This window comes from Hevea brasiliensis, chromosome 15, assembly GCF_030052815.1.
Source record: "Hevea brasiliensis isolate MT/VB/25A 57/8 chromosome 15, ASM3005281v1, whole genome shotgun sequence".
NCBI classification, from domain to species: domain Eukaryota; kingdom Viridiplantae; phylum Streptophyta; class Magnoliopsida; order Malpighiales; family Euphorbiaceae; genus Hevea; species Hevea brasiliensis.
The window spans coordinates 62,407,754-62,479,064 of NC_079507.1; the positions used below are offsets into that span (position 1 = coordinate 62,407,754).

A 71,311-nucleotide genomic window follows, 5' to 3' on the forward strand; every position below is an offset into this window, starting at 1 on the left:
AATTACAAATCACAAAAAATCCTAAATAAGAACACTATTTCCTATATTTCTTCCTAAAATAAGTAATCCTAAAATCCCTAGTAATTCCTGCATCTATCCTAGGCGCTTCCTTAAAATTGAGAAAACAGTAAAACATCTTAAATAAAATAACACCAAATGCAAACATAACCACCAAAGCATATATTAATTTGCCTCATTTAGAAAATGATAAGTAGAGCAACAATAAAAGTTTTATAAATTTGAGATCAGATATTTTTTAAAGGAGTCATTCAAGAAAAATCATCACTGCCTCTTTAACATTTTAACTGTGTTTATAATCAGTTACAACAGCATCTAACATCCAAAGTCTCAAGGAAAAGAAAAGGAAAATGACAATCGCATCAGTGGTCGCAATAAAAAATAGCATAGATCATAGAAATGAGAAAAGTAATTCATTCCTTTTTTTTTTTAAAAGGGAAAAAAAGAAAAAAAGTCACTACACAAAACTTCCTCTAGAATAAAGGCAGATAGGTAGTTAAAAGCATAAGGCACACTCAAAGTGATGCATCAACCCATTACTAAGTGCAAAGCGCAAAACAACGCTCGGTTCATTGAAGGAAGCGCAAAATTATTAAAAAATTAACTAATATATAATATGAAACGAAAATAGTTCTTCTATATAAAATTTAAACCCTAAAGAAATCATCAAACATCCAGAAGTTTTTAGCCTTCAAATTCATAGTCATAACCTAGAGATCTTCACAAGATTTCCAATCAAAGTTCTCAACACTTTCATCCTCATCTCCAAAATAAGATCCATTTCCATCTAAATCAATCTCAACATCTTCCAACGTTGGCCTTAAAGTTGGTCTCTTTGCGCTTTGCACTTTAAATGCAAAAAGCCCTGCTTCATTAAATGCATCTTGCATAGCATATGTAAAAGTGCTTTCCTATTTGTCGCTACACTTTAAAGCTTTTGACTACACTTATATTTATGGTAAATTTGGCAACTCCTGACAATTAAAATATACTAATTCAAAACCAAGACTTCCAAATGCGAATACAACTTTCAAAGTATTGAAATTGATGAGATTCCGTGCTCCAACTTAAGAGAGAGTGCTATGGAAAGTCAATATATATATATATATATATATTCCTATTTAATATAGGATTTATATTTCTATTTAGCTAGAGATTTGTATTCTTAATTAGTTTGGACAATTTTAGAGATGTTTATATATAAAAATGTGATCATCTATTCTATCAAAGATAAAAGAAAAGATAATGAGTAATTTTTACCAGTTATCCCTCAACTTTGGGAGGTATTTCATTTCCATCTCTCATCATCATTTTGTTACCACAAAATCCCTAAATTTTGAAAATGTTATGCTAAAATCTCTCATCATAATTTGGTCAAATTTCCAATAAGAAAATTACATGGTGGTGTCACATGTCAAAAAATAAAATAAAAAAGAGAAAGATTACATAAGAAGTGACCAGTAAGAGGTGTTGTAGGTGGATGGAGATGAGTAAGGATAAGGAAAGAAATATAGTCTGTAAGAAGAAATTGTGGCAGAGCTATGATGATAATTTCTTCTTTTTTATTTTATTTTTTGACAATGTGGCACCATCACATAAGCATCTTGTCGGAAAACTTATCGGATTTTGGGATGAGGAATTTTAGTGTAACATTTTCAAAATTTAGAGATTTTATGATAATAAAATGAAGATGAGAGACTTGTGAAACATCCTCAAAGTTGAGGGACAACCAATAAAAATTACCCAAATATAATAAAGATGTAGTAGTTGTGGTTCTCATAGTTATTAAAGGCGCGCCTTAAGCACGTCTCAGGCTCAAGGCTCAACAGACCTCAACTCTAGAGCCTAGGCGTGCGTATTTATTCCAAGCACAAGGCTCTAGAAAGGCACATTTTCTTTATTTCCACATTTAGTGAGTACTTCCATGTGCAAAAATCACTACAACTTAAACTTGATATTTGTCAATCTATAAGAATCTTATATTGACACACTAGAAAGTTTTTAGAATTAGTATCATTGGTAATAACTACTAATCAAAATCTCATCAAACTAGCACACCCAAGATCGCAAACCTCCCATATTTTCATTTTCAACACTGCCACTCTACTATTATCCTTTTTTTTTAAAAAAAAATTACATTTACACCTATTTCAAGATATATGCCAAAAGAAAAGGGAAAAGCATCACATTTATTGGACTTTTATGGATTATTTATTTATTTATTTTTACTTTTGCGTCTCACCTCGCTCAGGCGCATGCCTGAGCCTTACACGTAGGCTCCAGGACCCCTTGGCGCCTTAATGCGCCTTGAGCTTTTAATAACTATGGTGGTTCTCTTCCCTCCCTCCCTCCCTTTTTTTCTTTCTTATTCTTTTTCTTCTTAAATACTTAACATGGCATCAGAGCCTACCATTCATGGGTACTGTTCATCAGTATTGTTTCACATGCATTGTTCATCAACACTATTTATGGGCACTATTCACATGCCTTGTAATCCTTGCCTACTTGCTTTCAGTTTCTGCTTTTGGACTTGCTTCATTTGATACTCCCTTGAAGCTTTTTGTATTTGGGCTCCGTGAGCTATTGGAAAAAGATCCACCAACTGTTTCATCTTTTTACTTACAAGTGGCGTGACGCCTTTAGAGAGGAAAGTGCAACTTATGAGTTACTTTGTATTGATACCATTGTGTGGGTGCTACTGAATCTAGTTCTGTTGTGAGAGAGTTATTGGCTTCAATAAGAATCTCATAAAAAAGAAGTGTTGGAATTGATGAGATTCCATGCTCCAATCCAATTTAAGGGGGAGTGTTATAGAAAGTCAATATATTTTATATATATTCCTAGTTAGCATAGGATTTATATTCCTATTTAGATAGAGATTTGTATTCCTAATTAATTAAAATGATTTTAGAGATGTTTGTATATAAATATGTGGTCTTCTATTCTATCAAAGATAGAAGAAAAGATAATAAAGATATAATCTTTGCGGTTCTCTTCCCTCCCTTTCTTTCTTTCTTTCTTTCTTATTATTTTTTCTTCTTAAATTTTTAACACAGAATTGATAATCAACAGAACCAACCGTTCAGAAGTATCAAGTTTGGCCCTTAGTTCCACTATCTCAGCTTCAGCAGTAGAAAGCCTTTGTTGGCAGGCAGCCTCAGCCTCATTAGCAGCTTTGACTCTCAACTCCAGACTATGTTCATCCAGAGCACTCCTGAGGACTTCAGCTTGTGAGTGTGCCTTACGTTCAGATTCTTTTATTTCTAGCATATCTCTGAAAAAAAAAAGTTCAATTAGTTATGGAAGAGATCAAAATAAAGCACGTGTGTAAAGAAGCAGATATAAGAAAAAAAAAAAACTAGCCTGAACGGCTCAATCAGAGAATAGCTACCACCAACTTGTATCCTAAAATAACATAAGATTTACCCAACTTATCACCTAATCAGACTCTAAATTTTTGGGATAAAGGCTTAGTTGAGTTGAGTATCAACTAATCAGAGCCAGATAAAACCACTAGAGTACCATATCTAACTGCATTTAGATTTTTGTTCATGCAAAGTTTGGGAAATTCAAGAATGCATACTGCTAAACATGTGTTTTGTCAGTCCACCAATTCACATCAATGTACTGGCAAACACAATTAATGCATGCCCAGTTGCCTACTGAAAGCATTGACTTCTGCATGCAAGCATCAATGTAGGAAAAAAAAAAATTGCAACTTCAAATTTGCATCATAGCAAAATAAATGACTTTGAATAATTCACAGTCCTAAAAGCTAGCTTTTCATAGAATATTTTTTTTTTTGAGTTATGATTTATGAAGAGACCCAGCTTGCAAAACAGGTTACTGTATGAACGCTGCAGTCACATTCACTTAGCAGTATCCTACTTCTACACAGTTGCAACATCTGGAATCTGTTCCAAGTTATTTAATAGGAACAAGATAGTTTAATTGAATTCAAGTGTGATATAATAGAAAGAAATCAAAGAAGGCCACTTAGAAGACATAACTTTACCACTAGAGTAACATTCAGTTTCTCCTTGACTGCCATATATCACCTTTTTTTTTCAATTTCTTATATTAGAAAAATTCGCAGCTTATAAAATCCAAACTAAAGAGATGTAATTTGTGGTGAACAGATCAGTTTGACTCACCCAACATAATGCAGCTTCAAAATTCTATCATTGTGAGAAAAATGTGTATATGTAGGCCCTGGCATGTAACACTAAGTTTCAGAGTGTATTGAATTTACCCTAAGGATGTGTTCGGTGGAAGGTTAAAAAATCAAGAGTTAAATGTTACCTTTATAAGTTTTAACTTTTAAAGAGTGTAATTATTAACCTAGGCCCCACAAGGTTAACATTTAATCTCTTACGCAGGTATAAATATTAAGTACTCAACTCAACTCAACTCAACTCAACTAAGCCTTTACCAAAAAAATTTGGGATCGGCTATATGGATTCACTTTCTCCACTCTAAACGATTTTGGGTTAAATCCTCAGAAATGTGTAATGCTTCTAGGTCATGTTGTACTACTCGCCTCCAAGTCAATTTAGGTCTACCCCTTTTTTTCTTTCTATCCTCTAACCTAATGTGCTTTACTTGTCTAACTGGAGATTCCGTATGTCTACGCTTCATATGACCAAACCACCCCAATCTTTCTTCTCTCAATTTATCTTCAATTGGCACCACTCCTACCGTTTCTCTAATACTCTCATTACGGACTTTATCTAATCTAGTATGGCCACTCTTCCACCTTAACATTCTCATCTCTACAACTCTTATCTTAGACGCACACGATTCTTTCAATGCCCAACACTCACTACCATATAACATAGCCGGTCGTATGGCTGTACGGTAAAATTTTCCTTTTAACTTATTGAGAATCTTACGATCACATAAAACTCCCGCGGCACGTCTCCACTTCAACACTGTTAAAAAACCATGTGAATTCTGCTCAGGATCAGGGACCTCTAAGCAAACCAGCAAAACAATATTTCCAGAATCATAAACTCCAGAAGAGGTTGAACAATAGAGTTAATAAGCTCCATCCGGCTCAAAGCTTAATGACTAAGCACAAATAGCACTAGTTGTCAACTGAATTTGGGACCCAAAATTAGAATGATCAGCAGGAACCTGATAATAAGTTAAATTAGACTTAAAAACAAGTTTACAAAAATCATGTAGTCAAGTGGCAATATTATTACAAATACTGTATACCTTTTTTTATGGGGCAAGCTTTAGAACCCAGCTATGACAGTAAAACTTTTGGCTTGCACCCGATATCACTTCGTTCAAAAATCCTAGTATCCTAGTAGGAAGAATTTGAAGATAATCCTACCCTCCACTATTTTAGCATGAAACTTGTTACTTTCAGTTTCAGATCTCAAACACATTCACGCAACATGCTGCCGCTCAGGATTTTCAACATGGAAGTTTCTATCTTTCATACATGTTATAATGGTATTCCCATGGATTAATTATCTGACTATGATGCCTGCATAAACTGAGAATCAAGTTAACTAATTAACTATCAAACTGTAACTATAAGAGAATGGCACCCCAAAAGAAAATTACTTTAAATATCAATGAGTTTAACCATGTTTCTACCATATGGCATCCTAAACTTGTATAACATTAAATTTAACAGTACCCAAAGGCAAGAAGAAAAAGAAGAAGTAAATACTTCTTCAATAAGTTTAACTATGTTTCTACTATATGGCATTCTAAACTTGTATAAGATTCAAATTTAAGCATGAGCTTACTTGACAGTTTGCAGGAAATGGCACTCTTAAAAGCAATATACCTGGTATCATAACCTTCCTGTCCATACATGTCCAAGATTATTTGCAGTTCAAGTTTTTCCTTCTGCAACTTCTCAATCTGCAATATACTCACGATCTTCAGTTACTGATATTATTTCATTCATGGTCAAAGAAGCATCAACACAATGATGTTTGAATGATTTAAACAGTATTACCCCTAAATTTTAGAATACTTGCATGCCTCAATGCCAATAGTAGATAGATCCTTAGGATATGTTTGACATTACTGTTGAAAAAAGCACTTTTGTAAATATGTAAGTTAGAGGGTATTAAAAACTGATTTAAAATTAAATTTGACATATTTTCATCATAAGAAATAACAAAACAGCTTTAACTGCTTTTTAAAACAGCTTTAACTGCTTTTTTCAACAGCATCTAAAATGAAATTTTTTTCTAAAAAGCACTTTTTGGACCCAAAACCTCAATGCCAAATGGGTCCTTACATGTGTGTCCAACTAAATGAGTTGATGAACCTTGTCATTCCCCAATCCCCAATTCAATTCAATTCAACTAACTTGAGGTTTCAAACTGATTTCTACGATTAACTAGTTAAACCACAAGATCATGTGCGTGACAAAGATGCTTTAATTGAACGGCATTCATTTTATATGGTTAAAATTGAAGTGTCCAGGTCAATTTGAATCCTTTCCTTGAAAACTGGGGATTAGCAGAAAGTAGGGGAAGATATGCAGAGAATTGGCATATTTTTGTTCCAAGAACAAATATGCACAACTAAACAATAAGGAATAAGGATGTTCAGCTCAAAAATAATAATTATGGATGTCAAAAACAAATGTGTAAGTTCAAAGGCTCATGGGAGACATCCACATCTAATACATAAGAAATAAAGAAGTTCTGGATAAAGTTTTGACAAACTTACCAGAGTCTTCAGAGATTTGATTTGTGACATCTGTTCAGCACATTTGCTTGTTAAGCATTTTTGTTCATTTGTCTGAATCAACAACAAAAGGAAGATTGTAAAGTCAGAAGGCAACAGCCTATTTAAAGGAAAACTGATAGTACAAGCAACAGAATACATATTTGTGCCTTAAAATACTACCAAGGGAAGAAAATAATAACCAGCACCATAGATTCATTCAAAATTTGACAAGAGGAAAAACAAGAAAAGACTGGCTTGCAAATCAAATTTCAGGAATATTGCAGCTAAGTTTCTAATCTTAGGATTTCAATTCCTTTTCAACACCAAATTATAGCAGCATCAATCTGACATTTACAAATTATTGCAATGTAGGATCCAAATTTTCATTTTGCAATTTCTCAATCCTTTTTTGGTCTGACAAAATGAGCTCACTTTCTTTGCTCATAAATCAATTTGACATATAACTGGCATGAACTGGTTGAGTATCATACAAGAAATCCTAGAGAAAATTTCTGGATCTAAGACGAATCTTTTTTAGCCTCAATTCACATAGAAATAGTTATTTGTGAAAATTTAATCCAGAAACTTGTTCTATTTCTTCAAAGTTTTCTTTACGTATTCATGTGCAAGATTAAATGGAAAAATGAGTTAAGATTTGAGGATAAAGAAACAAATATCCTTAAGTATTAAATTGCAAAGGATAGTACTTTGAGTTAAAATTGCAAATAAAATGAAATCAACTCTAAAGATCAAGGGTCTAGTTTAATTTTTCCCTTCAACTGTTTAAGGTAGAATCTAATAAAGCTATATATATATATATATATATATATATATGGTCCCTTTATTTTTCTATAATCATAATGATTCCTTTTTAACTGTAATCATATTGTAAGCCACTAACTTAGAATGCCCTCCATATCTTCAGTCTCAATAAGCAACTTACGAGGAATCCACAGACAACATACAAACACCAGCCAGCTAACTCCAACTCAAGTATCGCACAACTATAAGGTCACCTAGAAGACTGACTAAATAACAGAAAATAAAGTGAAAAGCTAAAATTTAAAATGAGTGAATTCCATTAAATTCTTTAGTCTAATATTTAATGAGAAAGCAATGCAACCTTTTCACTTAACAAGACTCTTAGTGATTGGGATTCTTCACGCAAAGTAAGTGCTTCATGAGCAGTCTGCTTCCACCGATTCAACTGTGATTCCATCATGCCCATTTCCTTAGACAAAGCGGCAGCCATTACACGGAACTCTGCTTTAATATCTTTTCTCCCTGGATCAGGATACAATTTTTTTTTGTAAATCCAAATTTCCCTAAATTTGACCTTCAGTAAAAACTAATTCAACAAATAATTTCACCTGAATCCTGCATAGTTTCTTCCATTTTAATCTCAAGGTCATTTTTCTCAAGAATACACTTCTGCAGCTGAAGTTCAAGCTCTTCAATTCTAGGTTCAGCAGTACCAACAATATTTCTTGCAGAATCTGCTGACTCTACTTTTGCATTCACTTCCTTCTCCCTTCTTACAACAAGAGACCTGTCGGCCTGAAATTATACTTTTAAAAAGACAACAATAAGTACAAGCATTCAAAGCACTGGCAACAAAATCCAGAACATTGCAAATAACCTGCAAAGAATCTGTCAATGATTTGTATCGCTCTGCCTCAGCATGCCAATGTTGGAGCTGATCATTTACCAAATTGTACAGACGAGATGAATGTATATACTTGTCATCCTTCAATTCATCCTGTGCATACATAGAATCTTCAGTTAGACACTTAGATGTAAGAGGTGAAAACATTTGCAGTCCTTGACAAAACATGGATATCAATAAAACTTATGCCAATAATGCATATCAAGTTATCAACAGACCTGAAGTTTTTCCGATTCTTTTGTTAAGATGTGATTTTCATCTTGGGCTTCTTTAAACTCAGAAAGACGGTCAGCTACTAGTATCTGCAACATTTTTTCAATAACACATCCTGCTGCTTAGTGCTTACAACACAACATACACACATGAAACACCAGTACTCTCCCAGAAAATGCCTTTTAATAAGTACCTTTGCTTCCTCAATAGAATCCTTCAACTCTCTCAAACCTTTAGACTTCTCTGCAGGCTTTTCAGGTGTCAAGCTTCCATTTACTGCACTTGATGCTGGAGTATGCACCCTAGCTGCTGCATCCTTTTGCATTTTCAGATTGACCAACTTTCTTCTGCTTTCTTCAAGTTCAGCCATGATCTCTTCTAGCTCACCTTTAAAGTATGAACAAAACAAATAAAGATTTCAACAGGTATTCAAATGCACCACACCACCAAAAAAATAGCACATTGCAGTACTGACCAAATAGTGCCACCTATATTTCTTTTTACCAATTATATGCATGTACTAACCAAAAAAAGTTCAAATACTGTAAAAAGAGTTTTTAAAGAACCATCTACCTGCAAGGCGTTTAATCTCAGACTGATCCACTGAATTGCTGCTAATAGAAGTCTGTATCTCATCAGTATATTCTTTATGCTTCAAGTGGAGAACATCAATCACCTCATGTAGATTCTTAGCTTCCTCCTTCATCATATCATCAATTCTTGTGAATTGAATTATGCTATCTGGAAAACACAAATGAGAAATTAAAATCAATAATGAAGGAAAATTCACGATAAAAAGTATTAAGATTAATGAAGAAAAAACCAACCAAATCATAGAAATAAAAATAACAATGATCAATTAACAGTTGGACTTCAAATCAAGATTTCTTCTGACCTTCTGTGGATAGGTTTCCAAGCAAGGCCTGAGCTATGCTCTCAGTTTTCACCCTCTGAGCATCAATAGTATCTTCCAAAATTTTCATCAACTTCATAGTAGATGAGTGACGTGAAGAAAGGGCTTCTTCAACATATCCAACAATTCCATTATTTCCACCGCTTTGAATAGAATCTGTCCCTAGCAGTCGACAAAGAAACATCTCCTCTGCTGGGCATGATGGAATTGAACCTAAAGAGCATTTCTAGTCAATCTACTACACATATAATGTGGTTATAAGACAGTTAAAGAGAAAATATGCAATATTTCCCAGGTATATATAGTGCTCATTAATACCCCCAGAATAGCCGGAATGGTTCAAGGTTTCCAAACCATCTTGACCTCCCCCAGCTAGGACTCCAAGCAAAACCAAATCATCAACCAACTGCACAGCACGACAAAGGAAATGAAAATGATACACTGACAAGCAAACAGACATGTATGCACACACACAAAAAAAGACTCTCGCTTGACCTGATTCCATAGTTGATTCACCAGGATCAGCACGTCATTATATGAAGTTTGTTTGTCTGTTAATTCTTGAATCTTAGCTTCAAGATCATGTAATTCATGCTTCTGAATGTCTAATTGCTGAACAAGCTTTTGATTCTGCTCCTGGAGAACTGCCACATCAACCTGGAGGAAGAAAACAAAAACAAAAATTACCAACCTCAAAAATTTTTCCTTAAACTAGATGGTAAAACATACACAAGAATGTAGATAGAGGGCAAAACTGCCATCTCTAAACCAAAATTTGAAACCTCCAACACTTAATAATTCAACGCCAATTCCATAGTTTCCAATAAAACATGCATAGCAATGAGTTAAAAGCTGCGATTAAACTAGATAGCAAAACACACATGAGAATGTATATAAAGGGCAAAACTGCCATCTCCAAACCAAAATTTGAAACCTCCAATACTTAATAATTCAACGCCAATTCCATAGTTTCCAATAAAACATGCATAGCAACGAGTTAAAAAGCTGTGATCTTTTAAAAGTAACAGCCCAATTTGCAATATCAATGCTTACTATTTGATACTTAGGGTACCAAATATGTGCAGCAAATGCAATTGAGGCTAATTTCCATTATAGTAGCAGATTAATTGCAAGCCTGGAGTAAACCTAACGGCTCTATTAGCCCATCAATCACAAATAACAGAAGCTTCCGTTTCAGAACTAAAAAAAAATCTAAAATTCATTTGCAATAAAATCATTAAACAGCAAATAATTTGAACTTCAATATTTCAAATACGTGTGTGTGTGTGTGTGTGTGTGTGTGTGTGTGTGTGTGAGAGAGAGAGAGAGAGAGAGAGAGATTACAGTTTTGTTGGTGGGAGGAGAAGTGGAGTTGCGAGCCATGGAAGGGGAGAGCAGGGAAGTCAAGTGAGGCCTCTTCTTGTCTGGTTCATCAGAATCTGCGTTTTCCATTTATTTATTGAATTTTCTTTTTTTTTTTATTTAATCAAATATCAAGCCTTTCAATTAAAACACGGCCATCAGAAGGCGCTGAAACGAGAAAGAGAGCGCTCTGCGGCGTGCTGACGGATCAAAATGAAACCCTAGAAGCGACGAGAGACTGATTGAAATGAGTTTGTACAGCATACGACGTCGTTTTTCCGTACTTGGTTCTGATGAACGAACCTCAGCTTGTATGGGCCGGCCTTGGCAACTACATCACTAAGCCTAAGCCCGACCCAATAGGGTTTTTGAGGGTTGGGCTACTTGCCGGGCGACCACTGCCAGATGGGAAGAAATACTTTAATTTTTATTGTTACTCTGAAATTATAATTTTATAAAAACTTAATTCAATTGATATTTTTAATTATTTATTATATTTATTTTGTTTGAAAATAAAATTTTCATAAGAATTAAATTTAATTAATTTTTTATTTAGAATGAAAAAATTTAATTTTTTTAATTAAAAAAATTAATTTAGAAGAAATAAAAATTAAATATGATTGTGTAAGATTTCAATTAAATTCTTTTATTATAAATGATTTATTTCAAATGAATTAATTTGAAATGAGAGAACTCTATTTTTTTAATTTTATATATATATATTTAAAAGAAATAGAAATAAGTATGATTGTATAAAATTTAATTGAATTTTTTTTCTTCTAAATAATTTTTTTATCAAATTCAAAGAATAGATTTAATTGAGAAAATTTTAACTAAATTTTGATTCATTATGGATTTAAGATATTTATATGTGATTTTCACTTATTTATATGTGAATCCCATCACATATACTGTGTCTTAAGTCTATTATAAATTGAGTTTATATAAGAATTTTTTAAACTCAATATAATATAAATTTACTAGTTTAGTTAATCATAATTTTATTGTGAAATTTATTTTTAATCGAAATAAAAACTACCATTTGCATTCTTTATTTTTATATTAATTTATTGTAAAGTTAAGTAATGAAAAAAAAAAAGACAAATCGCCTTTTATCTGTCTATTGTTGTTTGAAAAAAAAGCTCAATAAGATATATATATATATATATATATATATATATATATATATATATGTGTGTGTCTGTGTGTGTGTCTGTGTGTGTAAATAATGTAAAAAAAAATGTGTAAATAATGTCATTCAATATATATATTTTTTTTAAATAATAGAGGTTTAATAGATCAGGTAATAACTGATAGGCTATAGATATTCATTTTAATTTTCTCACTATATATTTAAATAATCTTAAAATAGGTAGATAAAAAAATTCAAACTCAATATTTTAATATTGCTTATATTTCAAAAGTGTAAAAAGACCAATCATGCTACTTCTATTGGTTATCATATATATTATGATGTGCAAAATTATTCATGGTAATGTGTATTTTATCTTATAAATAGTTTATATGTTGGATGGTAGAGAAAAAAAGAAATTCTATATTGTTAAAATAAAAGAAAAGGAATGAGTGGAAAAAAAAATATATAAAATAGTATATATTTAAATAAATATATATTATTCAATTATGACACTTGATAAATATATGTGTGAAATAAAATAATTATTTTATTTCAATTTTCATAAATAAATTATGAACAAATATATTTTTTACTAAGTAAATGTGTCTGTTAATAAATAGATATGTCTATTACATACAAACAGTTACATCTATTAGAAGATGTATCAATTTAAAATAAATAATCATGTCAGTTGAAAATAAATAGATATGTTTGTATAAAAAATATATCATGATTTTTTATTATCTATAAATATGGATGGATTTTTCAATTCATATATACTATTTATCTTTCTCCTTCTTCTCTTATAATCTCTCTAAAATTTATTCATACAAAAAATTTTTAAAGAAAATTTTTAAAAGTTATTGTCTGTACATTTCAGATTTTATTATATTTTAAATGTATATTATCATAATATTATAATAATTTATTTAAGCAATTAATATATTAAAAATAATAATTTATCATACTTTAAAACTTATTCAACACTCATTGTCTCAATATTTTATAATATAAAAATATAATAATTAAATATTAATAATTTTATCTCCTTTAGAAAAAAAAAAAAAAAAGAAGAGTGATCAATTTTGAAAAGTCCATATAATGGAATGTCATTAATTCTTTAAAAGTTGATCTTTAAGTACTGTATGCAATATATATGGATTTGATTTTCAATAATTAGTCTACCCAAAAATTTTAACTTGCATTTACAATAATTATTGCAGTGGGCCATTTCATTAATGGATCAAGAAACTTCAATGTGAATGGAGAAAGTGAATGGCATTTTCTTCGCAATCTTGTCCTACAATTTTTAATCATTATTGTCATGTTTCTAGTAAGTACCTCTTGGGATCATAAATTGATAATGAATCCTTCACACTTTGAATACATAAAAATTAATGTGAGAAAAAAAAAAAAAAAGAAATTTTCTTTGTATGCATCTTCCAATAAGAAAGCTTGGCATTCTCTCTGAGTTTATTTTGGACCATTCATTTTTTTTACCTATAATTGTCAATTGGTTCATATTTATGAAAGTGATATAATAAGGAAAATTCATTAATTGTAAAGGAAATTAACTTTCTACTAATTCTTTAAGTTTTTCTTTGTTTGGTCATGCTTTTTAAGTGTATGTTTCACGCATATTTTTTTCTTTTTAAATGAAAGTTGTCACTAATTTCTCATGTAAATTTCCATTACTAATTTGAGATGTGCATAAGTATTTGACTCAATTTATTTTAATTATATAAATAAGTGTGATAAAAAAATTTATCTTAATTATATAAATAAAAAGGATAATTATTAATTTAGTTCACAAAGTTAACATTTAACGTCGGAAAAAGGGGCATCAATATTAATAAGGTGAAAATTTTATCTAATATTTTTAAATATCTAAAAAATATTAATAAAAAGTTAAAAATTATAAAAATAATAATTATTACTCGTTAATCTTATACTAAATGCCTATAAGACCCCTAAGAGTAAGTGGCATCATTTAGCGCCGTGAGAAGGCATGCACAAGTCTAGAATAAGACTTGTTAACTATAGCTCTTGGCCTCTTGCCCCGTTTAGAGGAGCTCATTTGAAAATGGATTATGTCCACTTTTTATAAAAACATAAAATTTTAATAATCTCAATTACATGTACTTGAGAGTCTTCTCCTTTGATGTGTCTTTAATTATTAGTTTGTGGCATCTTCAAAGCAAAAAATATATTTTTTATTCATAAATTGTAAAAAAAAAATGAAATTCATAATTCTTGAAATATAGAGCTCAATAAATATTTATAAATTAAAAAAAATTTTAATCAACTGATGGATCAGATTCAATGATTAATTATAAATCTATATAACCATTTCGTTTAGATCAAAATATTACATTAAAAAGTTTTGATCCGATCAGTGGAATTAGTTGAACTGTATTATAGTTTGTTACATAATTGATGCTACTCACCATAATCTCACCTGCTCGAATGGTGTTCATCCAACAAGTATAAGGACATTCGCTCGTGGATTGTTCACCCGAATCATGATCGCCCAATAAGTATAAGGGGAGTTCGGACATAGAAAATCTCCCTCTCCCAAAGCAGGATTGCGAAATCCCTGCATGATAAGTTAGAATTCTAATAGGAGGATGACTCTCGTACCAGCAAGAATTCTATCACTAGGATAGTTCGAGATATTTGGGGATTAAATCCCATTACGACTCAACACTCCTAAATCCAATAAAGTCTAACTAATGCCTATATATACGATGATTGATAGGTATACAGATTCCAACCTTTATTCTCTCAACTCTACTCAATCTCCAAAATACCCAATACTGACTTAGGTATAAGATTTATAATCAACTAATTCACTCGGTGCTCTCCTAATCTATGCTTGTGGAGATTCCTATGACAACATTAATAGTCATGTTTCAAATTGTCTATTGTTACTAAAAAATTAGACCATCACATAATAAATTCCTATATTGCTAAAAACTATACTTTTTTTCCCTTATAAGTGAGTAAGAAATGGAATCACACATAACATAATCATGATTTCATATTATGAAAAATTTTTGTATAAACCAAATTCATCATAAATTTAAGATATAAATATATAAAACTCATATATTAAATAAATGAATCTTATTATATATTCTATATTTTGAGTCCATATTAGATGAACCCATATTAGACCAAGCCTAAATACCCATTCTTGATATATTTGTGCTTTATTTTTTATTATACTTGAAATGTTTGTTTATATTCGATTTTTGTGATATTTTTCCTGATTGGCTTGCTATAGGATCCCAAAGGCGTTCTTACACGGGCTCGTGTGCGTGTGTGTGTGTATATATATATACCTCAGATCGGATTATATTTATTTGATACATTGTTGTCAATATGAATTTGAATATATTAAAAAAAAACACAATAGAGAAAAAAAATTAAGTATGAATAGAGAATGAATAGAACAAAGGAGAGGGGATAGTAGAGAAAATGTTATCAAAAGTTATATATGTATATGAATTATCCACACCCTATATTTCATTAAGTAAATTGCGTTTTTATATACACACACACACACACACACATATATATATATATATATATATATATATATTACTTAAGACTAATTAACATATCTAATTTACCAATGATTTTACATATAGCTCCAATGAATTGTTAAGAAAATCAACAATTTTTTTTTTCAAATTATATAATTAACTTTATATCCTAAAATAGACTATTAAATAAATAAATTAATTTAAAATGTAAATTTGAAATTTTGAGGTTTATAAGGCGGAATTCATATTTTTATAATTGAAGGAAAAAGAATAAATTTGAGAATCTGTCCACTCCACCCAATATAGTTTATATTTAACCATTTATGGGAGAATCACCCAAAAAGTAGAGAAGTAGTGCTCATATAAAATATACAGTGTCATATTCCACATGTATTAAATTTTACTTAGCAAAGAATGCATATATTTTTGGATTTATTAGCTAATTAAAAAACCTATTGATACTCATGGAAACTTGGAATGAGACATTTAACTACCGTTTTTTCATATTATGGGAAACATAGTAATGCCTTTTCTTTAATATATAATTTTAATTAAAATTAAATAAAATTAACTTCAATATTATTAGGTAAAACTCATTGATAATATATTGCTGCCTCTTTTAATTAGGCTTTGGGTTATATTTATATCACTTGATTAATATTGCTATATTTATATTCCAGCAAAATATATTTTAGGAATGAGCAGCAAATTAAATATATTATATTCTCAGAGCTATTCTTCTGGTGAGTTTATTTTTCTTTCATATATTCCTGCAAGTGATCAATCACCTATAGCTAGAGGGGCTCTACCACCTTTATAGGCAAACTATCACGAGGAACATGCATGTATGTTTGTGGAAATTTAATCATGCCTCTACAATCAAATGAATTATATATATATATATATATATATATCTCTTATCCTAATAACGTAGTGATGGGAGCTTCGCAAATTCTTATCATATCATATCATGTCCAAGTGGTAGTAATTACGTATATATCATGTCATAACCACCATCATCACTTGATTATTTTTTTGTTATATGAATTAATTTTTATGATGTATTAATATTTTTTAAATTATGAATTATTATTATTATTATTATTATTATTTTAAGATCTGGATTTGCTGTCTGCAGCCAATTGAAGTCATTTTCTTGGTTCAGATTGCTTAGAATATTCTCGTGTTAGAGCTGAAGGCAAGGTGGCAAAAACAGCCACCTTTCTTCATGGAGAAACTGCTCTGGGTCTTTGTTTCTTCTTGCATTTATCACGGTGTAATGACAATGAACCTTAAAAAATGTAAACATATATAACCCTTCTAGAGTATAGTGATTATTTAAAAAAAAAAAAAGTGGATTCATGAAATTGAAATTAGTAATTGGTGGTCTCAATATATTATAAACAACATATCATTCTATAATAAACTTTCTTGTTTCTATACACAAGCGACATAAAGAACTTAATTACAAATGAATGAAGAGGAAAAAGACTCACCCTGAAGCTGAGAGCTATCAAGGGCAAAGAGCTTTATGCCAATTTGCCCCTAATCAAGAACACACTTTTTTTCTTCCCATGTCATTATTGTTTTTCATTAAGCAAACACTATTGAATGCCTAATTAAACATGTGGGATCCCACCAACTAAATTAAGTTGTACACATATGACATACCTAACCACTTCTTGACTTCAAACTTTTTGCTATCTTCTTTGTCTTTTTCTCCCCTTCCTTTTACCTTTCTATGTCAACTGGGGCAAAGCTTCTTCCTATATTCATAAAACTGTTTGATTTGCTAGCAGTCTTTTGTGATTCAACATCATCTGAATCTTCTTCTAGCAACTGCTGATGATCTTCTTTTGTTAAAGGTGAATACTCAATTTTTTGTTCGCCATAAAATTTGTGCATAGCCAAATAGAAGCACATCACAAAAATGGTGACTCCAATCAAGAACCAGCTGAATTGGATATTTACTAGTGATTTAGCCCTGTGTAGAGACTCCTCCCCCGAACATCTTACCACTTGATGACCTTCTTCTGAGTGAATGAAGCAACCTTTGGGCACTAAAGATGGTGTCCAAAGCACATATCCCATGGTTATAAGCCACACACCTTGGAACATGATACTTGCAGACCTAACAAAGCTGACCATGAAACTCTTAGGCTGGCCCATACCCATGAGAGTGGTGGCTAAAGAAACAACTATAACAATTTGGAGAAGCAGATGGTATTGGCCTTCGACACCCATGTGATCAGCTGAGTGAAGATGGAAGAGAAAAAGCTGTTGCCCAAAGGCTAATGCTCCAAGAAACTGAGTTAGACCATATTGAGCTTTTGGCCTAATTTTATCAATAATTATTGCAAAAGCTGCATACACAAAGAAAGTCATTGATATTGAAGCATGCTCAAAATTATGAAGATGGTTTGATGGTATGGTTCCATCAGGATCAAAGGGTTGGTGTCTCTCAGGACCAATAAACAGCTCCATAGACACAGAGATAGAGCTACCTATCATAATCAAGAGAAGCTCTATGTACCTAAATTTTGAGGTTGGAAACCAAGGGGAAGAGGTATAAAAATTGGGTTGTTGAACATGGTGTCTTACGTGGTTAAACAAGTGCCAAAAACCAAGAAAAAAGAAGGCAAAGCCTGGAGCTACATGACCCACCAAAGTACCCATGAATGTTTCTGCAACCCAAAAGCAAATTCTTGGTTTTCTTGGCTGATTTTGTTAAGATCAAGAATTGGGTATTGGATAATTATTGATGAGCCAGAGAGAGAGAGAGAGAGAGGTGTGGCAGGCGAGGATTGGAGGATAATGGCAAGGAAGAGGAGGGGGTTTTAAGAGGGGGTAGGGGTTTGAAATTCTAAGAAGTCTAGAGGCTTCTATGAGGTATATGTTTGAAAATTTTAGGCTTGGAGCATAGGAAGTTAAGCGCATAGTCTGACCATATTTTTGGCAACTCAGCCTCAGCAATTCCATTAGCGTACGCATGGAGCAGCCCGTCTTCTAGAATCCAAATCCAAATCTATATACATTTAGTACTTTTCAATTTTGAATGGCCAAGAACCTCTGACACGCCGGAAAATGGTTCACAATTCTCCAAAAAATTTTATTTGTCCAGATTTCAGGCTCGGCTCCATGGAAACAGGCAACAGACTGACTTTCTAAAGTTGAAAAAATATATATTTATATAATTAATTTTAATTAAATAAATCATTTATTTTATAAATAATTTATTTAATTAAAATTAATTATATATAAAGATAAATAATTTATATAGCTAAAATTAATTATATAGATATATATTTTTAATTTTAAAGAGATAATCTATTATCTGTCCATAAAAAATATATGAAATATTATGTAATCAATAACGATAATAACGAGAAGAAAGAAAGATTTGTTTGATTTAAAAAAAAAAAAAACTAGTCAAAAAAAATTCAAAACAAACAGATACTTTCTTTGTGGGAAAAAGAGGTACTTGTGATTTTTTATATTTTAATGAAAAAAATGATGAGAAAAAATATTATATTTTTATTATCATATTCACAAATAAAATTATAGTGAAAAAAATAACTATGTTGGATAATATGATATAATTTTATAGTTAAATAATATAATCGACTATTTACAATATAATTTTATAATTGAATAATTTTTTAATTCAATATAATTATAATTTATAATAAAATTATATACTATAGTTGAATAATAATTTAATTATTCTCACATTAAATCTATGTTTTCCTATATATATATATATATATTAATTTGAAATTAATAAAAAATTAAAATAAAATAGTTTTTGAGATTAAAAATTTCATATTAATAATAAATTTTCTAATTTTTAATTAACGCTAGCGGGTTATATTATGAATTATTAGTTTTAAAAATAATTATAGTTTAGTTGAGACCTTTTTCCATAAATAATTTAAAACAAAGCATTTATTTTCTTTCATTTAATTTTATAAGAATTTAATTTCAGAATTTAAATTTTTAAAAATAATTATAGAATTATTAAATTAAAATTATCTGTGGTATTTAAACTTGAAGGAAGAAAGTTATTAGGCGGTAGAGAGGAAGGAAGAAGTACGCCAGCACGAAACTTCTTCATCCTCAATCCCTCTGTGATTTACAGATTCATTCTCAGGTGGGGCTTATGATTTGCGAAGGCTGTTTTGAACTCTCACTCACACCCACAGATTCCGAAAATTCTTGATTCTTAATGTTGTCATTCCATTTGGTTGTTGATTAAAAGATAAAATCTCAGAATAGCCAAAGGAGACAGCAACTTCATTATTATTATTAAAAATAATGCGTGGGAAATTTAAAATATATATAATTTAATTCATGTATTTTATTTTTTTAATTTTTAAATAAAAATAACAGTTTTATATTTTAAAAAAATGCAAGTATTTTTTTTAATTTAAAAAATAATGAAAACGTTACGTTTTTAAGTTCTAGAATTTTGAGTTTTACTTGTTGGAAATTATTTTTAAATTTAAAAATAATGAAAACTTATTTGACAAGATAAATAAAAGAATAAAAATTAAAATTGTTTTATTTAAAGGAAAAGTTTTATGTTTCAAAAATGAGAACGACAGCTGGGTTCTTTTCTTCTTATCCACAAATTTTGATCTCGTTTCCCATTTGTTCAACTTAAACAGTGACATGACGACAACCTGACGGCGTCAAAGAAGTTGAGACGAATGCTCTGCCTACGCGCCCAAAATTCAAGGACTAAATCATTATTTATTAAAATTATTTTAAAATTTATAAAAAGTAATTTTTTCCAATCTCTGAAGCTTATCCTATTCATCATCATACTAATAATAAACTTGGGGTAGTTTGAAGTTGGACAAATTAATTTTTTAGATTTATATAGCTATTCACTTCAGAAAAAAAAATATGTTTAACTTCTCTAAAATTTAATATAATTAACACTTTTTTATAAATAATATAATTTACACATTAATATTCTGTTTATTTTCTAAAAAATAATTTATATATGAAAAATATTTTTTATTTCTTTAAAATATTTTCTTGTTATTTAATTTTAATATCAAATAATATTATATATTTATTTGATATATGTATAAATATTTTTATATTTTAATAAAATTATTAAAATTTTAAAAAATAAAAAATAACTTTCTCTTTAAAAAAAAATTATTTTTCTTAAAAATAATTTTATTTTTTATTTGATTAGAAAAATATTTTTCATTGATTAATTTTTTTGAATGTCTTAAATATTAAAAAATATAAAAAATATTTTCTAAAACTATATTTTCAGATAAAAAAATATGTTTAACTTCCCTAAAATTTAATATAATTAACATTTATTTGTAAATAATATAATTTACAGATTTTTCTGTTTGTTTATAAAAAAATAATTTATATATGAAAAATATTTTTTATTTCTTTAAATAATTTCTTGTTAAAATATTTTTTGTTATTTAATTTTAATATCAAATTAATGGTGTATATTTATTTGATATATGTATAAATATTTTTATATTTTAATAAAATTATTAAAATTTAAAAAATAAAAAATAAATTTCTCTTTAAAAAAATTACTTTTCTTAAAAATAACTTTATGTTCTATTTGATTAGAAAAATATTTTTCGTTACTTAATTTTTTTGAATGCTTTAAATTTTAAAAAGATATAAAAAAATATTTTCTAAATATAAAACAAACGGAGTTTAAGATTATAATTTACACACTAAAATTAGATTAACACAATTTATAAATTTCAAATGGCAAACGCTTAAGTGTTAACTTTTATTAAATCTGATGAACATATAATTTTTTTAATTGTTTATATTTATAGTTCTTAATTAATTAATTTTAATGATTTTTTTTATATTATGTAACATATTAATTTTTTTAAAATAACAATAAGCCCATTGTTAGAATTTGATAAAAAAAAAATAAAGAATTAAAGATTTACTCTTATATTAGATCATTAATTACTAAATAAAAAATTACATAATATAATTTCAAAATTCAAATTTTAATATGCAACTTTTTTTGAATGACTTTTTAAATATGTAATTTTATTATAATTTTTTTTATATAAAATTAAAATTGAAAGTATATTAATTATCAATTAGATTCTACTCAACTCAACTAAACTTTTATCCTAAAAATTTATTGGGGTCGGCTATAAGGACTCTCTTTCTCCACTCTAAACGATTTTTTGTTAAATCCTCAAAAATGTGTAATGCTTCTAGGTCATGTTGTACTACTCTCCTCCAAGTTAGTTTAGGTCTATCCCTTATTTTCTTTCTATTCTCTAACCCAATGTGCTTGACTTGTTACTTATTCAATTGGAGCCTCCGTATGTCTACGTTTCACATGACTAAACCATCTCAATCTCCCTTCTCTCAACTTATCCTCAATTGGCATCACTCCTACATTTTCTCTAATACTCTCATTACGGACTTTATCTAGTATAGTATGACCACTCATCCACCTTAGCATTCTCATCTCCATAACTCTTATTTTAGATACACACTTCATTGCCCAACACTCACTACCATATAACATGGCCAGTCGTATAGCTGTACGGTAAAATTTTCCTTTCAATTTATTGGGAATCTTACGATCACATAAAACTTTCGTGGCACGTCTCTACTTCAACTATCCGGCTTTAATCCTACGACTAACATCCTTCTCACATCCTCCATCTACTTGGAGGATTGAGCCGAGATATTTAAAGTAATTACTTTGGGGCAATACCACTCCATCCAAACTAACTCATTCCCTATCACCAGTTCGGCCTTAACTGAATTATGTATTTTGTCTTCATTCTACTTAACTTAAAGCCCTTTGACTCTAGAGTACTTCTCAAAAGCTCTAGATTTCCATTGATTCCTTCTCATATCTCATATATCAGAACTATATCAGCCGCAAACATCATGCACCAATGGATATTCTCTTGTATATGTTTTGTCAATTCATCTAGAACTAATGTAAAAAGACAAGGGCCTATAGCTAAACCTTAGTGTAATCTAACTGATATACGAAAATCTCTTGTGTTCCCTCTCACTGTGCGCACACTAGTAGTAGCTCATTCATACACATCTTTCAACACTACCTAATAGATATATTTTTTTGTTCTAACACTCTCCATAAAGACATCTCTTAGAACGCTATCATAAGCCTTTTTCAAATTGATAAAAATATGTATAGATATTTCTTCACATCTCTATATTTCTCAATCAAGTTTTTAATGAAAAAGATCGCTTTCATAGTTGAATGACAAGGCATGAAGGCAAATTGATTGGGAGAGATAGAAGTGTCATGACGTAGTTGATATTCCACAACTGTCTCCCACAACTTCATAGTATGGCTCATGAGTTCAATTTCTCTATAGCTTGAACAATTTTGTATGTATCTCTTATTTTTAAAAATAATTACTAAAATACTCATCCTCCATTCATCAAGCATTTTTTTTTAATTTAGAATCATATTAAATAATTTAGTTAATCATGCCACTCTCATATCTCCCAAACACTTTCACACTTTAATTGGTATTTCATCGGATCCACAAACTTTACCCACTTTCATTCTCTTAAGTGCTTCATTTATTTCTCAAAATCTAATCATTATAGTATAATTCACATTATTTTCTATTGCTCTATAATCTACATTCACACTATTACTACTTTGACTATTATTAAAGAGATCATCAAAATAATTTATTCATTTTTTTTAATATCTTTATTTTTTACTAATATTTTTATTTTTTTATCTTTAATACACCTGACTTAATTGAGATCTTGGCATTAATCTTTAAAATGACAAATAATAATCCCTTATTGTTTGACTTTAGGTTGAAAATTCAACGCATTTGACGGGTCAAATTAATCAATTTGAAATTTCATAAAGGTGACGAACATGGTAATCATGAGGTAAATTTGTCACATTCCTCTCGGACCAACAGAGAGAAAGTTCTTTGGATTTCGAATTGCCTTGACATTTGGCTTTGTTATAGCCACAAATGAATTAGTGTTTTTCTTTTCAGTTTCGTTTTAGATTTAATTAAAAATTAGGATGGTACTGAATTTTCAATATAATTTTAATTTATTTTTTAATATTTTAATTATAAAATACATATAATTTATAATTTATTATAATTCATTTAAAATTTAAAATAATCCAAAAAAATTAAAAATTAATTAAACAACATAATTCAAAATTAATACATTTGCTCACCATTATTTAAAATTTACAATAAAAAAAATCAAAATTACCTGTGGAGTCAACTGAATATCACTCAATAACACTTTTATCCATTAATCAAAAGGTCCGAGAATTAATTAAAAATAATTGACCAAATTATAACCATATTAGCGGCTATTGTTAGTCCAAAAGGAGGTTATCTAACCAAAATCGTATTCCACAATATAATAAATTAAGTTAAAAAATTATTTATTTTTTTCATACTGTTTGACAATATAATACTTATAATAGTATTTAATAATTAAAAAATGATTTATAAAAAATTATTTTTTAAATTTTTAGAAATTAAGAGAATATTTTAATTAAAGTCAACAAGATAATATTATTATTTTTATATTTAATAATTAATATAATAATTATTTTTATTAAATATTTATATATAATATTATTGTATAAATAATTAATTATTAATATTTAATAGAATAATTAATAATTACTAGATAAATTAATAACTAATAAAATAATCAATATGGTCAAGTGGACCCGAGAGAGAAAGCGGAGCGTTGCCATTTAACGACATTCTGAAAAGCCCGATGCTGGACGATTAACCACACAAAACCATATACATTTTAATTCTTTTTATTTTAAAATTTGCAATTTTATTTTTCTAATAATACTTTAGTAGTTTTTAATGTATTAAAGTAAATTATTCCTTATTATTTTGATTAAATTAGCTGAATGATTTTTTTATAAACATATTTATTAAAAATAAAAAAAATAAATATATAATATTAAATAAAAAAAGGGTTATAAAATATTTATAATTTTATGAGTTGGGCTTGGTACGGGCAGTAATCAGCCCATTATTGATTAATTAAAATGAGACCCAAAAATTGAAAATTTAAAATAACATATTTAACTTTATTAATTTAAATTTAAATCCATAATGCAATCTGATTTTACGTTAGTGATTCTCATGGTTAGATGCTCTCCCATCCAGTAATGGCTGCTTACCTCCATCACCCCATCACACGTACGCTCATTCAACTTATTTCACCCTCCATAGCTTTCTATTGTCATTAACTACTGGACTTATTTGTGATGCCACAGTGAATTTTCGAGTCTCATTATTTGGTAATCTATGAACTGCACACAAGAAAATAATGAGGTCAGCTGCTTAATGGCAGTCATTCTATACTCAAATCAGAGACTAAGGAAGATATAGAATTCAAGTAATAGAATGAAGATTGTGATTATAAGACGTATCTCAAATGTCAATTTTTCCTTGTTATAGTGTCTTTGTAGCCATTGACGTTATTTTAGGAATCTTGGTGACAAATCCTAAGCGTCTCACATTCCTTATAAATTTAACTCTATGATTCATAACGAGAATCACATTTTTCATTTTTAACCAAATCGCCTTTTAGCCATTTCATGTTGAGCATGAGCCTGATTGAGCTTGTGAGCAGTCTATAGGATGATCTCCTTATGGCACGCCGAGCTCGATCTTTCTTGATAAAGATCGATTGAGCTAGGGTTTAGTTTAATGTGCTTGAGTCGAATAATTATTTAGTTCGATCTGTCTTTTCTGGATTTAGAGTGAGCTATATATCATTTAATTTGCGCAAGGAAATACACTAATAAATTATAATCATCTATTAATTTATGATATTTATAAAAAAAAAAGAAAAAAAAAACCATTGATATAGCATTTGTATAGTTGAAAAAAAATGATGGGCTATCTTAGGGACTCGTAGCTCTTATTATCCAAAGGCTCGAGTATATATATTTGTGCAAGGCAAGCCATTTGAAGTTGAATTAGAGTTGTTAATTCGGCCTATCCAAATTTCAATGTCAGGTGGAGGCTGGCCAATTTGGAACTGAATTAGCCTTTCTTGAGGAACTCTTTGGCTCTCTGGAGGGTGCCGTGATAGTTTGCGCATAAAGCAATTATATATTAGGCAAGTTGCTTCTCAGTGTCTGTGATAAGGACGTCCGCCCCATTTTGGCCATACCCCTGAACCTCTCTCGTCATTTGGACTCTTTAATTTGGCACTTCTCGAGACAGAGTTCTTATGAAGTTAAATCAGGGCATCATGTAGCTAAGATGTTAATCAAAGATAATCATGTTTTAATTTCTTCCCATGCTGGCCCGGGTCCATCAGCTTAATCAAACTTACAGTCCTTTTGGAAAAGGAATTTGGAAGATTAAACTCCCCCCAAGCTTGCTATCTCTTTGTGGAGTTACTTAAACAAAGATTGCCAACCAATGACATACTCCGTATTTGTCACACCTTATCCCTCAGTAAGACATAATATGATCTCGTAGTATATTTAATAAATTACCGAACTTCACCTACCGATAATTTATTAAATTATCGGTAGGTGAAGTTCGGTAATTTATTAAATATACTACAAGGAGTTTTACATATCAATTTTCTACTTAAGTTTGGCGTGGTGAGATGGCGTGGTGAGAAAAGCAATATTAAAATGTAATTGGTTCAAATTGATGTCATAAAATTTTATTTGGAATTAATTTGGCATTTTAAAATTCTACGAAAATTTTGTGTGGTTACGGCTAAAAATACATGAAAACAGTTCTTCTAAACCTGTTAAAAATAATTTATAAATATCTTGTACGCAATTGAATTCAGTCCAACTCAAACATTTCATTTCATTTCATTTCACAATTTCTCATAAGATGTGCTCAATTCATATATACATATAAATCAATTAAATATTCATATACAAATTTTATAATCAAAAGATATCAAAATTTTATTACAATGTTATTTATACAACAGCTCTTCTCTCTTTTGATACATAAGGGCAACTTTACATCAATAATAAATTACAAATGGTATAACAAATATACGCGAGGATAGTCCAAAATATTGCTCTCACTACTGCCACAAGCAGCTTACTTTGCTGCTTTATCTATCTCCTTACATGCGACAAAATAAACAAGCTATTACTGAGTAGTGAACTCAGTGGTGCATAACTTAAAACTTTGAGTTCAATATATATCATAATTTCAACCACATGAAAAATATTATAATAATTCTGAACCAAGAGAATCATTTAATCCATCTTTTTAATAATGCTTGATAACTCCTTGAGTTATGATTCACTTATTTGAGTTTATTCTTTTTTCCTTTTTATAGTTTTCACATTCTCAATAGTTTCACAATTATCCCTTGGCCTATAATATCTGCCACAAGTAGCTCACTATGCTGCTTTATCTATTTCCTTACATGCGACAAAATAAACAAGTTATCGCTGAGTGGTGAACTCAGTGGTACACAACTTAAAACTTTGAGTTCAATATAAATCATAATTTTAACCACATGAGAAATATTTTAATAATTCTGAACCAAGAGAATCATTTAATCCATCTTTTTAATAATGCTTGATAACTCATTGAGTTCTAATTCACTTATTTGAGTTTGTTCTCTTTTCCTTTTTATGGTTTTCACATTCCCAATAGTTTCACAATTATCCCTTGGCCTAGAATATCATGGGATCCCACACGAAATTTAGGGTAACAACTGAACTCGCAGTCACTTCCCGCATCGGTCACCCATCGCCGGGACCTCGACTAATTTAATCGATTTAGGCTTTATTTCACTTATTTTTTTCCCATTACATTTGATCTTTATCAATTTTATTTATGGTTTTTCTATATGATCTAAGTATAGTTCTAGACATTCTAGTTGTCCGAACAGACCTTAGTTATTAGAATAGTAGAATGTACGAACTACTTATTATAAGGGTGTTACAATACTAGCCTGCCTCGTCGAACTAAGGAGTGTGTATACTGTGGGCAAGTGGAGACACACCAACACCTTTTTTTCACCTACCCTTGAGCTCAAGAGTTTTGGTTCAATTCCTCCCTTATGCTACGGTCAACTTTACTGAGAGAAGGTTCAGTGATGAATTACTGGTCTGAATTAGTATCTTATTTACAAAACCAGATGGGAGACACCGACCTTATTGCCTTGCTGGTTTTCCTTATATGGCAGTTATGGAAAAGTCGAAACCAAATGATCTTCAACAATCAATTTCAAGAGATTATTGGTTTGGCTCTTACGCATTTTAAGGATTTTTCTTCATCCATCCCCACTCCAAATGCTAACTCTTTGGCAACTCCTTCTCTTGCCGTTCCTTGGACAGCCCCTCCTATTAGACAAGTTAAATTGAATTTTGACGCAACTACTAATTCTTCCTAAGGTTCAAGAGCTGTGGCAGCGCTAGCTAGGGACCATTTGGAACGGCATCTTGGTTGGTCTTGTAAGCAATTCTCCTACATTTCTGATCCGCTTATTCTAGAAGCCTTAGCTTGTCGGGAAGCTTGTGTCATTGCAAAATCTAAAGGCCTGTTGGATATTATAGTAGAAGGAGACTCTCAGACGCTTATCTTAGCTCTTCATGGGAATCCAACCCCTTTAGATATTCAATCAATTGTTAATGATATTTTGATTTTGTCCTCCAATTTCAATTATGTCCAGTTCTCCTTTGTTAGAAGATGCTCTAATAGGGCGGCCCACTCTTTGGCCTCCAAAGCCCCGAAAAACTTTTCTTTTTTGTGTAATCCATGGGGACAAGTTCTATTTGTAGCTTCTTCTATGCCTCCTTAGGTTTTCAATGCATTCTATCTTAGAAAAAAAAGTTGCTTCTCAGTGTGTAAACACAGATTGCCGAGTGTCAATTAGAGGGGAAGGATTACACATCATATATTTTTAAAAAAATAATTACTGATAAATTAGAATTATAAATAAAAAAAATATTTTTAATTTATTATATAATTTTACCTTTTTCTCCCTTTAATATATTGTCTTTTCACGAATTAATTTGTTTATTCATCCCAACAAATCCCAAAGAAACCGTCGACTTGACCTTTTCCTTTAAATAAAATAAAAAATCGCAAGACATGATGTTATTAATTTGGAGTTTTTGCAATTTAATTCCTCCGTCTCTTTGTTTTTGATTTTCATATCCAATTTGGCTACTCCACTTTTCCCCCTTTTCTTCCTTATAATCTCCACATTCAATTCATTACTTCACCCTGGATTCTCTCATTTTGTTCCCTTTTTTTAATGATTCATATATATTTTTACAAATTGACCGGTTAATCATAAATTTCACAAGGATAAATTTCACATGCATGTAAACAAGTGTGCAATTTTATGCACTAACATACAAATACAAATGCAAATACACGAGTGTTTTTTTCTTTTTTTTTTTTTTCCTTCATATGCACAAAGCAGCATACCACCAAGCAAACGAATTTATAGACACAGGAAACTACATGAACTTCAATTATGTCACATCTTCTGCCTTTCCATAATGAATGCTGCAAATCCTGTTGATTCCATATGAATGAAAGCACCCTTGGACTCACCAGATTTCTTTTCCTTTTGGGATTCAACATCAATACATTCTTCTTCCATCTCTTCAAATTGCTTTGGTAGAGAAGAATAGTACTGCACCCTTTTGCCAAGTCTTTCAAACAGACTCAGATAAAAGGAAATTGCAAAAATCGCAATCCCAATTAGGAACCAGCTGAATTGAATGTTTACTAATGATTTCCCTCGATGTAATGCTTCTTGGCTGTCACATCTAATCACAAGGTGATCATCATCGTTGTAAAGTGCACAACCTTTAGGTAAAAATTCAGGTGTCCACAGCATATAGCCCATCACTATGAACCAAACTCCTTGAAAAAAAATACTAACAGATCTCACAAAGCTAACTAAGAAACTCCTAGGAAGGCCGATTCCCATAAGCGTAGTAGTTACAGAAACAACTATAATAAACTGGAGAAGCAAACGGTATTGCCCTTCAAGACCCTTGTGATCTGTTGAGTGCAGATGGAAGAGAAAAAGTTGCTGCCCAAAGGCTACTGCTCCAAGAAGTTGTGTTAGACCTAGTTGAGCTTTAGGCTTAAATCTGTCAAGAATTATTGCAAAAGATGCATAAACCAAGAAAAGCATTGAAATTGAAGAGTGCTCAAAGTTTTTGAGATGATTTGAGGGTATGGTTCCATCAGGATCAACGGGTTGATGTCTGCGAGGACCAATGAAAAGCTCCATGGAAATGGAGATAGAGCTTCCTGCCATGATCAAGAAAAGCTCCAAGTACCTTAGTTTTGAGGTGGGGAACCAAGGAGAAGATGTGTAGGAGTTTGGATGTAGAGAATAGAGTTTGATGTGATTAAAGAGATGCCATAAACCTAGTGCAAGGAAAGCAATTCCTGGCAATACATGTCCTATTAGACTGCCCATCTTTGTATGTTCAAATTCCTAGAGGTCTTAATGGGGCTTTTATAGAGGATTCGTTTTAACACATTGAAAGAGTGTACAAATTCCTGAAATAAACACGAATGTTCATTCACTGGTGGACTCCTTACTTTATCTTTTTAAAATAAAAACTTTATAATTCCAATATTTTGTTTGCGATTGCGATATGAGAGCAATATTAAAAAATATTTAAAATTATCAATAGTTTTAGCTTAATAACACTCGTATCTAAAACTATGAAATTTCGAGTTCGAATTTCAGTCGAAGTCATTTATAAAAAAAATAATAAAAATTAAATTGATAACTTTTAATCATAAAAATATTAAAATAATAAAATACTTTCATTCTTCACGAGGAAGTTAGCCGTACAAAGAGATTTTTTTTTAACAAAGATAATAAAAAGGTTGAATGGAAAAATGCCAAATTGAGTATTAATTAAGAATATATATGTTTTTTTTATTTGGTTGAACTTAAATTAAATTAAAATTTATTGTTCTAATTGAATCTAAACTAATAATTCAATTACATCTCTAAGCATTTCATCAATTGTCATTTAGATGTTTGTTTTTATATGGATGAAAGCACAATCAAAAGGGATTTGCACCATAAACTAATAAATAGTATAAACCTAGCATTGTAATTAAGTAATGGGTAGCTCATGCTTGCTGCCATAGCAAAGGTGGGTGAGGAGAGAGTTTGGAGACCTAAAGGCCATGATCATTAACAGATTTTTTTTTTTTTTCTATCAATTGAATGATTTTCTTTTTATTTTTTTGTCAATTAAAAAATTTAAATGACAGTACAATCATTCAAGTGCCAATTGTTTTTTCATTGTTAAGAGTATGCGTGCAAAACTCAAGCCTTAAATTCATTATTTCTCTGTAACCACAATTATTAAGTCCATGTTGCTTCTTTTTCTAATATATTGAACATTTTTTTTAAATATTATTAAAATTAAAATTTTTAATCTCTTATTTTATAAATAATTATTTTTATTACGTAAAAAAAAATACTGAACATTTTATTGTAATTTTTAATTTTTTTTACAATTCACCTTAAAAACTTTTCCACCTTATCTTTCTATCCCCTCTAAAAAAAATCACAGATAAACAAAACTACAAACCTTATCCTTACTAGAATCACAAATCATATATATAATTCACAGTCTAAATACTAAGTTGAATGAAGGACAAACAAATTCTCAAAATCACAAGCTCTAAATAATAGCAAATCAAGAAATTACTCAAAGATTTAGGAATTAGGAAATTATCTACACATAGTTGGAAATTAAGAAATTTCAAAATTTCGATTTTAGTTAAGGTTTTATTTGTTTCTTGAAAAATAATTTGTATGCGAAAAATATTTTTTATTAAAATTATATTTTGAGAAAATATTTTTAATTATTTAATTATAATATTAAATATAATTACAATTTTTTTTTATTTTTATTTTAATCATTATATTTTAATCTAGATTTCATTTAATTTCTTTTAAATATTTATTTTTTATCTTATCAAAGAATTATTTCATTTTGGTCTCATTGTACCAGATTTGTTCACTTAAAATTTTAAGTTATAAGTTAAATACATGGAATAAGTTCATTGAGCATGAACATTTTTTATTAATTAATTATTTAAAATTAATAAATATATAATTTATAAAAAAAATAATGTCAACTATTGCTTGATAAAAATGTAATTTATATTAATTATAATAATTATATAACTATGTAAATTTTCGCCTCTTTTCATAATTAATCCTTCGTGCGTCCTTGAAAAGGGCTTTGGTGGAGACAGAGAAGGAGGAGGGGAAGAGAGAAAATGTCATTTCTTTATTATTATTATTATTATCTTTTTAATCATCCCATATTTGCTGTCAAGTTCATTTGTCCCCTTCGAATGGATGATTCCACCGACGACTTCACCGAAATTTGATCGAAGAAAATAATTTTAGCATTTTAAAAAGTTTATATAACAAAATTAAATGTATGGATTATTTAAATAAAAAATTCTCACGTTCAATATTTTTTTGCCCTTTTATCAATTATAAAATAATCATTTAATCTCTAAAATAAGTCCAATTATATATATATAAAACGGTACTAATTAAAATCAATAAAGTATAAGGACTATTTGACATTATTATTAGAATAACTATGTTTTTTAAAGTATTAAAAAAATTTAAAATTAATTTTGATGTATTTTAATTATAAAAATTTTAAATTAATAAAATTATTTTTTAAGAGTATTTAAAATAATATTAAAAAAAAAGGTATTCGCCTCTCAACTTATTTTAATATCAAATAAGTACATAGTTAGGGTAAATTTTAACAACCGTTTTTAAACTTATATAGTTGTAACATTACAGTCCTTCAATTTAAAAATGTAACATAAAATTCCCTCAATTTTTAAATTTTACACAGTAAAACCTTTTAACCTCCAATCACCCATTTTTCAGTTAAACGTTGACTTAGACAATTCCAGCGTAACACTTAGCCATTATTTCTCTTTTTTCTCTCAAGTCATGTATAAATTAAATTTTTCTACTTTCTGTAGAGAAAATAATTTTTCATGTGTAGACAGAATAATTTCACACTTTGTATAAGAAATAAAAGAAAAATACTAACTAAGCGTCACGCTGGATTTGTTCACGTCAGTATTTAACTGAAAAATCAGTAATTGGAAGTCAGAGAGATTTTATTGTATAAATTTGAAAGTTAAAGTAATTTTATGTTACATTTAAAGTCGAAAGACTACACTGTTATAACCATATAAATTCAAGGATAATCGTTAAAATTTATCCTAAATAATTGGTATTGATTTTATCAAAAGAAGCAAATGTGTTCCTCGCATAGTAATTTAATTGGCCTAGCTTCTTTTTTAATGTTTTTTCCTACACTTGTTGCATAAAGATATGTTTCCGAAGACCTTAATTAAACTCCAATTGTATTTTATATATGTGTCAATTATAAAATTAATACGATGCAAGAAAGCTGGCCCATATTATAATGTCTTTCTCGCAATTCCTAACCCCTCCATTGATGACTTATCTTTCAAGTTTTTCAAAATAATTAAGCAATCGATTGCAAGAATATAAAAAGAAAATTATTGATTTTTTTTTAATGATTAATTCTAACTGAAATTTAAATTCAATATTCCACAATCTTATAAATAACTCTAAAATTATACTCGTCGATACAAACGATGTGTTTTTTTAACATATATTATCTTTCGTATATTATATAGATTGATTTGGAAGCTCAGTGAAACAGTGTAATTAAGCTGCTGATTGGTTGTGATCTCTGGAAACCTCCAAACTCAAACGTTGGATCATCACAATGATGATTAAATTGATGGCAAGACTTGTTGACGAAGTGATTAATGGTTTGCTTTATAAGCTTGTTATTTTTGTCTATAAATAAAGATTTTATTTATGAGAAATTTAAAATGGGAAAATTCTTGCATAAGGAAGAAAATAAAATTACACAGAAAAGATGCTATTGTAAAGCAATCAATGAAACAAGAGACGATTCTGCAAAATTCTTTTTGAATATATATATATATATATATATATCACTCTAGCTACATTATCCTTTTTTTTTTTTAATATATATGTTCTTATAATTTAAATATAACTTAAAAATATCTATTGTTTAGTATTTAATTTTGTTTATGATGTGAAGAAATTTGTTTTTTTTGTTAAAATAATGAAAAAATTAAAATTAATTTATAAATATGAATTTATTGGTTTTTATATTTTAATTATATAATTTAGTTGTATTATGTATAATTTTAAACAATAATTATTAATATATTGTTTTACAAAATAATTATTAATAAAATTATATTTTTATAACATTATAAAATATAATAAAACATAAATGATCTAAATTTTTAACTTAGTGCAATCCATTAATAATAAGCTTGTAAATGAGCCAGCGAACTTGTAAACAAGCATATTTAATGGGCTGTTTAATTATCAGGAATTTCTATGGTAACTTTGTTTTTAACTAATAACTCTCATTAATTAAATTATTAAAATATAATCCAATGTGAAATATATAAAATACAAATAAAGTGAATTAAAATCAAAGTAATTAAAACAGATATATATATATATATATATATATATATATATATATATATGAACTCGTAAGTCTATAAATAAATTGACTTATAAATTTTAACCAAATAATTATTAATGTATTAAAATTTAACTTTTTATTAAATAAATTTAAAAGTTAAATTTAAAATTAATTTATGAAAAAAAGTAACTTAAATAAATAAAACTTTAGTTACTTGGAGTCGACTTATTTACGTCTTCAGTATCCAAAACAAAACACTCACACCACACAACTTTGAGTTGATGGTTAAAAAAAAAAAAAAAAAAACTTTAAGTTAATAGTTTTCTCAAAAACAAAAATGGGCTCGGGCTCCTAAGAAGGCATTATTGGGACAGTCCAACTACAAAAAAATATATATTAGTTATGGCGAAGTCCAACTCTATATATAGAGAGAGAGAGAGAGAGAGAGAGAGATTAATGGACTTTCATTTATAAAGAGGGTTTGGTAACCAAACCACCTTCTCTTTAACAACCCCATTAGCTGATAAAATTTTGGGCTTTGTGGTCTTGATATTTATAAAGACCTTATTAACAAACTTTCTGCATGGAGTGGAAAATATACTTAACAAAAAAAAAAAAAGCAAAATTTATATTTAGTCAAGTAAGAGATTTAATTTTAAATTTTTATTAAAAAATTGAATGCCTAAAGGAAAGTTTTATTAATGAAAACTACAAATACAATTAAATACCGATCCTCAATTATCAATATCATATTTAAATATTTTCATAGACTTGGGATTTTTATAAGTCGAATTACTTGCTTAATGTGGTTTATAAAAATGTCAGGCTGGGGAATTGGGCAAGAGGCTTTGTCCTCAAAGCTTAAGAATATGAGCAATTAAGGTTCACCTCTGCCTTAAAAGCAGTTGAGATGTAACTAAGAATTATATATTTAATTTAAAAATGCATAATATATATATGTGTGTGTGATATTGATGTATGATAAACTATAATATCATATAAAAAAGATGAATCGGACTTAATTTCATCTCAAAAGTTAGCTTACTAGCATATGTGTTTGCTTATAGACTTTACGCTTCATATGTTTATGATTGAATATAAATGGTGTATTGTTTCACATTGATGTAGGATAAAAAATTTGTATTATATATAAAACTTGAGTAAATTTTTTTAATTGACTTTTAGAATAAAATTACATCCGATCTATTGTGTGAAATCTTGTCAATAAATTTGATTAAACCTTATATTTTAGAACCAAAAGATAAAAAAATTGAAGCATGATTAGATGATTTTTTTTTTTTAATTCAAAGTTGAGAGAGACCCAACAAACAGAGACCACTGATTTCTCAAACGAAGCAGCCGAGGATGATTAGATGAATTAGTTTAATATTTTAGATTGATTTTGCATATATATTAGAATTGGTTCGTCAATTATGAAATTAGGCCACCAAAACCAGTAGAATAACAGTGGAATTTTATAATCGCACATTTCTTGTAGCTTTAAAAATAATATTAGGAAAATGATTGTTAAATAAAACCAGCAATTCATAAGCAGGTTAGCATCAACTGTGGTTAATTTATTGATTATATATGCATTAAATTTAATTTTGAAAAAACTCATAATGGCCTTAAAAGTAATGATTAAGAACAAATTAGTCTTATAATAACGTCGATAGCTTAGAGAGGTACCCACCCACCACACAAGAGAAATTAATTAATGGCTTATCATGTTTTATTTGAAATGTGCTCCTCACGTTAAAGTTTAGGAAAACAACAAGTCAACCACTAGGGGGCTTTTCTCTTATTCTTGTATTCTCTCTCTCTCTTTCTTTATATAATATGATATTATAATTTAATAAATATTTTAATTTATAAATTAAAAATTTAATTTAAAATTATTTATAGTAAAAAAACGAATCTATATATCTAACTTTAAATTTTTGAGATAAAAGTTTAATTAAATTGAATTGAGTAAATGAATATGTATTTTTATTATAGTTTTACTTTTTTTTAAATATTGTTCACACTAAACTCATATTCAATCGTGTCTTACTAAGTTAACAATTTCTTTTAATTTAAGAACATTTCATTGAATATTTATTTAATGTCAAAAATTATCGTCAATTATGTTTTAATAAACATCTAAATATATGTTTTTTTTTTTTTTTAAGTTTTGTCGCCATTAAGCAGTGTAAGTTTTAAATTTTTCTGTTAACTTTTTTATATATTTATATGTATTAAAAAAATTTTTAATTATGAATGATGTGATTAATATAAAATTTTCAAAACGATGAAGGTTTGGGTTTTCAAAATGAATAATAATAATATTTTTTCTAAAATTTATAATTGGGCAGAGAGAAGTAGTTGACCGAAATGCCAGATCGAAATCTTGATTTCTCATCCTCTATATATGAACATAGCAACAGGAGGGCACAAACTGGCAAGCATGGCCAAAGTAATTGTTCTTCTTCCCATTATAGCTTCCCATCTCGCAATCTTCACCCTCTTCTCTGCCTTTACTACAACTATAGTGGCCGGAGCAGATAGCGATTTTGGAACAACTAAAACCCAGAACCTATATCGGCTGAAGAAGGAAAAGCTTACCCATTTTCGCTTCTACTGGCATGACATATACAGCGGCCCTAACCCCACCGTCGTCCCCATCGTGAATTCAACCATTAAAAACTCCGTCTCTGGTTTCGGTTTCATAAGCATGATGGACGACCCATTGACCCTGGAGCCACAACAGAGCTCCAAACTTGTGGGAAGAGCTCAAGGTCTTTATGGAGCAGCTTCGCAGGAAGAGGTTGGGCTCTTGATGGTGATGAATTTTGTGTTCCTTGAAGGGAAATATAATGGTAGCACCATAACTATACTGGGAAGGAACAAGGCTCTCGAGAAGGTGAGAGAGATGCCGGTGATCAGCGGCACTGGGCTGTTCCGGTTTGCCAGAGGGTATGTTGAGGCTTCTACTCATAGTTACAATCAAACATCTGGAGATGCTGTTGTTGAGTATAATGCTTATGTGTTGCATTACTAGCTAGTTGATGCATTTTAATTAATTTTTTTCTGTTTTATTTTCACGTAATAATTTCATTCATAATTAATGGATGGAGATTTGGATCCCAACCCTCAATTTTTAAGAAAATGTTTACTGGATCTGTTCTGTTGTTAACTCTAAACATAATATGTATGAGATTTATATGTAAACTAAATAAAATTTATTATATTGCTTTATATAATATATTTAAAAGTACAAATATCAAAAAAAAAAAAATTATAAAAATTGTGATATTGATTGTCTCATAACTCTGTGGTTGGCAAGATGACATTCTATATTGCTATTTAACTTCAAATCGCAAGATTTTTTTTGTTAATTAAAAAAAAAGAAAAGGTGAGATTTATGGATCCGAGCAAATATATCAAATCTACCAGCTGCTTTCCAATATAGATAACCTATTTCAAGATCAAGTCAATGCTGCAGTGCAAGAGCAAATGTATAAAACTGGCGCCCTTCATGTTATTGGTGTAAGATACAGCATAACAAAACAGATTCATGTTATTTCTCTCCTTCATTAGTTTGGTAGTGCAGAAGGAAAAAGCTTTACTTTAATGGAGAAAGTATTAAACTGATTGCTGAAACGAGAGAGTCTGATCAAACTTTATTTATGAAAAGAAAAAATTTACTCTAAAACTAGGGGATGTAGCTCAGATGGTAGAGCGCTCGCTTAGCATGCGAGAGGTACGGGGATCGATACCCCGCATCTCCAATGTGAAACTTGAATTTCATTTTCGTCCTTCATTTATTTATTTTTTTTAAAATTTTTTCACCTCTGGAATTTTACGTTTTATTATATTTTTTTGCCCTAATTTGCTCTTTAAGGTAAATTGTCAATTTTCAGGTAGATTTCAATCAACGTCGTCAACAAACCTATGCCATTCTACAATCACAGCCCGTTCCCTCACAGCTCACCTATAAGCGACAACCGACTCATCTTCTCTTTAGGGCCCACAGATGGGACAGTTGATGTTCATCATTCGTTCACAGCTTTGGAAGTCACATGTAATGTTATCACTTTTCTTTTCAGTGGCCCAGTTACCACCTCTGCTCAGATAATAAGTGCCCGGACAATCCAGTGTAACTTTACATTCAAAGATTCGTCAATTTCAGACATAGATTTCTGCAGAACTGAATGAAAACTCAAACCCTGAACATTAATAAGAAAAAAAATGAGTTCATCGAGAACTGTGAGGAAGTTACCGGTGGTGTCACCAGTACCAGCAGATGTAGACATTACTAACTCAGTTGAGCCTTTTCATATGTCTGAGATAGCCAAGGACCTTAATCTTAGCCCCAACCATTATGATCTTTATGGCAAATATAAGGCCGAGGTGATTGCTTTTCATCATCTAATGGTTCTTTCTTTGTTTATTGATTTGTTATTTTGAATGATGTGGGCTCTCTCTCTCTCTCTCTCTCTCTCTCTCTCTCTCTCTGAGCTAATTATTGCCATTAGATTCAATTCCGCTTTCGTTGCTGAGGGAGGGAGGGATGGAAAGGAGAAGAATTGATAATTTGATATTGTTATCTTTTTGGGATTGTAAAGAAAATAAGAATTTCAGTTCAATGTGGAGGTGTTCTAAATTTTCTTGAAAAATTCTTTTCAGATTTCTAAACAACTTTAATTTTTTTTTTTAAAATTCTATTGTTTAGGTATTATTGTCTGTTCTTGATGAGCTTGAGGGATCAACTGATGGGTACTATGTGGTGGTCGGAGGAGGGATTACGCCTACAACACTTGGGGAAGGCAAGTCTACTACTACGGTTGGGCTTTGTCAAGCTTTTGGTGCATTTCTTGATCTGGTAGGTTGTTTTTGCTTGTTACAGTAGGGGTGCATTTCATTGTACATGTTCTGTGTATTTAATCTTTATTTTTAGATTGTCAATAATTCTTGAAGCTGTTGTTGCATTAGTTTCGGTCATTTTGTATGGATCCATATACTTGAAATGGGTATAGTCAAGAATCAGATGAATTTGTACCAGCTTGATTTGTTTTCCTTCTATATTTTCATCTGATCTTGAAAACTTTGATGAAGTTTTTTATGCAAGTAACTTATTTGGTTTTCTTCTCCCTTCGTTGCCTTTTATCTTGCTTGGTGTCATATCATACCTCATTGCCTTTAAGTTAAGTAAGACAAAGACAGAATACATGCATTGCAAAGTTCAGTAAAGGCCGAACTGTTAGTTAATTTGGATGTAGTGGTAGGATTAAAGCCGAATGGTTGAAATGGAGAAGTGACACAGGCTATGTGATAGCAAGATTCACAATAAGTTGAAAATAAAATTTTACCGTATAGTCGTACTACCGGCCATGTTATATGGCAGTGAGTGTTGTGCACTGAAGGAGTCATGTGTTGTGGGCACTGAAGGAGTCATGTGTAAGATAAGAGTTGCGGAGACGAGAATGTTAAGGTGGATGAGTGGTCATACTAGACTAGATAAAGTCCGTAATGGGAGTATTAGAGAAAATGTAGGAGTGGTGACAATTGAGTATAAGTTGAGAGAAGTAAGATTGAGGTGATTTAGTCATGTGAAGCGTAGACATACGGAGGCTCCAGTTAGACAAGTAGAGCACATTAGGTTAGGGTTAGGGGATAGAAAGAAAAGAAGGGTTAGACCTAAACTGACTTGAAGGGGAGTAGTACAATATGACCTAGAAACATTACACATTTGCGAAGATTTAACCCAAAATCATTTAGAATGGAGAAAGAGAATTCATATCGTCGATCCCAAATTCTTAGAATAAAAACTTAGTTTAGTTGAGTTGAATTGAGTTGAGTTGGTTAATTGGTCTTTAGTACAGATTTTAAATGCTGCTTCTGATCAGATGTAAATAATTAAAATTCTACTGCCTGGATTCTTCATGAACAAAGATATCACATTATCTTCAGATATATTGATTTTATTTGAAGTTATAAGTGTAGCCTGGCTGCTCTTCTATGTCCAAGTCTTCATTCCTCATTCCAATAGGCAATTCCCATTCAAATTTGTGAAGTAAATTAGCAAGAGCTAACTCCACAGTTGTGAGGCCTGTAACCAAACCAGGACAGAGTCTTCTGCCAGCTCTGAATGGTATTAGCTCAAAATTTTGCCATTTCAAGTCAATAGATTTCTTCATGATGAATCTCATAGATATAATAGTAGTAGTAGTTGTTGTTGTTGTTGTTTATAAAAGCCACTTTTCAGTCTTCATTACAATGCGTCAACCCACAGATATAATAGTTTTGGTTGCAAGTCTAAAAATTCTCTCTTTATTATGTTAGGTTGTCACCTGCCTTCGTCAACCATCTCCTAGCTGCTGCTATTGACACCAGGATTTTCCATGAGTCTACTCAATCAGACAAGGCACTTTTGAACTGGTTATACCCACCTAATAAAGAGGGAAACAGAAGCTTTAGTGACGTAATGTTTAGGAGTCTGAAGAAGCTAGACCAAACCAGAGGACCTTACAGCACAAGAAGTCAAGAAATTTGCTAGGCTTGATATTGATCCAGATTCAATTACATGGAGGAGAGTGATGGATGTCAATGACAGGTTCTTGAGGAAAATTACCATCGGCCAAGGTCCTGAAGAAAAGGGGATGTTGAGAGAAACAGGATTTGATATTTCAGTTGCTAATGAGATAATGGCAGTTTTGGTGCTAACAACATCCCTTGCTGATATGAGAGAGAGGCTTGGAAAAATGGTAATTGGAAATAGCAAAGCTGGTGACCCTATAACAGCTGATGATCTTGGTGTTGGAGGTGCTTTGACCGTGCTAATGAAGGATTCCATCAATCCTACTTTGATGCAGACCCTTGAAGGAACTCCTGTTCTTGTTCATGCTGGTCCTGTTCCAAACATTGCTTATGGCAATTCTTCCATTGTTGCTGATAAGATTGCATTAAAATCAGTAGGACGAGGTGGGTTTGTGGTCACAGAAGCAGGCTTTGGTGCTGATATTGGAACTGAGAAGTTCATGCATATAAAATGCCGAGTGGTTTAATGCCTCAGTGTGCAATTATTGTTGCAACAATTAGGGCCCTGAAAAATGCACGGTGGTGGACCAGAAGTTGTCGCTGGGAAGCCTCTTGACTGCGCGTACACAACTGAGAATGTGGCTTTGGTTGAAGCAGGGTGTGTGAATCTGGCTAGGCATATTTCAAACACGAAGTCTTATGGTGTGAATGCAGTTGTTGCTGTGAACATGTTCTCAACTGATTCTGAAGCAGAACTTAATGCAGTTAGAAATGCAGCACTGGCTGCTGGGGCATATGATGCTGTTGTCTGTACACACTATGCCCATGGTGGGAAGGGAGCGGTTAGTCACTTCATGCAATTTATCAATTGTTATCACTTCATGCTATATATCAATTGTTATTCAGAAAGAATAAATCAATTTTTATACCAAAACAGACGTTGATAACCAGCTATGTTACCACAACTGAAACAGCCCAGGAAATTAAAACAGAAATATTAGGATAAATGGATGGTAATTTAGGATGGCCACACTGACGTTGGCCTTTTTTGGCATATTGTGAACCTGCGTCATTAGATCCTGTGATTAGCTGCATGTGCATTTCTAATATACATGTGTTGATATTTCTTGTTATGGTTTTGATTTTTACTGACTAGTGACCTAATTCTATCATGATCATCAGGTGGACCTTGGAATTGCATTTCAAAGAGCCTGTGAGAATGTGACACAGCCATTGAAGTTTTTATATCCTTTGAATATTAGTATCAAAGAGAAAATAGATGTGATAGCGAGGTTATATGGTGCTAATGGTGTAGAGTATTCAGAGCCGGTAAAAGCTTCCACATGTTGTTTTTGGAATATATGTAATTGCTACATCATCTAATGGTTTGAGTGATTGAGATTGAAGACGATTAATTTAAGAGTAAATGCTTAATTGATAAGTAAAAAGTTTCCAAATAATGCTTAGTTTTGTGATTCAAATTGAATCCACGTTCCATATATATTATTTTTGGAGTAAATTTTTATGCACTCAATCCATAAAAATTATATTTTCCTTGCGCTCAAGGGAGTAAAAAAGATGGACGAATTTCTTTGACATGATCTCTCTTCTCATGTGACCAGGCGGAGAAGCAAATTGAGATGTACAGCAGGCAGGGGTTCTCTGGTCTACCAATCTGCATGGCCAAAACCCAGTATTCATTTTCACACAGTTCGGCGGAGAAGGGAGCACCGACTGGATTTATTTTACCGATAAGGGATGGGAGGGCAAGCATTGGTGCTGGTTTCATTTATCCTTTAGTTGGGACAATGAGCACAATGCCAGGGCTTCCAACGAGGCCTCGTTTCTATGACATTGATCTTGACACTGCCACTGGTAAGGTCATTGGTCTCTCATGAAGCTAACTAAGCTCCCCAAGCTGTGTGCTTCTCCATTTTGTTTGTCAACGCTTGCCTTTTTTTTTTTTTGAAGTACACAACGCACTGTGAGTTTCCCTTGGTATATGGATATGTGTTTCTTAATGTAACTTTAACACTGGAGCCTTGAATTAGGACAAGCCCTTGTTAAATAAAATTAGGAACGTGATGATCAATTAGTGTATTTATTCTCTTTCTTTTACTAATTTTCATATATAAAAATTTTTTATTTAAATATGATTCATTATAAATTCAGAATACATAACATATATAATAAAATTTATATATTTATATACCGAGCCTGTAATAATTTAATTCTAATAAATTTATCCTTCTTATATAAAACATTCTATATAATTCTCAATTTTTAAGATTGCTGTCAATCGTTCTCTGTACGCCATTATTTCTGGCCTACCAATTGGCCTTTGGATTCCTTGGATTAATTTGACCATTTCCAGATCAGGCGATCAGTCCGACAAACTTAACAGAAGTCAAAGTTTTTAACTCGACAAAAGCCAATAAATGAGAAGCATCTAACTGAACCCAAATAAATCCCACGACAAGAGACCAACACCAAAGGTATTGTTCAATTTCAAACATTTAACGGCTCGATCTCACCGCAAATTAAATCAAAACGTTGCGTGTAGGAAATCCATTGCCAGAAAAGAGCAACACCTAGTCCCCATTAAACAAAACAACACATTACCCCATCATTATATTTTATAATTCCTTTGCTCACTTATTCCATGATTAATTTCTTTTTTCATTTTAAGTTTCTTTTATTTATAAATAAATAACCTCATCATGCTTTAGAATATGTATTTTTATTGTTTCAAAATTAATAATTTTAATTTTACATTGTTATTAGTGTATACAAAACCTTAGATAATGAAATTATTTTAGCTAATTTTTTAAATTCTGCAATGAAAGATAAAGAATATGATTTAATTACTTAACCTAATCAAATAGAAATTTAATTATTGCTCTAAAAATTTAATGATTTCCATATATATATGTCACAGCATGGATTGGCAGATCCAATTTCTTTGACTCTTTGCGTTGCGAAGTTTGTTCCAAGCTGGGACACGCAATTTGCGGGAGGGCCTGCAATCGCGCTCCTTCCTCCACCTCACAACGTTTCTTAGCTTCTTATCAAGCTTTCTTTGGACTTTTGGGTGTCAAAGATGATGCAATTATTGGGTGCTCGAGTTTGATTGAATATTCAAGATTTTGGATTCGGTATTCATCTGGCTGGGTGTTACCGTTACTTGGTCTGTTTTTTACACTGTTGGGAATCAATTTTTGGTGGTTGATCAAGTTTCTGGGCTCTTTTCCTCATCTGGGTATTGAATTTTTTGCTCAGATTTTATTCCATTCTCTCTCTCCCTCCCTCTCTCTCTCTCTCTCTCTCTCTCTCTCTCTCTCAATTTTGGTCATTGTTTTGCTTAGGGCTGGTTAACAAGTTTCAAATTCTGTGCTTATATCTTTTATCAGAGCTTGAAATTGATCGTCAGTTAGATGCTAGAAATGGTGTTTGGTTTAGAATGATTGTTCAGTTGCTTGTTTCAAACTTGAAATGGTAATTCGAGCTTAGTTTCAATCTGGGTGGTCTCTGTTCTCCCGAAATTTGCTTTGAAAAGTGGAATCTCCAGACTTTTTGATATCTAAGCCATTTTTGTGCTATTTTTGTCACCATTGTTCTTAAAAAATGAAAAAAAGAAAAAAGAAGATAAATTAGCATTGTGGGATACTGTAAGGAATGGCCAAGTTAATTTAGTGCTAAGCTACTCAGAGCATTCCCAAAAGGTTAGTGTGTTTGAGTGCTACTAATCATAGTTTGGATTGGCGGCATATCTATTTTCCATGACCCCTTTCCCAAAGGTAACCTAAGTTTCAACGCAGGTGCAGTGAGATGTGCGTGGGTGAAATGCTGCAATGTTTCTGATGGGTTGTGGGATACTTACCTGCGTTCCATTTTTTAGAAAATACAAAAAAAAAAATGTTAGTTTCAGTAGAATTGGTGTTCAATGCACAAATTTTCAAAATTTTCAGTTATTTTTGGTTTACATTGCCCTTTCAAACTGCTCATTTTGAAATTATACAATTTCTTTCAATTAGATGAATCTTTCAGCGGTTTTGTACCAATCTTGTTTCATAGTAGATGCCCTAAAAAATGAGACTTTTGGCCATGCCTGCTTTGTGAAATTATCAGAAAAGAGCTTTTGATCTCCCTCAGCTTGATCATACAATAGGTTTTTGGTTAAATGTCAACATGTTATATCATCCTATATGGGAATTTTGATATTTGTATGAGCATCAACATATGAATTCTTTGTTTAGCTATTTTAACACTGTTTGGTGCATAAAATGATGCATGCTACTTAGAGCTTCATGGACTTCCATTAGGTTCTGTTAAGATTACAAAGAATGCCACTTGCATCAGGTATCTGCAATACAATTTTCGAAATTACCATTTAAAATTAGCTGTCCCAAGATTGTATTGTAGGAAAGTGGGATATCCACTACTACAAACTTCGCATATACGGATTGCTTGTGGACTTTGTCACCCAAAATTACTGTTAGGTTTGTTGTTCTAGCTACTGGCATGGTCTCGTCTCCTCGCCCAACCAAAAGAAAAATTACTTTGGTGAGATATGCTCTTTTCAACCCTAACTTTGCATAAACTTCTAGTGTGATCAGGTTGATCGAACTGCTTTTATCGATGAGAGCTCTCCGCACCATATACCTGTTCAATAAAATATTAATTACCAAAGGGTTAGAATGAGGTCTCTTAATATTTTCATAGTCTTTTGGTCCAAAGGTGATTAGATCTTTGGAGAAGGATTTTGTATTAACAGAGAATACATTCTCTGAGCTGACTGCTCCGGCTATCCATTTACCATTATCTTTATTACCTTTTGGTCCTCCTACTATAACATTGATGACTATAATTGGCTCTTCTCTATTGTGTTTTTCTTGACTCCTGACTTTTGATTTATCCAGCCTCCCTTCTATTTTAGTGAACCTTCTGAGGTTTACTTACTGAATGAGCCTTTCTATTTCATCTTTCAATTGTCGACATTCATTTGTGGTGTGTCCGTGATTGTCATAAAAATGACAGTACTTCTTTCTATCTCTTTGGTTTGCAGTTTTTGGCTTTATTTTCTATGGCCATTTAATTTCTTGGCCATTTTTCTGTATCCATATCCATACCTGGGCTCTAGATTCTGTCAACGGTGTGTAAGAGCTGTACCGATCTCATCGAGAAGTCACCAAGTTTGGTCTATAGGTTTGCCGGTCGCTATGTCTTTTTTTGTACCTCCTTTTTAAACTTGGGCCTGCATGCCTTTCCTTTTTTAAGGCTGTTCTTTCGTCATCTAACCTGATGTACTGTTTTAAGCATGATCATAATACTGTCATTTTAGGAAATTTTAGTAAAGGCTATGTATTCCTCATTTATACATCACACTGAGCATCTTAATATGAAAATTTATTATTATAATATGTGCAATATGCAGCCAATCGAACAGTGATTAAACTCTTATTCTCAACTTTTTCTTATTTTTGTGTAGAAAATCAAGTAGCTTAAATTATGAACTTAATGAAACAAACCTAAGTGAAAAACTCTTTATGTCATAGTGAAATATCTCCTTAATTTTCTTCCCTAGTCGGACCTAGTTATTTTAATCCTGTATATTACCTCCCTAAGCAATATTTTCAAACTGCTTTCATGTTTTAGCATCTTGTAATGTGTTTCTTTATTCTCAACCTAAAGAGAGAAAACTGGGAACAGAATTTCTTAAAATTGAACCTTGACACACAGAAATTGATTTATGTTAATTATATTTGACAGGGTAAGCCTATTCATTGATACCAGAAAACTATGACTGTGGTAGTTATTTTAATTAAGAGACAATAGTGCTGGCATTGACAATTGAGCTAGGAGATAATGGGCCGTGGAGGTATCATCTCTAAGGAGATGATAGAGTCACGCATTGCATTTGCAGACTATGAATCATCAACTTCCAATGCAGAGTTCAAAGTTTCCCCTTTCACAAAACCAGCAACTTGTTTGGGTGGTAATCATGGAACATCATCAATTAGTGATGTGCAGAACCTGCTTGAATGTCCTGTCTGCATGAGTTTAATGTGCCCTCCAATTTACCAGGTATAACTTTTTCATTATCAAAACTAGAAATTCCATAGTTTTCTATTCTCTTTAAGAATATATAGGATCCTCTTTGAGTAAACAGAGAGAAAATTTTCTTGAAAAATGGCACTTATTAGCATCAATTTGCAGTTTTAAGTTGGTAGAAAAGGGATTACCTTTGCTATTCTAATGGTTGCAGGATGATGTTCAATTATGTGTTACTTGTGAAAGTCTTTGACATAATAATTACTGGCAAGCATGGCACTCTTCCAATCGATAGACTTGGTCAAATCTACCAATTCACAATAGGCATAGTTGTCCAATTGTTATCTTATTGCAATGGCTAAATTACGAATTTTCTATGTCAGTGTCCCAATGGTCATACTCTATGTTCATACTGCAAGGCTCGAGTACACAACTTTTGCCCCACTTGCCGTGGAGAGCTTGGAAATATAAGGTGCTTGGCTCTGGAGAAAGTTGCCGAGTCACTTGAACTCCCATGCAAATATCAGATTGTAGGTTGCCCCGATATATCTCCATACTACAGCAAGCTAAAGCATGAAAAGAACTGCAAATATCGTCCGTACAACTGCCCATATGCTGGAGCTGAATGTTCTGTCATTGGTGACATTCCACTTCTTGTTACGCATCTCAAGAATGATCACAAGGTTGACATGCATGATGGGTGTACCTTCAATCACAGATATGTCAAATCCAATCCCCAAGAAATTGATAATGCTACTTGGATGTTAACTGTAAGTTCTCTCTTTAACCATACATAATCTGATTTTTTTTTTTCAATAATTTACTAATGATTTCTGAAGCTGAAGGACTTTCTAGGCTTGCAACCATTCATTCCCTTTTCTATCAATGAAATCGGTCTTGTACTCATCTGTGACAAAATCACAAACAGTAGATGGAAATTTTGAGGATTTCTCTGGCAAAATTGTATCATACACTTTTTCTGTTTGAAACAAATCCATGTTTGGTTTCAACTGCTAATATGACAAACTGTCACTTCAGAGAAGCCTAAACACCAATTGAGCAACCACATAGTTGAATTGAATAAAACATTCTGGTTTGATTCATTATCTGTCCAGTTGGTGGACCTTGGTACTGACTAAATGATTTAGACAATTCCAATTGATGCAGGTTTTAAGCATTAAAAGGTAAAGCCAAAGCAATGGATCTCTGTTAATTCAATGGCATTGATTTTCATTTTGACAATGTTCACATCATAAATGGAACTGCATACATCTTTGAACCAATTAGTTCATTTTAGATCATGCATTTCTTAGTTTGCTGGGATGTTTGAGTGATAAAGTCAGTCATGTTAGAATTCGGGTCTTTAAATAATTGTTCTAAGGTCCAAAAATTACTTCTTTTGATGCATGGCACTCACTAAAGCATTGTTCTTCTATGAGAAAATATTTTTTTTTTCCCTGATAAAAACAGAAACAGAATCCTTTTACACTAGTGGATTTTCAACAACAAAGTAAAATTGTGAAGCATGGCATAACATTCTCCTCTTATCTGGTGCAGGTTTTCAATTGCTTTGGCAGACAGTTTTGCTTGCACTTCGAGGCGTTTCAACTAGGAATGGCACCTGTTTACATGGCCTTCCTGAGATTCATGGGCAATGAAGACGAGGCAAGGCAATTTAGTTACAGCCTGGAAGTTGGTGGAAATGGCAGAAAGCTTACCTGGCAAGGAATTCCAAGAAGCATCCGTGATAGCCATAAGAAAGTTCGAGATAGCGAAGACGGACTAATCATTCAGAGAAATATGGCACTTTTCTTTTCCGGGGTTGATCAGCAGGAGCTGAGGCTGAAAGTGGCAGGACGCATCTGGAAAGAACAGTGACATGTATAACTTTAAACCTCTGAAAGAACATTGCACTTAGAAATAAAGGATGTCAATACATGTAATGTATGTCCTCTGTAAATAAGTGGCATCATTTGCTTACATTTGTAGCTTATTTGAAAGAGTTAAGAAAGCATCTTTTGTCTTTTAGTTGGTAATTTATTTACTTTTACTTTAATAAATGACTGAAAAAAGGTCAAAGTCTAATTTCATGAATACACTATTAAAAGAACGCTTCAACAATAATATTTTCAAGGAAAAATATTTTCCAAAAAGATTTTTTATAGAGATAAAAAAAAGTATTTCCAGAGCCTAAGGATTGCACTCTTGTTTTTTTTTTTTTCTCAATTACAATTTATATCTAACTTCACTTAATTTTTTGTAACACCCCGAAATTTTAATTTTTATGAGAATTTTGGTATTTTAATTTTATTTAAATTTTAAGAATTTTTTTTGAGATTTTTCGGATTTTAAAAATCGGGTTCGATTTTCCGAAAATATAAACTTTGATGATTTTTAAAAATTAATTTAAAGACCACGTGGCAAAACTAAAAATATATTTGGAGTCTACGTATTTTTCTGGGTTTTACGGAATTTTTTCGGAATTTTTGGACCTCGTTTTCGGTCCCGAGGCAGAGTAAAAATTTAAAATTTTGTATTTCGAATCGAACCGGCCGAATCGAACTGGACCGGATCGGACCGGTCGAATCGGACCGGCCCTTTTCCTTCTTCCTTTTTCTTTCCCCGCGCGCGCGTCCCTCTCCCCTTCTCTCTCTCTTTTCTCTCTCCTCCCCTCCCCTGCCGCCGGCCAGCCACCTCCCCTGCGTCCTCCTCGGCGCCGCCGCCTCGCCCCCAGCCCACCGCGGCCTAGAACGGCCGGAAAACGCGCGCGATCTCCCCCCTGCGCGCGTCGCGCCGCTTCGACTTCCTCGGCCAAATCCGGCCGATCCGGCCACCAATTGGACCGGGTCTTGTGTCCAAAATCATCTACTCGGCGAGAGCTTTCCATAGACACCAAGAACGCCGAAATTCATCGAGCGGATTGTCCGATTTTTGCTCGGGAAGATTTTAGCCCATTTCGACTTTTGGGCTAGATTTCTCGAAAACCGTGAATCCCACGAGAAAACCGAGGCCACCAGCACGCTCCATTCGTCGAGAGCTTCGCAACAACATAAATTTCGAATTTTTCCGACACCGTTTTTCGGTGGGTCCCACGGAACTTCGCAGTGTATTTTCGAGCATTAAATGAGCTTAGAAAATTCTGAAAAATTTATGTACTAACCCCCGTGTTATGGGCTTCGTGTAGGTATCCTCGATTCGCGGAAATTCGGCCGGTTACGCAAATTTGGGCGAACGGACCCGTTACCGGAAAAGTCTCCGAATTGGGCCGAGGTTTTGGCTAGCCCCCCATTGTCAGACGTCCCGAGCGCGTTCCCGAAGTCGGAATCGGCAAAGGTAAACCCGAACCTTGTTTTTACGTAATTTTCTAGTGCTTAAATAGGATTTAAAATTCATAAAATATTTGTGGTAGCTTAGAAAATTACGATTCTTTTTGCAATAGCTTAGTAATATTGCTAAGGACCGCGGGGCAAAGTTTTATAATTTTTAGAGCTTGTTTGGGCAGTTTTTGCAAAAATGATCAATAATAAGGACTAAATTGAAATTTTGCGTATTGTGATGGATGACTGATTTGATGGGCCCAGGAGGGGCTGTGTGATATGATTGAACTGTTGATATATGGATTGTGAGTATAGAAGTGTGTTTTGAACCCTTTTGCAGGTTGGGTAGGTCCTAGGTATAGGGGAGACTCTGCCGGATTTTCGGCACGACTTAGGACATAATTGGTCTTTTTCTTTGTTTGTATTGAGTCAGATTGTATTAAATAAATGTAATATGATTGTCGTGAGCCGATGCCTTCTTCCTCCGCCCAGCCGCCACAGTAATTTGTCGACAAGTCTGTGAGTAAAATATTAATTTTAATTGTAATTTCGATATTATTATATGTTCAGCATGCCCATGCATCACTTATATGCATATATTTATTTAGTTAAACTCTAGGCACGATTTATGTTGCATTCATAACTGTTAATATGCCATGGATGTTGTTGTGGTAATTTGGAGCAGTGTGCGTGCGTTGGCGTGCGTGTGATGTGGTGTGGACTATGGATAGGACGGGGTAGTCACGGCTTGAGTAATTCGCTGGGACCCGTTCCTTCGAGGGGTAGTCACGGCTTGAGTAATTCGCTGGGACCCTCGATTTGGTTATTAAGTGGAAGTCCGAGCTTGAGTAATTCGCTGGCACCAGGTTGGATTTAAGAGAGCTGTATAGGGGATCAGCTCCCATATGTTATGATTGATACTACAGGGTGTGTGAGTGCTCCAAATTACCTTTTTGATGTTATGATGTGAAAATGTTGTTTATGTTGCATTTCACTCTACAGGGTGCATTAGTTCAGATAGTTATAGAGATTATAGTTAAGATTGATATTTTACTCTCTGAGTCGAACGCTCACTCCTGTTCAAAAATTTTTACAGGCCACAGGAGGATATTTATTCTGGGTTAACCTGCTTTTATACTTCGCAGGTTGTTTATCGATATTTGTGTAATTTTATTTACTCCTAGAATTTCTGCATGTGTTAGCAGTAATTATTTGAATTTGGTCTGTAATATTATATTCATGTTGGACCTGTAAACTTAATATTTTAAGTCTGTTTTGATGGATTGGATGAGGGAGCTGAGCTCCCATTTATTATTATGTTGATGAGTATGTGGAGGGTGAGCTGAGCTCCCCAATGGATGGTTTATTGTGTTTACAGGTCGGGTGAGTCAAAAACTCCCCGTTGGAAAGTCCATTTTATAGCCGGACTCTGTCCGTTTGTTTTCTTGAATTTGGGCCCAATGGGCCTTAGAGTTGGGTTAATGAACAGTTAGGCTTACTACGGGCCTCGGGCTTTAGGTGGCGCCTGTGTCCTAGTGCCGGTCCGGCCCATAGGTTGGGTCGTGACAAATGTGGTATCAGAGCTTAGGCTCCAGATTCTTAGGGAATGTTGTCTAAAGTGTTGGGAAAAGTCTAATAGGAGTCACATGCGGAAAAATAGGGTCCATATTCGTCTTGCATTGTCGTCTTTGCTTCTAGTTTCTGCTTCATATATTGTGTGTAAATATGAGTCTATAGAGCTGTGCAATGTGCGCTTTGAATTTTGTGGGCTGATCTCGCTGAATTTCGGAAAATGCGTAGAAGGTGAGAGAGCCGCCATCGCACAGAGCGGATGTGCTCGACGAGGTGTCAAGACAGATGAGGCGCCGCCCGAGGAGGCGGGGTAGGAGGCCTAGAGCTGCTCAAGTAGAAGAGCAGCTACCCACAGTTCAGGAACAGTCTTTCATGGCACAGGGTCCCATGGACCCCATGGCAGCTACTCTAGCTGGTCTGCAGAGAACCATCGACATGATGGCGCAGTATATGGTCCACCCTCCACAGCAGCAGCAGTCCACCGCACCAAGAGAGGAACCGTACAACAGATCATAAATTTTAAGAAGTTGGTGCACGGTACTTATGATGTGTCGACGATGCATATCGATTTACGATTCTCGCAGATGCAGAACAGAGTAATTACAATTGGTGATAGAAGATTGATAGAGTGTATGCATCATGTCATGTTGCCCATGCCTAGACAATGGATGAATTACTACGTGTTATCCCGGATGGAAGGTTTGACATGGGCTCAGTTTGTGGAACTTTTATCAATCGGTTTGTGCGTAAAGCTTCAGAGATCGAAGCGGTGGGCCTTTGAGGCCTTAAGACAGAATGGCGTGTCCAGATGAATATGCTCTGCACTTCGAATTGAGCAGATATGCCCCTACAGCAGAGCTACTGAAACTATGAAGGTGAAGAGGTTCCTAAAGGGGCTTGACAGAGGTATGCGAACTGGCCATGATGTCGGATCATCTTTTGATGTGGTGGTTGATCGAGCCAGACAGATTGAGATTAGCTATGCTGTGGATGACAGCGGAAGAGCAAAGAAAAACAGAGCAGAGGGTTTCTCAGGTGTCCCTTCCATGGGTACTCCGGACAGTGGTGGCCAGAGTAATTACAGAGGAAAGGGTAGGAGCAAGAGAAGTGGTTTCGCATACGCACCACGAGGATTGCACTGTGGTACGGATCCAGCAGTGGTCACGATGGGTACAGCAGCCTGGTGCAGTTCAGATCCTCCTTGGCACCTTGTGCACAGTGTGGAAGAGGACATTCAGGACCTTGTTTGATGGGATCAGGAGTATGCTTCAGTGTGGCCAACAGGGTCACTTTGCTAGAGACTGCCCCATGTTCACGAGCCACGATAGGGTCACGTGGTTCATTGCGAATGTTCCTCGGCGATTGTATCCGGCGCTTCCAACATGGCAGCGGTGGCCAATGTGGCCGAGGACAAGGGGGACGTGGATTTGGAGGCGATCAGAGGTAGAAGTCGATGTGGTTACGCCACTCAGGGTAGGGGTCAAGCTCGGGTTTTCACCCTGACCCACCAGGATGCTCAAGCTTCAAATGCAGTTGTGGCAGGTATTCTTCTGGTCTGTTCTTATGAGGCTCGTGTTTTAATAGATCCGGGTGCTACGCACTCATTTGTCTCCCCTGTGTTTGCCATGAGGTTGGGTAGAAACCCTACAACTTTAGAGTGCCCTTTGTCAGTAGCTACCCCACTTAGTGACCACATAGATGTAGACATGGTATTTCCGGGTAGCCCAGTGGTAGTGGATGGAAAGATCCTCCCAGCAGACTTGGTTCCTCTACCAGTAATGGATTTCGATGTAATCTTGGGGATGGATTGGTTGGCAACTCATTATGCCACCTTAGAATGCAGGAACAAAAAGGTATACTTCCACATACCTGGTGTGGAAGAGTTTAGCTTTGATGGTGACAGGAGCGTGACTCCATATAATTTGGTGTCAGCAATTAGTGCCAGAAAAATGTTGAGGCGTGGATGCCAAGGGTATTTGGCATTGGTGAGAGATACATCTGTAGAAGGTGTCAGCATGGAAAATGTTCCTGTTGTCAGAGAATTCATGGATGTCTTCCCTGAAGAGCTTCCAGGGTTGCCACCAGAAAGGGGAATAGAGTTTTGTATTGATGTTGTGCCGGGTACAAACCCCATATCCATGCCACCTTACAGGATGGCACCAGCAGAATTGAAAGAGCTGAACGAGCAACTGCAGGAGCTTTTGGACAAGGGTTTCATACGTCCGAGCACTTCACCCTAGGGTGCTCCTGTTTTATTTGTGAGAAAGAAGGATGGGTCATTGAGGTTGTGTATCGACTACAGACAGCTGAACAAGGTGACTGTGAAGAACAAGTATCCACTTCCTCGGATCGATGATCTGTTTGATCAGCTCCAAGGAGCTAGATTCTTTTCCAAGATAGACTGCGATCGGCTACCATCGCTTGAGAATCAGAATGAGGACGTGTCCAAAACGGCTTTCAGGACAAGATATGGTCATTATGAGTTCTTGGTGATGTCTTTTGGACTCACTAATGCACCAGCAGCCTTCATGGACTTGATGAATAGGGTGTTCAAGCCATTTTTGGACCGTTTTGTCATCGTATTCATAGATGACATTCAGTATACTCTGACCGAGGAAGAACACGTGTGGCACTTGAGGATGGTGTTGCGACGTTGAGGAGCACCACTATATGCCAAATTTTCAAAATGTGAATTTTGGCTAGAAAGCATCTCATTCTTGGGACACGTGGTTTCAAGTGACGGTATTCAAGTGGATCCCAAGAAAATTGAAGTCAGAATCGATTGGCTTAGGCCTACAATCCATCGAGGTGCGAAGTTTTCTGGTTTAGTGGCTACTACTGCGTTTTGTACAAGATTTCTCCAGATAGCGGCTCCCTAACTAAGTTGACCAGAAGAATGTTCCATTCATTTGGACAGATGATCGTGAGGTGAGTTTCCGAAGCTTAAGGAGTGTCTAACCATCGCCTCGTGTTGACAATACCGTGAGTGGTGAAGGATACACCGTGTATTGTGACGCCTCCAGAGTTGGCCTAGGGTGTGTTTTGATGCAGAATGGAAGGGTAGTGGCTTATGCTTCAAGGCAGCTGAAGAGGCATGAGCAGAACTACCCCACCCATGATTTGGAAATGGCGGTTGTAATCTTTGCACTAAAGATCCGAGACACTATCTGTATGGTGAAGTGTGCGAGATATACACCGACCACAAAAGTTTGAAGTACATCTTCCAGCAGAGGGATTTAAACTTAAGACAGAGGAGATGGATGGAGCTTCTGAAAGACTATGATTGCACCATCCAGTACCACCCTGGGAAGGCCAATGTTGTGGCAGATGCTCTGAGCGTAAAAATCTTACAGCGCTTGGCACATTTCAAGAGAGAAGAGACCGTTGATTCGGGAGGTACATGAGTTGATGGATCAAGGTTTAATCCTAGATCCATCGATGAGGGGTATTGTTGGCTCACTTTTCAGTGAGGCCAGACTTGAGGGACAGAGTTAGAGTTTCCCAGCACAGAGACCAACAATTGATGAAGATCATAGAGAGAGTACAGCAAGGCGAAGGTGGTGAGTTTGGATTTGCCAATGATGGCGCCCTAGTGCAAGGTTCTAGGATATGTGTGCCCGATGTGGACAATCTCAGAAATGAAATCATGCAAGAGGCACACTACACACTTTACAGTGTCCATCCAGGTTCCACCAAGATGTACCATGATGTGAAAGATAGCTATTGGTGGAATGGCATGAAGAGAGACATCGCAGACTTTGTGTCCAAGTGCTTGACTTGTCGAAGGTGAAGTTTGAACACGAGACCGTCGTGGAAGTCGCAAGAGCTCCCTATCCCAGAATGGAAGTGGGAAATGATCACTATGGATTTTGTGACTGGGTTGCCTCGTACCACGTGAGGATATGATTCGATATGGGTAATTGTAGACCGCTTGACCAAATCAGCTCACTTCTTACCTGTGAAGACTACATATTCTGTGGCACAGTATGCCCGGCTCTATATTCGAGAAATAGTCAGATTGCATGGAGTTCCGCTTCCATAATATCCGAGAGGGCCCTGATTCACTTCTCGGTTTTGGAGAAAGTTGCAGGAGGCACTTGGCACACAATTGAACTTCAAGACTTTCCACCCTCGGGACAGACGGATCAGAAAGGACAATCCAAACATGGAAGACATGCTTCGCATGAGTGTCTTGAATTTTGGAGGTCAATGGGATGAGCGACTAGCTTTGGTGGAGTTTGCCTACAACAACGTTATCACTCCAAAGATAGGGATGGCACCCTATGAGGCACTATATGGAAGAAAGTGTAGGTCTCCTCTGTGTTGGACAGAAATGGGGGAAGCAAGGGTGCATGATGTAGACCTAGTGCAGTACACTTCAGAGGTAGTTCCTTTAATCAGGGAACGACTGAGGACAGCTTTCAGTAGACAGAAGAGTTATGCAGACCCCAGACGGAGGGATGTGGAGTTTGCAGTGGGCGACTATGTATTCCTGAAGGTATCTCCAATGAAGGGAGTCATGAGATTCGGAAAGAAGGGCAAGTTGGCACCTCGGTATATCGGACCTTTTGAGGTTACTGATAGAGTTGGAGCAGTTGCCTACCGGTTGGAGCTACCACCCAACCTTTCTCACGTTCATCCTGTGTTTCACATCTCCATGCTCAGGAAATACATTCCCGATCCTTCTCATGTACTGCAGCCGGATGTGATAGAGCTAAAAGAAAATTTGACATTTGAGGAGCAACCTGTAGCCATAGTGGACTACCAAGTAAGACAGCTAAGATCAAAACAGATCCCTATGGTTAAGGTTTTGTGGAGGAGTCAGTCAGTGGAAGAGTGCACCTGGGAGTCAGAACGGGACATGCGTAGCAAGTACCCTTATTTGTTCAATGTATAATCATGTGCTTTATTCTGCCTTGTGTAAAAATTCGAGGACGAATTTTCTGTAAGGGGGGAAGAATGTAACACCCCGAAATTTTAATTTTTATGAGCATTTTGGTATTTTAATTTTATTTAAATTTTAGGAATTTTTTTGAGATTTTTCGGATTTTAAAAATCGGGTTCGATTTTCCGAAAATATAAACTTTGATGATTTTTAAAAATTAATTTAAAGACCACGTGGCAAAACTAAAAATATATTTGGAGTCTACGTATTTTTCTGAGTTTTACGGAATTTTTTCAGAATTTTTGGACCTCGTTTTCAGTCCCGAGGCAGAGTAAAAATTCAAAATTTTGTATTTCGAATCGAACCGGCCGAACCGAACCGGACCGGATCGGACCGGTCGAATCAGACCGGCCATTTTCCTTCTTCCTTTTTCTTTCCCCGCGCGCGCGTCCCTCTCCCCTTCTCTCTCTCTTTTCTCTCTCCTCCACGGCCGCCGCCTCCCTGCGTCCTCCCTGCCGGCGCCGCCTCCCACCATCCTGGCCAGCCTAGAACGGCCGAAAACGCGCGATCTCCCCAAGGCCGCGCCGCTTCGACTTCCTCGGCCAAATCCGACCGATCCGGCCACCAATTGGACCGGGTCTTGTGTCCAAAATCATCTACTCGGCGAGAGCTTTCCATAGACACCAAGAACGCCGAAATCCATCGAGCGGATTGTCCGATTTTTGCTCGGGAAGATTTTAGCCCATTTCGACTTTTGGGCTAGATTTCTCGAAAACCGTGAATCCCACGAGAAAACCGAGGCCACCAGCACGCTCCATTCGTCGAGAGCTTCGCAACGACATAAATTTCGAATTTTTCCGACACCGTTTTTCGGTGGGTCCCACGGAACTTCGCAGTGTATTTTCGAGCATTAAATGAGCTTAGAAAATTCTGAAAAATTTATGTACTAACCCCGTGTTATGGGCTTCGTGTAGGTATCCTCGATTCGCGGAAATTCGATTGACCGATGCGCAAATTTCGGGCATGCACTGCACTGGAAAAGTCTCCGAATTGGGCCGAGGTTTTGGCTAGCCCCCCATTGTCAGACGTCCCGAGCGTTCTCAAGTCGGAATCGGCAAAGGTAAACCCGAACCTTGTTTTTACGTAATTTTCTAGTGCTTAAATAGGATTAAAAATCCATAAAATATTTGTGGTAGCTTAGAAAATTACGATTCTTTTGCAATAGCTTAGTAATATTGCTAAGGACCAGAGGCAAAGTTTTATAATTTTTAGAGCTTGTTTGGCTTTTTGCAAAAATGATCAATAATAAGGACTAAATTGAAATTTTGCGTATTGTGATGGATGACTGATTTGATGGGCGGGAGGGCTGTGTGATATGATTGAACTGTTGATATATGGATTGTGAGTATAGAAGTGTGTTTTGAACCCTTTTGCAGTTGGGTAGGTCTTAGGTATAGGGAGACTCTGCGGATTTTCTACGACTTAGGACGTAATTGGTCTTTTCTTTGTTTGTATTGAGTCGATTGTATTAAATAAATGTAATATGATTGTCGTGAGCAGGACAGCCTTCTTCCTCCGCCCACCGCCACGGTAATTTGTCGTCAAGTCCGTGAGTAAAATATTAATTTTAATTGTAATTTCGATATTATTATATGTTCAGCATGCCCATGCATCACTTATATGCATATATTTATTTAGTTAAACTCTAGGCACGATTTATGTTGCATTCATAACTGTTAATATGCCATGGATGTTGTTGTGGTAATTTGGAGCAGTGTGCGTGCGTTGGCGTGCGTGTGATGTGGTGTGGACTATGGATAGGACGGGGTAGTCACGGCTTGAGTAATTCGCTGGGACCCGTTCCTTCGAGGGGTAGTCACGGCTTGAGTAATTCGCTGGGACCCTCGATTTGGTTATTAAGTGGAAGTCCGAGCTTGAGTAATTCGCTGGCACCAGGTTGGATTTAAGAGAGCTGTATAGGGGATCAGCTCCCATATGTTATGATTGATACTACAGGGTGTGTGAGTGCTCCAAATTACCTTTTTGATGTTATGATGTGAAAATGTTGTTTATGTTGCATTTCACTCTACAGGGTGCATTAGTTCAGATAGTTATAGAGATTATAGTTAAGATTGATATTTTACTCTCTGAGTCGAACGCTCACTCCTGTTCAAAAATTTTTACATGCCACAGGAGGATATTTATTCTGGGTTAACCTGCTTTTATACTTCGCAGGTTGTTTATCGATATTTGTGTAATTTTATTTACTCCTAGAATTTCCGCATGTGTTAGCAGTAATTATTTGAATTTGGTCTGTAATATTATATTCATGTTGGACCTGTAAACTTAATTTTTTAAGTCTGTTTTGATGGATTGGATGAGGGAGCTGAGCTCCCATTTATTATTATGTTGATGAGTATGTGGAGGGTGAGCTGAGCTCCCCAATGGATGGTTTATTGTGTTTACAGGTCGGGTGAGTCGAAAACTCCCCGTTGGAAAGTCCATTTTATGGCCGGACTCTGTCCGTTTGTTTTCTTGAATTTGGGCCCAATGGGCCTTAGAGTTGGGTTAATGAACAGTTAGGCTTACTACGGGCCTCGGGGGTTTTAGGCTGGCCCAGGTCCTAGTGCCGGTCCGGCCCATAGGTTGGGTCGTGACATTTTTATTTTATTTTAAAAAAATTTATCTAAATTTTAAAATCAATTCACTCGATTAAGTCTTTATTTTAAAAAGTTAGGGTCGGCTATATAGATTCACTTTTTTCACTATAAACGAACGATGCTGGGTTAAATCTTCAGAAATGTATAATACTTTTAGATCATGTTGTACTACTCTACTCTAAGTCAATTTATGTCTATTCAATTTTTTTTTCTTTCTATCCTCTAACCAATCTACCTCTCTCAACTTATCTTTAATTGACACCACTTTCTCTAATACTCTCGTTACAGATTTTATCTAAATTTTAAAATAAAAAAATTATAATTTTATTAATTTCTTTCAAAAATAAAATTATCATCTTATCACTTTTTTTTATATTTCTAAATTTTATACTTAAATTAAAATATATTATATTTTTAATAAAAATTAAAGAATTTTTTTTCAAAAGCGAATCTTTTAGCATAATTTTTGTAAAAAAATGCGAGAAAGTTCATAATAATTTATTTTATCTCTTTTAGTTTCGGGTTTTTATAATTTATTATTTCTTCGTTGTTAATTTAATTTTCCAATATTTTCCTAAAAAAAAGAATAATTTTCAATCTGAGCCTTTCATTATCAACCCATTTATCTGGACCGTTCATCCTACCATATAAATTCAACATTTTCTATCTCACAATTGCAGAAACATCAAAGAAAACAAAATCTGACATCAATCGCATGCAATTCAAAAACTACCCTTTCATTGTTTTCCGTCGCTTCCTTGAAGCCTCTGAGAGTGAATAACGGCAACGTCCATCTTCTGCACTGTGCCAGAGAGCGATGCAAAGCTATAACATGGGAGTTTTTTTGTAATGATCGCTTATTGGTTTGTAAGCTCGTTCAATCTTGCTCGGCGCTGCTTTCAGGTTTGTGGGTTTCAAACTTTCAATTTAGTATCTTAATGGTTTTTTAGGTTTGGATTCTTCAAAGTTTGTGTTTTTGCTGATCGTCAATCCATTTTTTTTTCATTTAGGTTCCTTGATTTAGCATTTCAGCTTAATATTTGGATGCATACGGTGATTTTCATTTCAGTTTTTGCCTTCTAGTATCAGTTTTTTTTTTTTTTTTTTTTTTTATGGTTTATTAGCTATCTAAGTCCTAATTGAGTTCTACTATGAGTTTTGTGATTCTCAACTTGGACTTGTTCGATGTTTAGACAGAAGGGTTGCTTTTGCTAAGTTTCCTTCACTTTAAATTAACTTAATTGTGTTTGGATCAAATGTAGAATTCCTACGATTTTTATATGAATTTCATGAAGAATTTATTTGCAAACTAATTCCCATGTTTGGTATTTTATCTTAAAATTGTATTTCTAGTTTGTAAGTTTGTTAATTTATAATTTATATACATATGAAATATGGAGTGATGAATGAATTTCAAAAAAATAAATTGTGGAATTTATTTAAACCAAATCTGTTCGGTGTAGTCAACAAAAAAAAAAAAAGTGCAAAGAGCCTCAACTTCAATGCCAATGCGGGAAGATGTTGAGATTGATCTAGAGGAAGATATTGGTGGAAATGGATCTTATTTTGGTGATGAGAATGAAAGTGTTGAGGACTTTAATGGAAATTTACTGAAGATTTATAGGTTATGGCTATGAATTTGAATGCTAATTTCTTAAGGGTTCAAATTTTATATAGAGATTGTATTTTATTAACATATTATATTATTAGTTAAATTTTTTAAATGATTTTGCACTTCCTTCATTGAAGCAAGTGTTTTTTTTTTTTTTTTTTTTGGTGCTTTAAGCGATGAGGTGATGTATCACTTTGAGCATGCCTTATGCTTTTAACTTTCTTGAACCAAATAAGCTCTTGTTAATAGCCTTTGATAAAATTTAATCTTATCATTTTGCAGTGAAGTCAATCTAATAAAAAGTGGCATCCAAATCCAATTATGCTTCGTCACAAGAACTCTGTAGAAGAATCTCACTATGACATTTTATCTGTGAAAGAAGATGCTACCTATGAAGAAATCCGTACCAGCTACAGAGTAGCCATCCTCAATTATCATCCTGATAAGCTGCAAAACACACGTCAGATGTCTCATGTTCTAAATGAGGTGCAAGATAGATTTTTGAAAATACAGAAGGCTTGGGAAATCCTTGGCAATTCAAAATTACGTGCTGTTTATGATAGTGAGCTGCGAGCTTCAAGAAAAGATAGAGGAGATGGAGTTGCAGCGGAAGATGTCAGTTTGGAGGACATGGAGATTGAAGATGGTGGAGAAGTGTTGGAGCTCTTTTACCAGTGCCGATGTGGCGATTATTTCTCTGTTGATTCTTTGGAGTTGGGGAAAATGGGATATACGTTGTTGAGGGATGAAAATAAGGTATCTTTTGAAACAGCAGCAGCAGATACTTTAGCATCAGTTATTCTTCCTTGTGGTTCATGTTCTTTGCAAGTCCGTCTATTGATTAATGCATGCATGAAGGTTCCAATCAATGAGAATAATCTGTAATTTTTGAGATAATCTTGGCTTGATTTTTTTTTGTTGCGTGTTTTGATTGCTTAGGGGACGCTTGAAAGCACTCCTACCTCTTGGGCCTGAATTCCAACTGCCAAGATATGCCAATTTGAATTTGATCTTCGCCAACTTGTCAAACATATTTGTATTGTAAGAATATGTGATTGTGGGAGAGAAACATACATTTAATTTGCTAGAGCTTGCCGTAACATTCAGTTTCAGTTTCAGGTTCAGTGCTTTTAGCCTTTAAACTGAAATATTTGCCTTGTGCTCCCAAGATCCACACCTTGGATTGGACCAGCGCAAATGAAGTATATCATTTCCATCTTTGGAAAGGTGAAACATCATACATCTTGGTACAATGCAAAAGGTTAATGTTGTCCGTGGAAACTCTTAAATTAAATACGTAAACTTGGTATCCAGAAGCACCGAGGCAAGGCATCTGAAAGAATGGATTTCTGTATTGAGGGGCAATCTTGTGGACAACTTGCATAAGTCACTTGAGAAACATAGTCTATCTTTTCAACGAATAGTTTTATTCTTCCTTAAGCAAGATAATTGAGGTCAGGTTGCTGGCCTTGATTCAGCAGGGAAATAATGACTTCCCACAATTTAGATTCTTTGCACTCATCCGTATTGAAGCCTAATCCATGGTCTACACTCTACAAGAACCAGAAAGAAGTAGAAGAGACATAAATTAGTCAGCAGGCCCTGCATGTATCATTTTCGCAAGGACAAAAGGAGTCGGATCAATCTCGCATCTCATGGAGCTTACATTGTGATTCAAGTGCCTGACTAACAAGTAACAAACTACTAAAACATAGATGAAAACTGGGATTGGAATTAAGTCCTTAATGAATTTTTCAGCGCAAATATATAAAAAATCTGATCCATTTCTGATGACCTTATCACCGGAATTCCCATCTTTATTTATTTTTCTTGGATTATCCTTACAGTAAAACACAACATTATGGAAGGTGTTGATAGCTGATATCTGGAAATGTTTCTAGTTTTGGTATTTCAATCTTCAAATTAGTATGGTTCTTGCTTGCCACCTGACTCTTGAACTTCAAAGGGGCTTTTTAAGGCCATATTTGGGCACACAAGGAAAGTTAAAATGAAATTCATAGAAACAACCAGGTGAGGAGGCTTGGGTTTCTTTTCAATTCATCCTTTCCTTAAGCCCGCCAGTATGGTCAAACAAATACTAATGGCATATAGAGATGTCATTACCAATTTATCAGATGGCATATATATGTATTCTATGTTTACTAATGGCATAGGGATTTCATTATCAAATTAAAAGAGAATAATTTTTGAAATATTCAAATTATACATATTATAATTTAATTGTAAAAAAAATGAAAATCTAATCCTTAAAAATTACTATCCCAATCGTATACTTATTAATATATATTTTTTTAAGATAATGATCCAACATGAATTAATCTTCTACGCTAAAATTTTAAAATGAGCCAAGCCAGCAGCCGCACGGCTGCTAAAACCCTAAACCCTTTCGTTTTACGGCTTGAAAAAACACCAATCAAACCAAGAAAGAGGAGCAGAAATGATCATAGCCAGAAAGCTCTCTGCTTCAAAATCCCAATTAAAGCCCTTTCTTTTCCTCTCTCCCTTTACCCAATCTTTAGCTTCTCTCTCAAATACCCAATTTTACCAATTCCCAATACCCTCTGCTCCACTTTCCTTCTCTTTTTTCTCTTCAAAACCCACCAGTTTAAACCCACCGCCGAAACACCAACCTTCTCCTTTGCTCCTCAGTCGTGATGGAAATTATGAAGATGCCACTCATCCCACCGCCGTTTGCCCCGGCTGTGGGATCCACATGCAGGACTCAAACCCTAAACATCCTGGTTTCTTCACCAAGCCCTCAATCAAGGACCCGAATTACAAATCTGGGGAGCATCTCATTCCCGTTTCATTGGAATTCGAATTCTCAAATTCCCTGAAAAGGGGTGTTGTTACTGACCCTGAAGGCCCTGCCAATAATCCTGGTTCGACCCAAAGCTCGGCAATGGAGAAACCCATTGTGTGCGCGCGGTGTCACTCGTTGAGACACTACGGAAAAGTGAAGGATCCAACGGTGGAGAACTTGTTGCCAGAATTCGATTTCGATCACACCGTTGGTAGGCGATTGGTGTCGGCTATTGGAGCTCGCTCAGTGGTTCTTTTGGTTGTGGATGCGGTGGATTTTGATGGGTCATTTCCGAAAAAGGTAGCCAAGTTAGTATCAGAAGCAATTGAGGAGAATTTCACTGCATGGAAGGAAGGGAAATCAGGGAATGTGCCTCGAATTGTGCTTGTGGTGACTAAGCTTGACTTGTTGCCCACTTCTCTATCACCTACTAGATTAGAGCATTGGGTCAGACAAAGAGCGAGGGAAGGTGGTGCCGGTGTGATTAAGAAAGTGCATTTTGTGAGTGCAGTTAAAGACTGGGGATTGAAGGATTTGGTTGAGGATGTGATTACATTGGCAGGGCCTAGAGGGAACGTGTGGGCTGTAGGGATGCAGAACGCTGGTAAAAGTACATTGATAAATGCAATGGGGAAGTGGGCTGGTGGAAATGAAGGGAAGTTATCTCTTTTGACGGAGGCCTCTGTTCCTGGAACAACATTAGGGATTGTCAAGGTGGAGGGTGTTCTTCCTGGGCAGGCAAAGTTATTTGACACACCGGGGCTTTTAAATCCACATCAGATTACAACAAGGCTAACTAGAGATGAGCAGAAGCTTGTTCACATCAGTAAGGAATTGAAACCAAGGACATATAGAGTCAAGGTTAGTTTGCTCGAGTTATTATAAGTTTGGGAAGTACCTATAATATTTTGATTAGTGTTTTCTCGGGTTAAACCTTTTTATATCTGCTGGTTTATATCTTTACGACATGCAAGTTTGTGTGGATGGACTAAAGAGAAATAAATCTGAAGAAAGAGGTTTTCTGATGCATATATTTTGTGTTCTACTGGACATTATGTATAATAGAGCTTGTATGATGCATTCCAGTAGACCCAATTTCGTTTAGTGGGACATTTTTGCTGCAGAGCTTGATGGTGCAAATTCTTTCAACTAGTCCCTGTTCTTGCTAGAAGAAGAGATTCTATTCAGTCATAAACTTCCCAGGGCATGAATCAGGAAGTGTCATATTCTTTTGCCTAGTTTCATTAAATTTAAAAGAAAATGAGTTATGGATAGGGTCATCAAATCAGTGTTATCTCATTTTCGAAATCTTACTTATAGCAGGGCAAGGTGAAAGTGGTTGATACATGTTTGCCTTCAATTGTTGCCTTGTAGGCTTGATCTTGAAAACCAGTGCATTCGCCCCTTTTTAGCAGCTTTCTATAGGTAGTGCTGCCTAGAAGTATAATGCTCTGGTCCATGAATTATATTTGATTTTTATCTAAAAGAAGTTGAATAGTGATTAATTCATTAGTTTATATTTTATCAGTAGACATGTCTCAAAAGTGGGTGATTAAGGAAATTAATTTTATCATTTTGAATTGATTGCGCTGCTTCTTTTTTTTTTTTTTTTTTTGTGATTTTGAGATACTGTGGGAAAGTGGAGTTAAGATCTAGATACTTTAATTTCCTGTAATAGTTTTGAATCATGTATCTGATTCAGTACTGAATGCGCAAAGAGAAGGCAATCTGCACTAAACTAAAATCAATTAAGAAGAAATTTTCTCATACTAAGAGCATATGTAATTTTCTTAATTTCAGCATATTGCATCTTTTACATTTTTCTTGTAGCATGAAGTTCCTGATCTTTTGGAATGGGAGTACTTTCTGGTCAATTAATTTGAGTTTGATATGTATTATTCTCACATTACATTTATTTGTTACAGGAAGGCCATTCAGTTCATATTGGTGGGCTAATAAGGTTGGACATTGAAGAATTATCTGCAGATTCTGTGTATGTCACAGTATGGGCATCTCCATATCTTCCCTTGCATATGGGGAAAACAGAAAATGCAAGCACTATGTTAGAAGACCATTTTGGTCGCCAATTACAGGTATGATTTGCCTTGGTTAGATTAGCTGTTAATTCTTGATTTTCTCTCTTGGTTTCTGTTATGTATAGTCCCCGTTATCTTATATAAGTGATGTAGGACAACTTTGGGGGGCAAGTATATAGGTAGGAATTTATGTTGTAAATTAGGATTATACAGTAGATAATATTTGCATATTCAAGGTTGATTTTGAAGTAGGAAAAGATTAAAGAATGCCTGAAATCTGAAATTAATTGTACGAACTTAGATCTGATTGCAGTAAAACTAAATGATTCTAAGCTTTGCTCTTTGAATTTCTTAGGTAGCCAAGTTTACTGGTTGATTTCACATCTAGGGTTGGATTGCATGACACAGTTCAGAGAAGCAGAATTGATGCAAACTCTCTAGTTTTGTATTTAATACATTAACTCTTCTATGATGACTCTAAACCTATGGGAACATGCACTCCTAAACTGTTAATCTGTGTTGGACTTGGATCCTTAATAGAAAAACGTGAAATTCACTGCTTGACTAGGAGAAAACCTAAAGAAAAGTTACACATTAATGATTGATTTGAAACTTGTAAACCTAAAAGAAGAAATTTTGACACCTATTTTACCTACTTCTGGTAAACTTAGAAACGATATAACATGTGCCTGAAAATTTTAAATATTCAATATTTTGTTGGTCGGGTCTGGATGTTCTATGACTGATGGCATCTTCATTGGATACACAAAGTGAGTAACTGCTAGGGAAAATTTGTTAGTGAGAAAGTTTGCTTACAATTACTACAACTGAAGCAAGGTTATGTCTTACTCAAGCCACATATAATAGGAGGTCCCAAATATGTGAGAGGTATCCAGCTGTGCTGCTCCTAACCATTATCTATTAGGTCAAAACTCTGTTAAAAGCTTTTCTTTTCATCTAATATTTGATTATATGATCTGTGGAAGATGCATGACTCATAATGGTGGTTGACATATGATTTTTGTTTCAGCCTCCAATTGGGGAGAAACGAGTTCAAGAGCTTGGAAAATGGGTTAGAAAGGAATTCCACATCTCTGGCAGCACTTGGGATTCAAGTTCTGTAGATATTGCTGCTGCTGGTCTGGGTTGGTTTGCTATTGGACTTAAAGGAGAGGCGGTCCTGGGGGCATGGACATATGAAGGAGTTGATGTTGTTCTTTATAATTCTTTAATTCCTTTTAGATCACAGATTTTTGAAGTAGCAGGATTCACTGTCTCAAAAATTGTCTCCAAGGCTGACCAGGCTTTAAACAAATCAATGCGGCTACATGAAAACAAGAGAAAAAGAAGCGTTCATAATGTAACTGCAGCTGATAAATCATTATCACTGATGGTTGATGCGGGAACAAATTCTTGCTAAATTGCGGGTTCATGGAAGCAAAAAGTTGTGTAAACTAAAATCAAGTTTGTGATCAAAAAAGTATGTGAAGAGGGAAAAAAAGCAGCAACACTCGTCACGATATAGATTGCAGATCTTGAATCATGTTACTTTTCCTTACATGGCAGCAACATTTAGAGGATTTTGTAGTTTATGAGGCTTATTTTATTCTCCCTGTATAGCATGAATACGTGAAAGCTGTGTTGTGAAAGTTGTCCTGTGATAAAATATTAAATTGGGAAATGTTTATGATTAAATGCAGTGCTTTTTTTTTTTTTTTTGGCTGGGGTCTTGGGGTTGCTCATTGTCCTCTGCATTTGTTCTACCCAATGCCACTGCTTGTGTAATAGAAGTAGAACTGTTGTAAACTTGAGCACACTCTATGTGCCCTTGTATTGAAAAGTTATAACTGGCAGCGGCGACCGTTGCATATTATTTTCTCCCTTGTGAAGTCCATTATTTGTTTCTTTCATCACCTGGTTCTGTGTGCTCATTGTCCCACTAGCAGTCATTATTTATTGTTATAAGCGGGGGTGGTCGTGGTCTTTTTGAATCAAAATCGGTTAAAATTAGAATCGAATTACTTTTTTTTGTGGTGGTTTAGTTCAGTTTTATATTTTTTAGAAATTACAAACTGACGGTTCTAAACTGAATTGAACTAACGGTTTCAAACTAGATCAAATCGGTAGTTTAAATATAAAAGAATTCAATAAACATCTTACTACACTCTTAATTCATTTATATAAATTTTAAATTTTTTGAATAATTATTTTCTACACTCTCTTTAATTCTCAATATTCTCAATTTCTCTCAAATTCTATAAATAATTATTTTCTGCATTCTTTTAATTTTTAATACTCCCTTAATTTCTCTGTTTTATTATTTTATGCACTCACTAAAATTTTCAATAATATCTCAATTACTCTTTTATTATTTTATATCCTCAATAAAATTTTCAATACTCTCTTTTTTTTTCTCTTTTATACTTTTTTTAATTATCAAATTATCATACAATTTTTAGAAAAAGGATAAGCAATAAAATTGGAAACTTTGATTCCTCTAAATTCTAAGAGGATGCATAAGCAAAATTAAGTTTATGCACTTTTTATAATTTTTTTAAAAAATTTAATTTCATATCTAATTTTTTACTCAAGTTCAAATCTTTTCTTATTAAAATTTTTTAAAGATAAATTAATTTTATTCTCTTTTTTTTATTTTATTTTGATTGAAAAATTTATGAAAAAAATTAAATATTTTTACAAATATAACTTAATTCTAAATCAATAAAATTTTTTAATAATTTTTTATCTAAACCACCTCCAAAGGACACTCCAAACTGTATTTAAAGAGAATATTAATTAAATTATAATTTAATTTATTTTTAATTTAAATTTATATAAATAATTATTTTACTTTATAAATTAAAATAATTAATTAAATTTAATTATTTATATTTATTCTTTTATATTTATACCTAGTGCATGTGAGATTTAACAATTATCAATTTCCAAATACGAGCCATCAGGAGCCTTCTTGAGGATTGCAAAAATGACATCCAAGCAATCTGTTTTTTTTTTTTTTTTCTTTTATCTGCAAATAGAAATTGCATTGCATGGCCCATTGGGCAAGAACATTACAATATTACCATACAAATTATTAAACCCCTACCCAATGATAGAAGCCCAAAAAAGCTCAGCCCCAAAGCAACAATCCTAATTGAAGCTGAAAAACCTTGAGCATATGTCAACACATAGCTGCCGCCGACCAGAACTAGGCAAGAGAAGGTCGCTTGAAGCCAAATCAGGGAGATCCTTCCTTCAAAGAAAACAAGAAAGTAGCCAAAGTAAGGAAAATCAACCCAGCCAAGCAAGCACACCATCTCTTCCAAACAAGAACCACAGGCTTAACACCGACGCCCTGAGAGAGGGAAAAGCAGGGCCATGGCAGTCTCATTTTCATCAAGCCATGGGAAGTCAGCAAACAACATTAATGCCGACTTTTCCATCCCCAAACAGCTTTTCACCGAATCTCTCTCAAAGTCGACGAAATCATCAAGAAGGGGGACCAAGAAACCCAGGAAGCACCAACACTAAACATAACTTCAAACTCATTGCTTCCAACAGCAGATCTCCTCCATAAGACGCTCTCTAGTAACCGATTCGGATCTGCACAACCAACCACCAAAACTCAGAACTATACATTCCTGACCAGGGAGGGGAGGGAACCAAATCCAGTCAGAAGAGACACCATCCACTGCCCGAAGGCGCGGAAGGCTATGGAAAAATCGCTCAGCTAAACTGAGAAAAACAGAGAGAAATAAATGCAGTTTCTTTGAGAGGATTCTCTAAAATATATATTTTTTTCTCTTATTTCGATAATTTTAAGCAATCTGTGGAAGATACTAAGATTTTGCTGATGTAATTTACCTTGTTGAAAAAGCAGTGATTTTTCATATTAAGTTTGTCTTGTGTCCGTTGTGTATTTGCTGACTTGAAGAAGAGAATATTTTACTAAAAAAAAGTTGCTGCTGTCAATTTTGTGCGCGCAAAGAAAGTAAGGAGTGCGTTACAACCTTATTGTCCTGAAATATCCTGTGTGAACTCTTGTGCATGCCATGAACTATTCTCCCCCCCCTGAATAATTACAGTGAATTAAACAATTCCCACATCAACAAATTTGATAATTTTTCTGTTTCTTGTCAAACAACTGGGAATCTCTTATTTAAATACGCACTCTGCCACCAGCAGCTAAGAAACATAATCATAGCTATATCAAAATTAAACTCTCTTACCCATAGTTTAACAAATTTGATATTATGATAATTATAAAAATATTAATATAATCCTTTTAATCATTCTAATATATATATATATATATATATATATATATATATATATATATATATATATATATATAAATTATCAAACGAAAGAGGCAAGTGAGAAATATAATAAAAAAATAAATTAAAAATTAAAAATAATATTAATATTTTGTTAATAGGACGGGTGTACCAAAATGATACAAATTGAGATTGTGACTGCATGTCTGGCAAACACTTGGCTCTTATAAAAGATTCCTCTCCTGACTCGGCCTATGAATAGCACATTTTAGGAAAAAAAAATTGCCTTTCTTTTAGGGCATTATTTATTTTGTACTATTGGAAAAAACAAGTTTGGCAAACAGCCAAATGGTCAGACATGGTTCTTGCATCATTCTCGAACCCATGCCCATAACTCTTAACATGCGCGATGCCAATCTGTCAGAAGATTTTCATTTATATTTTTTTCTTATATTTTACAAATTAATTTGCAACGCTGAACATGTTTTTTTTTTTTTTCCTTTTCTTCAATAAAATTCTTTATTTTCAACACTTTTTTTAATAATCATCCTTATATTATATTCTAAAAAATTGAAGTGTAATTATTTATTGAATTAGATTTTAACATGTATATTCTAAATTGAGTCTTCATTTATTTCATAAAAAAAATATTTTTTAAAATATATTTTTTATATTTTTAATGTTTGGATGCATAAAAAAATTATTAATAAAATATATTTATTGATTAAAATCATTTTTAAAGAAAATAATTACTTCTTTTAAGAGAGAAAATTATTTTTAATATTTAAATTTTAATACGTGTTGCAAGGTGTTTTGCGGTCGCCTGGACGAACACTCACCGAAGTGGGAAAAGTGAGGAGTCGCCACTTTAATTTTGAGAGAAATTAAAGAAAACCATTTGTGAAAGTAAGTTAAGATAAAATCACTTCAAAAACAGAGATTCTAGGTTCGGGGTCCGTAAACGGGTGGGGAAGGTGTTAGGCACCCCACCTCGTCCCTCAACGAAGGTAAGCAGATTTAACTTCACATTCTTCATAGTTAGGAGGGTTTGAATGGAAATGTTAATCCTTTTGACCGAAAGAAATATTTGATTTTTCACTAATCCGGATTACCCAGATACATAAGTAAATGAGACAACCTTAGTGAGTTGCCGTTGCGTATTAATTTTACTTCAGGGGGAATCATCTTACGTATTTGTTAAAATTTAATTTGAGAATCGGATAAGAACTCTCCTCCGATCTCCTTTAAATATTTAAAAATTTTAGGTTGAGAATCGGATAAGAACTCTCCTCCGATCTCTTAAATATTTGTTAAAGTTTTTAAGTGATAATCGGATAAGAACTCTCCTCCGATCTCTTTTATTAAAATTTTAGGCGAGAATAAGATAAGAACTCTCCTCCGATCTCTTTTAAATATTTGATAAAATT

General features: G+C 33.4%; 7 protein-coding genes, 1 long non-coding RNA gene, 1 other non-coding gene and 1 pseudogene across 11 annotated transcripts in view; 6 read left to right on the plus strand and 4 right to left on the minus strand.

Moving 5' to 3' along the window:
• The window catches only part of LOC110671237 (E3 ubiquitin-protein ligase BRE1-like 2), a 14,719-nt gene extending 3,612 nt beyond the window's left edge, over positions 1–11,107 (minus strand). Inside the window, exons 1-13 of the mRNA XM_021833646.2 lie at positions 10,860–11,107; positions 10,011–10,172; positions 9,834–9,921; positions 9,498–9,728; positions 9,176–9,343; positions 8,796–8,989; positions 8,608–8,691; positions 8,363–8,482; positions 8,094–8,280; positions 7,847–8,007; positions 6,724–6,795; positions 5,825–5,901; positions 3,098–3,292 (exon numbers count right to left, since the gene is read on the minus strand). Coding sequence (XP_021689338.2) covers positions 3,098–3,292; positions 5,825–5,901; positions 6,724–6,795; positions 7,847–8,007; positions 8,094–8,280; positions 8,363–8,482; positions 8,608–8,691; positions 8,796–8,989; positions 9,176–9,343; positions 9,498–9,728; positions 9,834–9,921; positions 10,011–10,172; positions 10,860–10,967 — 1,847 coding nt within the window. The 5' untranslated portion in view covers positions 10,968–11,107. The remainder of the gene's footprint in view (positions 1–3,097; positions 3,293–5,824; positions 5,902–6,723; positions 6,796–7,846; positions 8,008–8,093; positions 8,281–8,362; positions 8,483–8,607; positions 8,692–8,795; positions 8,990–9,175; positions 9,344–9,497; positions 9,729–9,833; positions 9,922–10,010; positions 10,173–10,859) is intronic.
• Positions 4,959–5,817, minus strand: LOC131173780 (uncharacterized). Its single transcript, XR_009144110.1, has 2 exons — positions 5,239–5,817; positions 4,959–5,154 (listed from the first exon to the last, which is right to left on the minus strand). It is a non-coding gene; the product is annotated as an uncharacterized LOC131173780 (long non-coding RNA).
• Positions 11,108–16,955: 5,848 nt separating the features above from the next.
• On the minus strand, positions 16,956–18,438 carry LOC110671228 (uncharacterized). Its single transcript, XM_021833637.2, has one exon. The coding sequence runs from the start codon at positions 18,234–18,236 to the stop codon at positions 17,292–17,294; it is 945 nt and encodes a 314-aa protein (XP_021689329.2). The 5' UTR covers positions 18,237–18,438; the 3' UTR covers positions 16,956–17,291.
• Positions 18,439–28,902: 10,464 nt separating this feature from the next.
• LOC110671261 (uncharacterized) lies at positions 28,903–30,071 on the minus strand. Its single transcript, XM_021833683.2, has one exon. It carries the CDS (start codon positions 30,030–30,032, stop codon positions 29,073–29,075), a length of 960 nt encoding a protein of 319 aa, XP_021689375.2. The 5' UTR covers positions 30,033–30,071; the 3' UTR covers positions 28,903–29,072.
• Positions 30,072–36,512: 6,441 nt separating this feature from the next.
• On the plus strand, positions 36,513–37,260 carry LOC110671263 (dirigent protein 19). Its single transcript, XM_021833685.2, has one exon. It carries the CDS (start codon positions 36,542–36,544, stop codon positions 37,169–37,171), a length of 630 nt encoding a protein of 209 aa, XP_021689377.2. The 5' UTR covers positions 36,513–36,541; the 3' UTR covers positions 37,172–37,260.
• A 568-nt stretch (positions 37,261–37,828) lies between these two features.
• On the plus strand, positions 37,829–37,901 carry TRNAA-AGC (transfer RNA alanine (anticodon AGC)). The gene has a single exon. It is a non-coding gene; the product is annotated as a tRNA-Ala (tRNA).
• A 944-nt stretch (positions 37,902–38,845) lies between these two features.
• On the plus strand, positions 38,846–42,754 carry LOC110671256 (formate--tetrahydrofolate ligase-like; annotated as a pseudogene).
• A 638-nt stretch (positions 42,755–43,392) lies between these two features.
• Positions 43,393–48,729, plus strand: LOC110671257 (E3 ubiquitin-protein ligase SINAT2). 2 transcript variants are annotated; one of them, XM_058136143.1, is made up of 4 exons: positions 43,393–43,909; positions 46,420–46,734; positions 47,085–47,471; positions 48,259–48,729. In XM_058136143.1, exons 2-4 carry the CDS (start codon positions 46,516–46,518, stop codon positions 48,577–48,579), a joined length of 927 nt encoding a protein of 308 aa, XP_057992126.1. In that variant the 5' UTR covers positions 43,393–43,909; positions 46,420–46,515; the 3' UTR covers positions 48,580–48,729. The 2 variants fall into 2 exon arrangements, with proteins under 2 accessions (XP_057992126.1, XP_057992127.1); XM_058136144.1 differs by having other exon boundaries at positions 43,522–43,909; positions 47,121–47,471.
• An 11,061-nt stretch (positions 48,730–59,790) lies between these two features.
• Positions 59,791–61,836, plus strand: LOC110671258 (uncharacterized). 2 transcript variants are annotated; one of them, XM_021833677.2, is made up of 3 exons: positions 59,791–60,038; positions 60,146–60,188; positions 61,030–61,836. In XM_021833677.2, exon 3 carries the CDS (start codon positions 61,069–61,071, stop codon positions 61,630–61,632), a length of 564 nt encoding a protein of 187 aa, XP_021689369.2. In that variant the 5' UTR covers positions 59,791–60,038; positions 60,146–60,188; positions 61,030–61,068; the 3' UTR covers positions 61,633–61,836. The 2 variants fall into 2 exon arrangements, with proteins under 2 accessions (XP_021689369.2, XP_021689368.2); XM_021833676.2 differs by lacking the exon at positions 60,146–60,188 and having other exon boundaries at positions 59,792–60,038.
• A 1,254-nt stretch (positions 61,837–63,090) lies between these two features.
• On the plus strand, positions 63,091–67,517 carry LOC110671249 (GTP-binding protein BRASSINAZOLE INSENSITIVE PALE GREEN 2, chloroplastic). The gene is made up of 3 exons (XM_021833663.2): positions 63,091–64,432; positions 65,497–65,664; positions 66,638–67,517. The coding sequence occupies exons 1-3, from the start codon at positions 63,206–63,208 to the stop codon at positions 67,025–67,027; spliced, it is 1,785 nt and encodes a 594-aa protein (XP_021689355.2). The 5' UTR covers positions 63,091–63,205; the 3' UTR covers positions 67,028–67,517.
• The last annotated feature ends 3,794 nt before the right edge of the window (positions 67,518–71,311 follow it).

Coding starts and splice junctions, on each gene's coding strand:
- LOC110671228 (XM_021833637.2), bottom strand. CDS start 18,236: ATGGGTACTTTGGTGGGTCATGTAGCTCCAGGCTTTGCCTTCTTTTTT.
- LOC110671261 (XM_021833683.2), bottom strand. CDS start 30,032: ATGGGCAGTCTAATAGGACATGTATTGCCAGGAATTGCTTTCCTTGCA.
- LOC110671263 (XM_021833685.2), top strand. CDS start 36,542: ATGAACATAGCAACAGGAGGGCACAAACTGGCAAGCATGGCCAAAGTA.
- LOC110671257 (XM_058136143.1), top strand. CDS start 46,516: ATGGGCCGTGGAGGTATCATCTCTAAGGAGATGATAGAGTCACGCATT. Junction 46,735..47,084: donor TGTGCCCTCCAATTTACCAG/GTATAACTTTTT, acceptor TTTCTATGTCAG/TGTCCCAATGGTCATACTCT. Junction 47,472..48,258: donor ATGCTACTTGGATGTTAACT/GTAAGTTCTCTC, acceptor TATCTGGTGCAG/GTTTTCAATTGCTTTGGCAG.
- LOC110671258 (XM_021833677.2), top strand. CDS start 61,069: ATGCTTCGTCACAAGAACTCTGTAGAAGAATCTCACTATGACATTTTA.
- LOC110671249 (XM_021833663.2), top strand. CDS start 63,206: ATGATCATAGCCAGAAAGCTCTCTGCTTCAAAATCCCAATTAAAGCCC. Junction 64,433..65,496: donor CAAGGACATATAGAGTCAAG/GTTAGTTTGCTC, acceptor TATTTGTTACAG/GAAGGCCATTCAGTTCATAT. Junction 65,665..66,637: donor ATTTTGGTCGCCAATTACAG/GTATGATTTGCC, acceptor TTTTTGTTTCAG/CCTCCAATTGGGGAGAAACG.